The sequence below is a fragment of the Zosterops lateralis genome (genome assembly GCF_965231275.1).
Source record: "Zosterops lateralis genome assembly, chromosome: 27".
In the NCBI taxonomy this organism is placed as follows: domain Eukaryota; kingdom Metazoa; phylum Chordata; class Aves; order Passeriformes; family Zosteropidae; genus Zosterops; species Zosterops lateralis.
In genome coordinates, this window is record NC_139787.1 from 1458130 (window position 1) to 1527871 (window position 69742).

Genomic DNA, 69742 nt, shown 5'->3' on the forward strand with positions numbered 1-69742 from the left:
GATTTATTCCTGGGTTTATCCCGATTTATTCCCCGGGAATTTTCACCACAAATCCCTCGCCTCATCCTTCCCCTTCACGTAAAAACGATTTAAATCCTTTATATAAAGACGATTCTCTTTACATAAAACCGATTTTAATCCAAATTAAATTAAATCAGGATTCCCACAAGGAATTCGGATTTTTTTTTTCCTTTTTTTTTCCCCATCCCGCTGGAATTTCACCTTCCGGCCCTTCCCTTCCCCAGCCCGATGATAAAACACAACTAATTAATTATTATAATTGGAATTCCCCTTAAATCAGGAGCTGTTGGAAGAGGAAAAAGAGGAAATATGAGGGAAATTTTTCCCAGATTTTTTTATGGAAAAAATTTAAAAAACGGGAGGGATCCAGGGGCCACCACCGTGCCTCAGTTTCCCTCACCCACCCACGGCTTTTTCAGGGACAAAGCGCGTCATTCCAAAGGTTGGAATATCATCCTAAAGTGGAATTCGCGAATTATTGAGGAAAATTCCCAAGATTTTTCCCCTCATCCCCTCAGAAATTCCACCATGAGGGGGTCCGGCCGCGCCCTCAGCGAAAATCTCCCCCCACTGTCCCCGCCCCCGGCTGGGCGGGCTCTGAGGGCTGCGCCCCTCAGGTGGGCCTATTTATAACCTCGGCATCGCGCGAGATCTCGCGAGATTTACTGTCCCGCCATTCCTATGTTTGCGGTGACGTCATCGCCCTGTAACAATGGGGATTTGGGGGCCCCCAAGAGGGGCCGCGGAGGTGACAAAAAAAACTCAAAAAAACCCCTCCTAAATCTCTATTTTTCCTTCTCTTTGAGCTCTGTGTGTGGCCTAGAAAGTGTCCCGGCCTCGAGGAGCATCCCCGAGCTTCTGGAAGGGTTTTTGAGGAGGGGATCAAGGGGGTTTGAGGGTTCCCCAGGCAAATTTTGTGGGGTTTGGGGTCCCCCATTCCTGGATTTGGGTCCCCATCCCTAAATTTGCGGTCCCTATCCCTAAATTTGGGGTTCCCCTTTCCCTGAATTTGGAGTTCCCCATTCTCTACATTTGGGGTCCCCCATCCCCGAAATTTGAGGTCTCTTTTTCTCCTTTTTCTCTGGATTTAGGATTCCCCTTTCCCTGAATTTGGGGTCCCCATCCCCTAAATTTGGATCCCATTATCCTGAATTTGTAGTTCTCTTTTCCCTGGATTTGGGTCCCATTTCCCTGGATTTGGGTCCCATTTCCCAGAATTTGGGGTTCTCTTTTCCCTAAATTTGGGTCAATTTTCCCTGGATTTGGGTCCCCATCTCTAAATTTGGGGTCCCTCATCACTGAATTTGGATCCCCATTCCCTAAATTTGGGTCCCCATTCCTGGATTTGGGTCCCCATCTCTAACTTTGGGTCCCATTTCCCTAAATTTGGGGTTCCCCATTCTCTACATTTGGGGTCTCCCATCCCCTAAATTTGAGTCCCATTTCCCTGAATTTGGGGTTCCCCATTCCTGGATTTGGGATTCCCCCTCCCTGATTTCCAGTTCTTCATTCCCCACCTTTGAAATCCCCAAATTTCCCTCCCCGGGGAAGTGCCAAGAGCAGCCGGGATTTGCTCCCCCTCCACCCTTGGAGGTTTACTTTTAATTTATTTTAATTTATTTTAATTTATTTTAATTTATTTTCGCGGGAATCCACTCGGTTTAAAGATAAGAGGAGGAACCAGCGAGGGCAGGCGGGATTCGCCCCGGGACAATTCCCTCTCCATCCTTGGGGAGGGGGTTATTTTTAATTTAATTTATTTTAATTTATTTTAATTTATTTTAATTTATTTCTCTGGGATCAGTTTGGAGAAGAGGAGGAATCAGCAGCCGGGATTTCTTCCGGGGCAATTCCCGCCCCATCCTTTTGTATTTTAATTTAATTTAAATTTATTTCCTCTGGAATCCGCTGACTTTGAAGAGGAGGAACCAGCGAAAGATTCCGGGATTTCTTCCGGGGCAATTCCATCCCTTTGTCTGTTAAATTTCCATTTTAATTGATTTTTTCCCCGGGAACTGCTGAGTTTGGAGAAGAGCAAAGGATGAATCAGCAGCCGGAGGAATTCCCGCTCCGTCCTTTGCGTTTATTTTTCATTTATTTTAATTTATTTTTCATTTATTTTAATTTGTTTTTCATTTATTTTCCCGGGAATTATTCGCTCAGCTCCGAGAGGAGAAATCGGCAGCCGCGATGAATTCCCGCTCCATCTTTTCTATTTTTATTTTTAATTTTAAAACTTATTTTTCTCGGGAATCCGAGAGACAAGAAGAGGAAAAAATCAGCGAGACCAGCCAGGATGTTTTAATATTACTATTATTATTATTATTATTATTATTATTATTATTATTATTATTTATTACTTACTTATTTACTTACTTTATTTATTTATTTTTTCGGGAACAATTCCCCGCTCCTTTTTTTTTAATTTATTTTTTTTTTATTTTTATTTTAATTTTAATTTATTTTCCCGAGCATCCACTCGGCTCGGAGAGGACAAGATGAGAAATCAACGAGAGAAATTTGTTCCGGGGACAATTCCCGCTACATCCTTTTGTATTTTTAATATTTTTAATAATTTTAATTTTAATTTCTTTCCTCCGGGAGCAGCCGGGTTTTGTTCCGGGGGCAATTCCCGCTCCATCCATTTATATTTTTAATTTGTTTTAATTTATTTTCCCAGGAATCCGCTCAGTTTGGAGAGAAGAAATCAGCGAGAGCAGCCGAGTTTTTGTTTTCCGGGGACAATTCCTGCTCCATCTTTTATATTTTTAATTTTAATTTAATTTATTTTGGCGGGAATCCCCTCAGCTTCAGAGGCGGAGTCAGCGGCCGGGATTCGCTCCTTCCATTCCTATTTTTAATTCAATTTTTAGGAATTTTTATTATTATTATTATTTATTTTATTTTATTTCCGGGAATCCACTCAGGTATTTTTTTCCAGCTCCATCCATTTGTATTTTATTTTTAATTTAATTTCTTGTGGCGGGAACCCTCTCACCCTCAGAGGCGGAATCAGCGACCGGGATTGGCTCCTGCTCCATCCATTTGTAATTTTAATTTAATTTTGGGTTTTTTTCCCCGGAAATCCACTTAGGTTTTTGGGGTTATTTTCCGGACACAATTCCCGCTCCATCCACTCGTCTTTTATTTTTTATTTAATTTATTTAATTTATTTTCGCGGGAATCCCCCTCAGCCTCAGAGGCGGAGTCAGCGGCCGGGATTCGCTCCATCCATTTCTATTTTTAATTTAATTTTTTTTTTCTCCTTCCCTGGAATCCACCCAGGGTTTTTTTGTTGTTTTTTTTTTTTTTTTTTTTTTTTCCGGACACAATTCCTGCTCTATCATTTATATATTTAATTTGAATTTGAATTTCTTTTGGCGGGAATCGCCTCAGCCTCAGAGGCGGAGTCAGCGGCCGGGATTCGCTCCATCCATTTCTATTTTTAATTTAATTTTTTTTTTTTTTCCCAGGAATCCACTCAGGTTTGTTTGGGTTTTTTATTTTGTTTTGTTTTGTTTTTCCGGAGACAGTTGCCACACCATCCTTTATATTTTTGTTTTTAATTTAAATTCCTTTTGGCGGGAATCCCCCTCACCCTCAGAGGCGGAATCAGCGACCGGGATTCGCTCCTTCCATTCCTATTTTTAATTCAATTTTTAGGATTTTTTTATTATTATTATTATTATTATTATTATTATTTATTTTATTTTATTTCCGGGAATCCACTCAGGTATTTTTTTCCAGCTCCATCCATTTGTATTTTATTTTTAATTTAATTTCTTGTGGCGGGAACCCTCTCACCCTCAGAGGCGGAATCAGCGGCCGGGATTGGCTCCTGCTCCTTCCATTTGTATTTTTAATTTAATTTTGGGGCTTTTTTCCGGGAAATCCACTTAGGTTTTTGGGGTTATTTTCCGGACACAATTCCCGCTCCATCCACTCGTCTTTTATTTTTTATTTAATTTATTTAATTTATTTTCGCGGGAATCCCCCTCAGCCTCAGAGGCGGAGTCAGCGACCGGGATTCGCTCCATCCATTTCTATTTTTAATTCAATTTTTAGGATGTTTCTATTATTATTATTATTAATAATAATTTTTTTTTAAATTTTATTTTATTTCCGGGAATTCACTCAGGTATTTTTTTTCCAGCTCCATCCATTTCTATTTTTATTTTTAATTTAAATTCCTTTTGGCGGGAATCTCCCTCACCCTCAGAGGCGGAGTCAGCGACCGGGATTCGCTCCATCCATTTTTAATTTTTTTTTTTTTTTTCCCGTCAATCCACCCAGATATATTTTTTTTCCCGGACACAATTCCCGCTCCATCCATGTGTATTTTATTTTAAATTGAATTTCTGGTGGCGGGAACCCCCTGAGGCTCAGGGGCGGAGTCAGCGACCGGGATTCGCTCCATCCATTTCTATTTCTAATTTAATGGTTTTTGTTTGTTTGTTTGTTTGTTTGTTTCCTGGAATCCACCCAGATATTTTTTCCGGACACAATTCCCGCTCCATCCATTTCTATTTTTAATTTTAATTTGAATTCCTTTTGGCGGGAATCGCCCTCAGCCTCAGAGGCGGAGTCAGCGACCGGGATTCGCTCCATCCATTCCTATTTTTTTTTTTTTTTTTTTTTTTTTTTTTTTTTTTTTTTTTTTTTTTCTTCCCGGAGACAGTTGCCACTCCATCCTTTATATTTTTATTTTTAATTTAAATTCCTTTTGGCGGGAATCTCCCTCAGCCTCAGAGGCGGAGTCAGCGACCGGGATTCGCTCCATCCATTTTTAATTTAATTTTGGTTGGTTTTTTTTTTTTTTTTCCTGGGAATCCACCCAGATATTTTTTTCCCGGACACAATTCCTGCTCTATCTTTTATATTTATATTTTTAATTGACTTTCTGGCGGCGGGAACCCCTGAGGCCGAGGGGCGGCCTGTGCGGGCCGGGCTAATCCGGGCACTGAGGGCGCTGCTGCCGCAGGGTCGGGGGTCACCATCAATCCCCGCCATTACTCCCAACACCTTCTCAACCCCTTTTTTTTTTTTTTTTCCCTAAATATTTCCCCTTTAATTCCTAAAAATAATTTTAATGAAAAATTCTCTTTGAAGCCCGCGATGCTCCCGCTCCCCGCTGGGCTCTTCGCTCCTCCTTCCTCCTCCTCCTCCTCCGAGCTGGTTTTGCCTCTTCTCCTCATCGAGCTGAGCGGATTTCTAAAGAAAATAAATTAAATTAAAATTAAAAATACACCGAGGATGGAGCTGGAATTACCCCGGAGCAAATCCCGGCTGCCTTCGCTGCTCCTGGCGCTGTTGGGGCTCGGCCCAGGTGAGTTTTGGGGGTGACCCCAAAAATAATAATAATAAAAATCCCTTCTGGACCCTCTTGGGGATTTATTTTATTTTATTTATTTTTGGGGCATCCAGGAGCTCCCCCATGGGATCCTTGGAATACTCTGGAATGCGGCATCCAAAGGGTTTGGGAATCGCACCCCCTTCTGACGCGGCTTTTAATTTATTTTTAATTTTTTCCCCTTTTTCTTTTCCATTTTTTTTCAAAATTTTCCATATTTTTTTCAGGTTTTCCCCCCTTTTTTTTCTATTCCCCCCCCCCCCATTTTTTCCCATTTCTTTTCCTCTTTTTCTCATTTTTTCCTCTTTTTTTCCCTTTTTTCCCTCTCTTTTTTCCATTTTTCCCAGTTTTTCCATTTTTTTCTTCTTTTTTCCCCATTTCCCTCCCCCCATTTCCCCCCCCCCATTTTTTCCAATATTTTTCACTTTTTTTTTTCAGGTTTTTCCTCCCCTTTTTCCCCCCTATTTTTTCCTCTTTTTTCCTTTTTTTTTCCTCTTTTTTTTCCCATTTCCCCCCAATTTTCCCCATTTTTTCCTCTTTTTTTTTCCTATTTTTCCCCACCATTTTTTCCAATATTTTTTCAATGTTTTTTCACGGTTTTTTTTTTTCCTTTTTTTTCCCCAATTTTTTTCCTTTTATTTTCTTTTTTTTTTTTTTTTTTTTTTTTTCTATTTTTTCCCCCATTTTTTTCCTATTTTTTCCCCCCACTTTTATTTATTTATTTAGATTTTGGTGCGATTTTCCCAAACTCCCCGAGCAGCTCCTTTTACATAAAACCCGGAGCGAGGATTCCCCGTCTCTTAATTCCCGCCGCGTTAATCCCAAACATTCCAGAAATCCCTTTAAAAAAACCCATAAATTCAATAAAAAAATTAAAAATAATCCTCCCCTCGGATTATCCCCGCGGGGAAAAAACGTCCAGGCGAGATTAATTACGATCTTAATTCGCATTTATTGATTAATTAGCCTCGCCCAGCAGGGGATGCCCTAAAAAAAAAAAAAAAATCAAAAAAAAACCAGAAAAAGTGGGAAAAAAACCCCAAAATTCCCAAGATTTTTAGCCGGGGTTGGAAGGGTTAAAATCGAGGCTGGAATTTGGGGTTTTTTGGGGAGGATTTTGGGAATTTTTGGGATGGATTTGGACCATGGATGGATTTTTTTATTTATTTTATTTTTTTCCCATCTCGAGGCTGCGGGAGAGAAAAAAAAATCGAAATTTGGGATAAACAGGAGGAGCCGGGGAGGGGCTTTGGCTCCGGAGCTCCAAAAAATCCGCTCCGGGAGGGGAAAAGTGGGAATAAAATCCTGGGAAAAGGGTAAAAATTCTGGGAAAAGGTTAAAAATCACGGGGGAAAGTAAAAAATCGCGGGGAAAAATATGGAATTCCGGGGAAAGGTTAAAAATCCCGGGAAAAAAAATCAATAATCCTGGGAAAGATATCAGAAATCCTGGGAAAAATATCAGAAATCCCGGGGAAAAAAAACCCAGGAATTATGGGAAAATATCAGAAATCCTGGGGAAAAAATAAAAATATCCCAGGAAAAAATCAGGAATCTCATGAAAAAAAAAAAAAAAAAAAAAAAAAAATAGGAATTTTGGGAGTTCCTGGAGGGAATTTTGGGAATTCTTGGAGAAAATTTTGGGGAATTCCTGGAGGGATTTGTGAATTCTTGGAAGGAATTTGGGACTTCCTGGAGGGAACTTTGAGGAATTCCTGGAGGGAATTTTGGGAATTCCTGGGGGGAATTTTGGGGAGTTCCTGGAGGAATTTGGGAATTCTCGGAGAAAAATTTGGGGAATTCCTGGAGGGATTTTGGGAATTCCTGGAAAGAATTTTGGGAATTTCTGGAGGGAATTTTGGGAAGCTCCTCTTGGCTCAGTCTGGGGAGGATTTGGCCCCATGTCCCCCAAAAAAAAACAAAACCTGTTCCAAGTGCTCAAAATTTAAGATCCAAGGTTGGAAAAGCAGGAATTAAACTTGGGATAAGCAGGAATCAAACTCTGAGAAAAACAGGAATAAAATCCTGGAAAAGCAGGAATCAGTCCTGGAATAAAAGGGAATCCAATCCGGGATGATCAGGAATTAAACCAGAGAAAAACAGGAATTAAACCTGGGATAAGGGGGGAATAAAATCAGGGAAAAGCAGGAATAAAATCCAGGATAAACAGGAATTAAACCCAGGATAAGGAGAAATAAAATCTGGGAAAAATAGGAATCAAACCTGGGAGAAACAGGAATAAAATCCAGGATAAACAGGGATTCAACTTGGGAAAAGCAGGAATAAAATCCTGGAAAAGCAGGAATTAAACTTGGGATAAGAAGGAATAAAATCCAGGAAAAGGAGGAATCAAACGCAGAAAAAGCAGGAATTAAACCCAGGATAAAAGGGAATCAAACTTGGGAAAACCAGGAATAAAATCCAGGAAAAACAGGAATTAAACCTGGGATAAGCATGAAATAAAATCTGTGATAAGAAGGAATAAAATCCAGGATAAAGAGGAATAAAACCTGGGAAAAGCAGGAATCAAACCCAGAATAAAATCCGGGATAAAAGGGAATCAAACTTGGGTAAAACCAGGAATAAAATCCAGGAAAAACAGGAATTAAACTTGGGATAAACAGGAATAAAATCCCAAAATAAGCAGGAATTAAATCTGGGATAAACAGGAATAAAATCCTGGAATAAACGGGAATTAAACTCTGGAAAAAACCAGGAATCAAACTTGGGAAAACCAGGAATAAAATCCAGGAAAAACAGGAATTAAACTTGGGATAAACAGGAATAAAATCCAGAAAAAACACGAATAAAATCAGGAAAAAAAACCAAAATTTAAACCGAGATTTACTCCGACCCATCCCGGCTTTAATCCCGATTTTTTTTGGGGACCAGGAGAGAACCCCAGGAATGTCCCGCTGATCCCAAAATCCCCAAAAATTCCCCAAAAATCCCAAAATTTCCCCCAAATTCCGGGGGCTGCAGGTGACAGATTGGGCGGGGGAGGAGCCGCGGGGGCGGCGCCGGGAACGGGAGGTTTTTCCAAGGAAACGCCAAAAAAAATCAAAATAAAAATCACAAATGGAGAATTAAAACCTTCCCTCGGGGCTGGGATGAGGCTCAGTCTCGGTGGGAATTAAAAATCACAAAAATTTGGGGTTTTATCTCTGTCTGGAGTGGAAATTTTGCCAAAAAAAATCAGAAAAATTAAAATTAAAATGTTCCCCCAGGGCTGGATGAGGCTCAGTCCTGGTGGGAATTAAAAATCCCAATTTTTGGGGGTTTTATCCCTGTCTGGAACGAGAATTTTACAAAAAAAAAAATTAAAAAAAATAGAAAATTAAAACATCCTGGGGCTGGGATGAGGCTCAGTCTCGGTGGGAATTAAAAATCACAAAAATTTGGGGTTTTATCTCTGTCTGGAGTGGAAATTTTGCCCAAAAAATCCCCAAAAATTAAAATTAAATGTTCCCCCGGGGCTGGATGAGGCTCAGTCCTGGTGAGAATCAAAAATCCCAAATTTTTGGGGGTTTTATCCCTGTCTGCAGTGAAAATTTTGCCCAAAAAATCCCCAAAAACTAAAATTAAAATGTTCCCCCAGGGCTGGATGAGGCTCAGTCCTGGTGGGAATCAAAAATCCCAAATTTTTGGGGTTTTATCCCTGTCTGGAACAAGAATTTTACAAAAAAAAAATTCCAAAAAATAGAAAATTAAAACATCCCAGGGCTGGGATGAGGCTCAGTCTCGGTGGGAATTAAAAATCACAAATTTTGGGGGTTTTATCTCTGTCTGGAGTGGAAATTTTGCCAAAAAAATCCACGAAAATTAAAATTAAAATGTTCCCCCAGGGCTGGATGAGGCTCAGTCCTGGTGGGAATCAAAAATCACAAATTTTGAAGAAATTCTCCCCCCCAAAAAAATCCCAATTTCACAGAAATTTTGCCACAAAAATCCCAATTCTACAGAAATTTACCCCCCAAAACCCCAATTTTTACACAAATTCCACCCAAAACCCCCCAAATTTCCAACAATTCCACCCCAAAATCCCAATTTTGAAGAAATTCTACCCCAAAATCCCAATTTTGAAGAAATTCTACCCCAAAAATCCCAATTTTCCAAAAATTCTACCCCAAACCCCCCAATTTAGTGGAAATTTTACCCCAAACCTCCCAATTTTCTATAAATTCTACCCCAAAATTCCCAAATTTTCCAGAAATTCTGCCCCAAAAAACCAATTTTCCTGAAATTCTATCCCCCCAAAAATCCCAATTTTCCAGAACTTCATCTCCCAAAAATCCCAATTTTCAGAAATTCTACCCCCAAAAATCCCAATTTTGAGGAAATTCTGGCCCCAAAAATCCCAATTTTCCAAAAATTCTGCCCCAAAAAACCCAATTTCACAGTTCTACCCCAAAAATCCCAATTTTGAAGAAATTTTACCCCCTAAATCCAAATTTTCCAGAAATTCTGCCCCCAAACCCCCCAATTTACTGAAAATTCTATCCCAAAAATCCCAATTTCACAGAAATTTTGCCCCTAAAATCCAAATTTTCCAGAATTTCTGCCCCCAAAAATCGAAATTCTGCCCCAAAAAAATCCCAATTTCCCACAAATTCTGTCCCCAAAAATTCCAATTTTCCAGGAAATTTACCTCCAAAAAATCCCAATTTTCCATAAATTCCCCCAAAAAATCCCATTTTTACACAAAAAATCCCCAAATTTCCCCCAATTCCACCCAAAAAAAGCCCCACCCCCCAATTCTGCAGAAACTCAACCCCAAATTTCACAGAAATTCTGCCCCAAAAAATCCCAATTTTGAAGAAATTCTACCCCCAAAAAATCCCAATTTTCCTGAAATTCTTCCCCCCAAAATCCCAATTTTCCAAAAATTCTACCCCCAAAAATCCCAATTTTTAAGAAATTTTATCACAAAAAAATCCCAATTTCACAGAAATTCTACCCCCAAAAATCCCAATTTTTAAAGAAATTTTATCACAAAAAAATCCCAATTTTCCAAAAATTCTACCCCCAAAAATCCCAATTTTTAAGAAATTTTATCACAAAAAAAATCCCAATTTCACAGAAATTCTACCCCCAAAAATCCCAATTTTTAAGAAATTTTATCACAAAAAAAAATCCCAATTTCACAGAAATTCTACCCCCAAAAAATCCCAATTTTCCTGAAATTCTTCTCCCCAAAATCCCAATTTTCCAAAAATTCTACCCCCAAAAATCCCAATTTTTAAGAAATTTTATCACAAAAAATCCCAATTTCACAGAAATTCTACCCCCAAAAATTCCAATTTTTAAGAAATTTTCTCACAAAAAAATCCCAATTTTCCAAAAATTCTACCCCCAAAAATCCCAATTTTTAAGAAATTTTATCACAAAAAAAATCCCAATTTTCCAAAAATTCTACCCCCAAAAATCCCAATTTTTAAGAAATTTTATCACAAAAAAAATCCCAATTTCACAGAAATTCTACCCCCAAAAATCCCAATTTTGCAGAAATTCTACCCCAAAAAATCCCAAATTTGAAGAAATTCTTCCCCAAAATTCCCAATTCTGCAGAAATTTACACCCAACCCCCCCAAAAAACCCCCCAAAAATCCCAATTTTCCATAAATTCCCCCCAAAACCCCCAAATTTCCAACAATTCCTCCCCAAAATCCCAAACCCCTCCAACTTCTGCAGAAATTCTATCCCCCAAAAATATCAAATTTTGCAGAAATTCTACCCAAACCCCTCCCAAATAAGAGGAAATTCTACCCCCCAAAAAAAACAATTCTGCAGAAATTCTGCCCCAAAAAACCCAATTTCACAGAAGTTCTACGCCAAAATAAATCCCAATTTTCTGGAAATTTACCCCCCAAAAACAAACACCCCCCCCCCTCGAAATCCCAATTTTCCACAAATTCCCCCCCAAAAATTCCAATTTTCCAGGAAATTTACCTCCAAAAAATCCCAATTTACCATAAAACCCCCAAACCCCCATTTTTACACAAAACCCCCAAATTTCCCCCAATTCCACCCAAAAAAAGCCCCACCCCCCCAATTCTGCAGAAACTCAACCCCAAATTTCACAGAAATTCTGCCCCAAAAAATCCCAATTTTGAAGAAATTCTACCCCAAAAAAAATCCCAAATTTCCTGAAATTCTTCCCCCCAAAATCCCAATTTTCCAAAAATTCTACCCCCAAAAATCCCAATTTTTAAGAAATTTTATCACAAAAAAAATCCCAATTTCACAGAAATTCTACCCCCAAAAATCCCAATTTTTAAGAAATTTTATCACAAAAAAATTCCAATTTCACAGAAATTCTACCCCCAAAAATCCCAATTTTTAAGAAATTTTATCACAAAAAAAATCCCAATTTCACAGAAATTCTACCCCCAAAATCCCAATTTTTAAGAAATTTTATCACAAAAAAATCCCAATTTCACAGAAATTCTACCCCCCAAAAAATCCCAATTTTCCTGAAATTCTTCCCCCCAAAATCCCAATTTTCCAAAAATTCTACCCCCAAAAATCCCAAATTTTGAAGAATTTTTATCACAAAAAAAATCCCAATTTCACAGAAATTCTACCCCCAAAAATCCCAATTTTTAAGAAATTTTATCACAAAAAAATCCCAATTTCACAGAAATTCTACCCCCAAAAATCCAAATTTTGATGAAATTTACCCCAAAACCCCCCCAAAAAAACCCCAAAAATCCCAATTTTCCATAAATTCCCCCCAAAAATCCCATTTTTACACAAAGACCCCCAAAATCCCCAAATTTCCACCAATTCCACCCAAAAAAAGCCCCACCCCCCCAATTCTGCAGAAACTCAAACCCAAATTTCACAGAAATTCTGCCCCAAAAAATCCCAATTTTGAAGAAATTTTACCCCCAAAAAGTCCCAATTTCACAGAAATTCTGCCCCAAAAAAATTCCCAATTTTCTATAAATTCTGCCCCAAAAATCCCGATTCTGCCCCCAAAAATCCCAATTTTGAAGAAATTCTGTCCCCAAAAATCCCAATTTTTGAGAAATTCTGCCCCCAAAACCCCCAATTTTCCAGGAAATTTACCCCCAAAAATCCCATTTTTCCAGAATTTTACCCCCAACCCCCGCCCAAAAAAAACCCCAAAAATCCCAATTTTCCATAAAACCCCCAAAACCCCCATTTTTACACAAAAAACCCCCCAAATTTCCCCCAATTCCACCCAAAAAAAGCCCCACCCCCCCCAATTCTGCAGAAATTCGAACCCAAATTTTACAGAAATTCTGCCCCAAAAATCCCAATTCTGCCCCCAAAAATCCCAATTTTCAGAAATTTACCCCCAAAAATCCCAATTTTCCAGAATTTCATCTCCGCAAAATCCCAATTTTGAAGAAATTCTGCCCCTAATAAATCCCAATTTTATAGAAATTCTACCCCAAAAATCCCAATTCTGCAGAAATTCTGCCCCCGAAAATCCCAATTTTCAGAAATTTCCCCCCCAAAAATCCCAATTTTCCAGGAAATTTACCTCCAAAAAACCCCCAAAAATCCCAATTTCCAGGAAATTTACCTCCAAAAAATCCCAATTTTTCATAAAATCCCCCCCAAAAATCCCAATTTTCCAGGAAATTTACCTACAAAAAAACCCCAAAAAATCCCAATTTTCCACAAATTCTGCCCCCAAAAATCCCAATTTTGCAGAAATTCTGGTCCCCCAAAAAATCTCCATTTTCCACAAATTCTGTCCCCAAAAAATCCCAATTTTTAAGAAATTCTGTCCCTAAAAGTCTCAATTTTCCAGGAAATTTACCTCCAAAAAATCCCAGTTTTCCATAAATTCTCCCCAAAACCCCCATTTTTGCTCAAAACCCCCAAATTTTCACCAATTCCACCCCAAAAAAGACCAATCCACCAATCCTCCCCCAATTCTGCAGAAATTCACACTTCTGGAAATTCTACCCCCAAAAAAACACCCCAAAATCCCAATTTTCCACAAATTCTGTCCCCAAAAATCCCAATTTTCCAGGAAATTCACCTCCAAAAAACCCCCAAAAATCCCAATTTTCCATAAATCCCCCCAAAACCCCCATTTTAACACAAAAAACCCCAAATTTCCCCCAATTCCACCCAAAGAAAGCCCCACCCCCCAATTCTGCAGAAATTCAAATCCCAATTTTACAGAAATTCTGCCCCCAAAAATCCCAATTTTTCAGGAAATTTACCCCAAACCCCCCCAATTTACTGGAAATTCTACCCCAAAAAATCCCAATTTTCAAAAAATTCTGCCCCAAAAATCCCAATGCTGAAGAAATTCTGCCCCAAATAATCCCAATTTTCCACAAATTCTGTCCCCAAAAATCCCAATTTTCCAGGAAATTTACCTCCAAAAATCCCCCAAAAATCCCAATTTTCTACAAATTCTGCCCCCAAAAATCCCAATTTTGAAGAAATTCTGTCCCCAAAATCCCAATTTTCCAGGAAATTTACCTCCAAAAAATCCCAATTTTCCATAAACCCCCAAACCCCCCATTTTTACCCCAAAAAACCCCCAAATTTCCCCCCAAACGCCGGTTGGGTGTCGCTCTCCGCAGGGCTGTTTCAGGAGGTTCCATTTGAGGCCCCAAATGAGGAGCTTTTGGAGGTTCTGCCCGGGAATTCCAGCCAGTCCCTGCTGGAGCGATGTTCTGGTGAGCCCCGGCTCAGGTGGGGCTGGCCCCACTCTGAACTGCTAGTTTTAGACATTTTTTACCTTTTTTACCCAAAAAAATTCCTTTTTTTACCCCAAAAATTCCCTTTTTTTACCCCAAAAATTTCTTTTTTTTCCTTCGTTTTTGGGGTTTGTCCCAAATCAAAACCTGTAGAGAATTTTGACCTTTTTTATCCAATTTTTACCCCCCAAAATTCATTTTTTTCCTCTATTTTTAGGTTACCCAATGTCTGAACTGGTAGATTTAGAATTTTTATCTTTTTTAGATGGTTTTTACCCCAAAATTTTCCTTTTTTTCCTTCGTTTTTGGGGTCCGTCCCACATCCAAACCTGTAGAGAGTTTTGACCTTTTTTAGCCTTTTTTCTCCCCAAAAATTCAAATTTTTTCCTTTATTTTTGGGGTTTATCCCACACCTGAACCTGTAGTTTTTAGTTTTTGACTTATTTTAGCTGATTTCCCCCCAAAATTCCCTTTTTTTCCTCCATTTTTGGGGTTTATCCCAAATCCAAACCCGTAGTGAGTTTTGACCTTTTTAATCCAATTTTTACCCCAAAAAATTCCAATTTTTTCCTTTATTTTTGAGGTTCATCCCAGTGTCTGAACCTGTAGATTTTAGATTTTGACCTTTTTAGATGTTTTTTTACCCAAAAAAATTCCTTTTTTTACCCCAAAAATTTCCTTTTTTTCCTTCGTTTTTGGGGTCTGTCCCACATCCAAACCCATAGTTAGTTTTGACCTTTTTTAGCCTTTTTTCTCCCCAAAATTCCAATTTTTTCCTTTATTTTTGGGGTTTACCCAATGTCTGAACATGTAGATTTTAGATTTTTACCTTTTTTAGCCTTTTTTACCCCAAATAATTCCCTTTTTCCCTCATTTTTGGGGTCTCTCCCACATCTGAACTTGTAGTTTTAGAATTTGACCTTTTTTAGCCTTTTTTACCCCAAAAATTCCTTTTTTTCCTTTGTTTTTGGGGTTCATCCCATGCCTGAACCCGTAGCGAGTTTTTACCTTTTTTATCCAATTTTTTCCCCAAAAATTCATATTTTTCCCTCATTTTTGGGGTTTACCCAATGTCTGAACATGTAGATTTTAGATTTTTACCTTTTTTAGCCTTTTTTACCCCAAAAATTCCATATTTTTCCTCCATTTTTGGGGCTTATCCCAAATCCAACCCTGTAGTGAGTTTTGACCTTTTAAAATTGATTTTTACCCCAAAATATTCAATTTTCCCCTCATTTTTAGGTTTACCCACCTGTAGATTTTAGATTTTTACCTATTTTAGATGGTTTTTACCCAAAAAAAATCCCTTTTTTTACCCCAAAAATCTCCTTTTTTACCCCCCAAAAAATTCCTTTTTTCCTCTCTTTTTGGGGTTTATCCTGCATCGAAACCTGTAGAGAGTTTTGACCTTTTTTTCCCCCCCAAATTCCAATTTTTCCCTCATTTTTGGGGTCCGTCCCACATCCAAACCTGTAGAGAGTTTTGACCCTTTTTAGCCTTTTTTTTACCCCAAAAATTTTCCTTTTTTTACCCCAAAAATTCCTTTTTTTCCTTCGTTTTTGGGGTTCATCCCATGCCTGAACCTGTAGTGAGTTTTGACCTTTTAAAATTGATTTTTACCCCAAAAAATTCCATTTTTTCCTCTATTTTTAGGTTTACCCAATGTCTGAACCTGTAGATTTTAGATTTTGACCTTTTTAGCCTTTTTTACCCCAAAAAATTTCCTTTTTTACCCCAAAAATTTCCTTTTTTCCTCCATTTTTGGGGTTTATCCTAAATCCAAACCCATAGTGAGTTTTGACCTTTTAAATCTGATTTTTACCTGAAAAATTTCCTTTTTTCCTCTATTTTAGGTTTACCCACCTGTAGATTTTAGATTTTGACCTTTTTTAGATGTTTTTTACCCCAAAATTTCCTTTTTTACCCCAAAAATTCCTTTTTTCCTTCATTTTTGGGGCTTATCCTAAATCCAAACCCATAGTGAGTTTTCGCCTTTTTAATCCAATTTTTACCCCAAAAATTCAAATTTTTCCTCTATTTTTAGGTTTACCCACCTGTAGCTTGTAGATTTTGGCCTTTTTTAGCTGATTTTTACCCCAAAATTTCCAATTTTTTTTCCTCCATTTTTAGTTCCTCTCCCAAATCCGAACCCGTAGTTTTTAGTTTTTGACCTTTTTAGCTGATTTTTACCCCAAATTTTCCGCTTTTCCCCCGTTTTTTGGCCCCATGAACCGCTCCAGTCCCAGCCCAGGACGTGCTGCTGCTTCTCCCTGCTGGGCTTTGGCCCCAAATGTCCCAAAATGTCCCCAAATGTCCCCAAAATGACCCAAAATCTTCCCAAAAATGTCCCCAAATGTCTCCAAAATGTCCCCAAATGTCTTTGAAATAACCCAAAATGTCCCCAAACGTCCCCAAAATTTCCCAAATGTCCCCAAAATTTCCCAAATGTCCCCGAATCTCTCCAAAATATCCCCAAAACGTCCCCAAAATCTCCCCAAAATTACTCAAAATGACCCAAAATGACCCAAAATATCCCCAAATGTTCCTAAATGTCCCCAAATGTTCCCAAATGTCCCCGAATCTCTCCAAATTGTCCCCAAATCTCTCCAAAACATCCCCAAAATTACTCAAAATGACCCAAAATGGCCCCAAAATGTCCCCAAAACATCCTCAAAATGTCCCCAAAATGACCCAAAATATCCCCAAATGTTCCCAAAATATCCCCAAACGTCCCCAAAATCACTCAAAATGACCCAAAAATGTCCCCAAAATGTCCCCAAATGTTCCCAAAACATCCTCAAAATGTCCCCAAATGCCTCTGAAATAACCCAAAATGTCCCCAAAACGTCCCCAAAATTACTCAAATGTCCCCAAAATGTCCCCAAATATCCCCAAAATGTCCCAAAATGACCCTAATTGTCCCCAAAACTTCACCAAAGATCTTGAAATGCCACCAAATGTCCTCAAAGTGTCACCAAATGTCCCCAAAATGTCCTCAAATGTCCCAAAATGTCTCTAAATCTTCTCAAAATGTCCCCAAAGTGTGCAAAACATCCCCGAATGTCCCCAAAACTTCACCAAACATCTTCAAAACATCTTGAGATGTTCCCCAAATGTCCCCAAAACTTCACCAAACGTCATCAAAACATCTCAAAATGTCACCAAATGTCCCCAAAACGTCCCCCAAATGTCCTCAAAAGTCCTCATACATCTCAAAATGTCTTGAAATGTCCCCAAATGCCCCCAAAACTTTGCTAAATGTCCTCAAAAGGGCTTCAAACCTCTCGAAATGTCCCCAAACGTTCTGAAATGTCCCCAGACGTTCCCAAACATCCCCAAAACATCTTGAGATGTTCCCAGAACTTTGTTTAATGTCACTGGAACATCCCCAAATGTCCTCAAAAGGCCCTCAAACGTCTCAAAATGTCCCCAAATGTCTCGAAATGTCTCCAAACCTTCTGAAAACGTCCCCAAATCATCCCGTAATGTCCTCAAAGCTTCACCAAATGTCCTCAAAACATCCCTTAATGTCCTCAAACCATCCCAAATATCCCTGAAATGTCACCGAATGTCCTCAAAACATCCCCAAATGTCCTCAAAACATCCCTAAATGTCCCCAAAATGTCCCCAAAATGTCGCTAAATGTCTTCAAAATGACCCCAAACATTCCAAAATGTCCCCAAATGTTCCCAAACCATCCCAAAGATGTCACCAAACGTCTCCAGACGTCCCCAAAACATCTCGAGATGTCCCTAAAATGTCACCAAATGTTGCTAAAACATCCCCAAATGTCCTCGAAAGGTCCTTGAACATCTCGAAATGTCCCCAAATGTCTTGAAATGTCCCCAGACATCCCTAGACGTCCTCAAAACATCCCCAAATGTCCTTGAAATGTCCTCAAAACATCCCCAAATGTCCCCAAAAGTTGCCCAATATGCCCCAAATGTCCTCAAAAGGTCCTCAAATATCTCGAAATGTCCCCAAATGTTCTGAAATGTCCCCAGATGTCCCCAAAACATCCCTTAATGTCCCCAAAAGTTGCCCAATACGTCCCCAAATGTCCCCAAATGTCCTCAAAAGGTCCTCAAACCTCTCGAAATGTCCCCAAACGTTCTGAAATGTCCCCAGACGTTCCCAAACATCCCCAAAACATCTCGAGATGTTCCCAAAACTTTGTTTAATGTCACTAGAACATCCCCAAATGTCCTCAAAAGGCCCTCAAACATCTCGAAATGTCCCCAAATGTTCTGAAATGTCCCCAAACGTTCCCAAACATCCCCAAAACATCTTGAGATGTTCCCAAAACTTTGTTTAATGTCACTAGAACACCCCCAAATGTCCTCAAAAGGTCCTCAAACATCTCAAAATGTCCCCAAATGTCTCGAAATGTCTCCAAACCTTCTGAAAACGTCCCCAAATCATCCCGTAATGTCCTCAAAGCTTCACCAAATGTCCTCAAAACATCCCTTAATGTCCTCAAAACATCCCAAATATCCCTGAAATGTCACCGAATGTCCTCAAAACATCCCCAAATGTCCTCAAAACATCCCAAATGTCCCCAAAATGTCACTAAATGTCCCCAAATGTTCCCAAACCATCCCAAAGATGTCGCCAAATGTCTCCAGACATCCCCAAATGTCCCCAAAACATCTCAAAACATCCCCAAACGTCCTCGAAACATCTTCAAATGCCCTCAAATGTCCTTAAAACATCTTGAGATGTCCACAAATGTCCCCAAAACATCCCCAAATGTCCCCATAATATCACCAAACGTCTCGAAATGTCGCCCAATGTCCTCGAAATGTCTTGAAGTGTCCCCAAAACATCCCCAAATGCCCCCAAAACTTCACCAAACAACCTCCAAACATCTCGAGATGTCCCCAACCCACGTTTGGTGTCCCTTTTCTCCCCCAGAGCTGCTGTTCGGGCAGTCCCGGTCCCCTCCCCGGCAGGTGAATGGGGTCCTGGGCGGGTTGGTGCTGCTGTCCCCGCGGCTCTGCCCAAACACACCCGACACAAACGGCCACTAATGGCACCAAAACGTCCTCAAAAGTCTCAAAATGTCCCTAAAACATCTTGAGGTGTCCCTAAAACGTCACCAAATGTCACTAGAACATCCCCAAATGTCCTCAAAAGGTCCTCAAACATCTCAAAACGTCCCCAAAACGTTCCGATATGTCCCCAAATGTCTTGAAATGTCCTCAAACATTCCCAAAACATCTTGAGATGTCCCCAAATGTCCCCAGAACTTCACCGAACAACCTCCAAACATCTCGAGATGTCCCCAGATCGTCCCCAACCCATGTTTGGTGTCCCTTTTCTCCCCCAGAGCTGCTGTTCGGGCAGTCCCGGTCCCCTCCCCGGCAGGTGAACGGGGTCCTGGGCGGGTCGGTGCTGCTGTCCCCGCGCCTCCCACCCAACCGCACCTGGAAGGAGATCGAGTGGAGCTTCTCGGGGGGCTCCGGGGCCACCATCCAGGTGGCCGAGGTGGGCCCGGGGGGGCTGGAGAGGCCCGACCCCCGCGACCGCTTCGGGCGGCGCCTGGAGCTGCTCAACGGCACCGGCCTGAGGATCCGCGACCTGCAGCGCGGGGACAGCGGCGTCTTCGGGGCCAGGATCAAACTGCAGCCGGCCCTGGTGGATGACCAGAGCTTCAATCTCACTGTCTATGGTAATTAATTAATTGAGTTAATTGGTTTGTTTGATTATATTGGGTGTTTGGGGTTGGGGAAACTGAGGCACGGCCTGCAGCGCGGGGACAGCGGCGTCTTCGGGGCCAGGATCAAACTGCAGCCCGCGCTCATGGATGATCAGAGCTTCAATCTCACTGTCTACGGTGAGATATTAATGAGTTTTATTAATTTTAATTTTTTTTTGAATTTTTTATTTGTTTAAGTTGGGTGTTTGGGGTTGGGGAAACTGAGGCACGGAGCAAAAAACGGAATCCAAAAATGACAATCTGTACTTCAGCCTGTCTGTCTAAGGTGAGAGGGGCTGGGTTAATTGATTAACGGAGTTAATTAATGAATTAATTTAGTTCAATTCATGGAATTAAGTTGGGTGTTTGGGTTGGGGAAACTGAGGCACGGCCTGCAGCGCGGGGACAGCGGCGTCTTCGGGGCCAGGATCAAACTGCAGCCGGCCCTGGGGGATGACCAGAGCTTCAATCTCACTGTCTATGGTGATTAATTAATTGAGTTAATTGGTTTGTTTGATTAAATTGGGTGATTTGGGTTGGGGAAACTGAGGCACGGCCTGCAGCGCGGGGACAGCGGCGTCTTTGGGGCCAGGATCAAACTGCAGCCCGCGCTCGTGGATGATCAGAGCTTCAATCTCACTGTCTATGGTGAGATATTGATGAGTTTTATTAATTTACATTGGTTTGTTTGATTATATTGGGTGTTTGGGTTGGGGAAACTGAGGCACGGCCTGCAGCGCGGGGACAGCAGCGTCTTTGGGGCCAGGATCAAACTGCAGCCGGCCCTGGTGGATGACCAGAGCTTCAATCTCACTGTTTATGGTAATTAATTAATTGAGTTAATTGGTTTGTTTGATTAAATTGGGTGATTTGGGTTGGGGAAACTGAGGCACGGCCTGCAGCGCGGGGACAGCGGCGTCTTCGGGGCCAGGATCAAACTGCAGCCGGCCCTGGGGGATGATCAGAGCTTCAATCTCACTGTCTATGGTGAGAGGAGCTTGATTAATTAATTAGTTTAATTTAAAAAAAAAAATATATTTGTTTAATTAAGTTGGGTGTTTGGGGTTGGGGAAACTGAGGCACAGAGCAGAAAATGGGATGAAAAAATTGCATTTAGTCCTTCAACCTGACTGTCTATGGTGAGAAGGTCTTCATTGATTAATTAGTCTAATTAATCTTTTTATTTTTTAGAAGTTTATTAGTTTGTTTAAGTTGGGTGTTTGGGGTTGGGGAAACTGAGGCACGGAGCAAAAAATGGAATCCAAAAAGGACAATCTGTATTTCAACCTGTGTGTCTACGGTGAGAGGGGCTTCATTAGTTAATTAGTCTAATTAATTTAATTTAGTTTAGTTTAATTCGTGTTAACACGTTGGGTTTTGGGTTTGGGGAAACTGAGGCACGGAGCAAAAAAAAACAGGATCAAAAAAGGACAATCTGTGCTTCACTTTGTGCATCTACAGTGAGAGGGCTTTGATTTATTGATTAATCAAGTTAATTAAATTAATTAACTTAATTGAATTAATTAAGTTGGGGGTTGGGGGTGGGGAAACTGAGGCACAGAGCAAAAAAACTGGAATGAAAAAAGGACAATCTGTCCTTCAACCTGTCTGTCTAAGGTGAGAGGGGCTTGATTTATTGATTTAACTAATTAATTTAATTACTTGATTTATTGAAATTAATTTGATTAATTTAATTAGTTTAATTAAGTCAAGTTTGGGTGGGGAAACTGAGGGACAGAGCAAAAAAAAACAGGATGAAAAAAGGACAATCTGTCCTTCAACCTGTCTGTCTACAGTGAGAGGGGTTTGGTTAATTAATTAATCTAAGGAATTAATTAATTTGATTAATTTAATTAGTTTAATTAAGTCGAGTTTTGGGGAGGGGAAACTGAGACACAGAGAAAAACTGGAAGAAAAAAGGACAACCCGTCCTTCAACCTGTCAACGGTGAGAGGGGCTGGGTTAATTAATTAATCTAAGGATTTATTTAATTTAATTTAATTTAATTCATGGAATTAATTGGGTTTTGGGGCCCAAACTCTGCCCAGGGAGGATTTTTGGGGTCCTGGTGTCCCCTGGGTGCACTTGGGTGTCCCCAGGGTGACATTAGGGTGACATTAGGGTGACATTAGGGTGACAAACTCTGCCCAGGGAGGGTTTTTGGGGTCCTGGTGCCACCTGGGTGTCCCCTGGGTGACATCAGGGTGCCAAACTCTGCCCAGGAAGGGTTTTTTGGGGTCCTGGTGTCCCTTGGGTGCCACTTGGGTGCTACCTGGGTGACATTAGGGTGACATTAGGGTGACAAACTCTGCCCAGGGTGGGATTTTTGGGGGTCCTGGTGTCACCTGGGTGCCACCTGGGTCACATAAGGGTGACAAACTCTGCCCAGGGTGGGATTTTTGGGGGTCCTGGTGTCACCTGGGTGCCACCTGGGTCACATAAGGGTGACAAACTCTGCCCGGGGGAGAGTTTTTGGGGGTCCTGGTGTCCCCTGAGTGTCCCCTGGGTGTTCTCTGGGTGTCCTCAGAGTGACATCACAGCTGTGCCCTGTGACAGAGTCAGTGCCAGCACCCCAAACTCTGCCCAGGGTGGGTTTTTGGGGTGTCCTGGTGTCACCTGGGTGACATCAAGGTGCCATCAGGGTATCAAACTCTGCCCAGGGAGGGTTTTTGGGGTGTCCTGGTGTCACCTGGGGGCCATCGAGGTGTCACCTGGGTGTCCCCTGGGTGCCAAGTCTGCCCAGGGTGGATTTTTAGGGTGTCCTGGTGTCACCTGGGTGCCACCTGGGTGCCATCAGGGTACCAAACTCTGCCCGGGGAGGGTTTTTGGGGTCCTGGTGTCCCCTGGGTGTCCCCTGGGTGACATCCTGTCTATGCCTTGGTGACAGAGTCAGTGCCAGTATCCCAAACTCTGCCCTGGGAGGGTTTTTGAGGTCCTGGTGCCACCTGGGTGTCATTGGGGTGCCGAACTCTGCCCAGGGGTTGTTTTTGGCGGTCCTGGTGTCACCTGGGTGTCCCCGTGGTGACATCAGGGTACCAAACTCCACCCAGAGGTTGTTTTTGGGGGTCCTAGTGCCACCTGGGTGACATTAGGGTACCAAACTGCCCAGGGAGGGTTTTGGGGTGTCCTGGTGTCCCCTGGGTGTCCCCTGGGGTGACATCACTGCTGTGCCCTGATGACAGTCAGTGCCAGCACCCCAAACTCTGCCCAGGGTGGTTTTTGGGGATCCTGGTGCCACCTGGGGGACGCTTGAGGACCACCTGGGTGCCATCAGGGTGCCATGAGGGTACCAAACTCTGCCCGGGGAGGGTTTTTGGGAGTCCTGGTGCCACTTGGGTGTCATCAAGGCACTATCAGGATGCCAAACTCTGCCTGGGTTGGGAATTTAGAGGTCCTGGTGTCACCTGGGTGTTCCTGGGGTGACATCAGGGTGCCAAACTCTACCCGGGGAGGGTTTTTGGGGTGTCCTGGTGTCCCCTGGGTGCCAAAGTCTGCCCAGGGTGGATTTTTAGGGTGTCCTGGTGTCACCTGGGTGCCGTCAGAGTGCCATCAGGGTGCCATCAGGGTACCAAACTCTGCCCGGGGAGGGTTTTTGGGGTCCTGGTGTCCCCTGGGTGTCCCTGGGATGACACCAGGGTGCCAAACTCTTCCCAGGGTGGGTTTTTGAGAGTCCTAGTGCCACCTGGGTGACATCAGGGTACCAAACTGCCCAGGGAGGGTTTTGGGGTGTCCTGGTGTCACCTGGGTGCCATCAGGGTGCCATCAGAGTGCCATCAGGGTACCAAACTCTGCCCGGGGAGGGTTTTTGGGATCCTGGTGTCCCCTGGGTGTCCCCTGGGTGATCCTGGGTGTCCCCAGGGTGTCCCCAGGGTGACACCCCGTGTGTCCCGGTGGCAGAGTCGGTGCCCACCCCGCGGACCCGCAGCCAGCTCCTGGCCAGCACCCTGGAGTGGTGTAACCTCACCCTGCAGTGCCAGGGCAGCGGCAAAGGCGCCGTCAACGTCACCTGGCAGCGCGACAGCCTCACCTGGGGACAGCTGGGGACAGGCGGCCGCCACCAGCTGTCCCCCGACGGGACCACCCTGAGGGTGGCGCTGCCACCCACCGCCGCCAATGTCACCTACACCTGCACCGTCAGCAACCCCGCCGACCGCAAGGTGGCGCTCTTCGACCTGCAGAGCCTCTGCCAGGGAGGAGGTGACAGCGGGGGGACACTGGGGGTGGCACTGGGGGTGGCACTGGGGTGACACTGGGGGTGGCACTGGGGGGACAGGGAGGGTGGGACCGGGACAGGGAGGAGGTGGCACTGGGGGTGACAGTGAGGGTGGCACTGGGAAAGGGAGGAGGTGACACTGAGGGGGACAGGGGGTGACACTGAGGTGACACTGGGGGTGACACAGCTCAGGGTGACACAGGTGACACTGTTTCTGTCCCCAGGAGGTCTCTCAGCGTTCTCCACCTCGGGGTACGTGGTGCTGTCACTGATCCTGGGTGACACTGGGGGTGACACTGGGGGTGACACAGGTCAGGGTGACACAGGTCAGGGTGACACAGGTGACACTGTTTCTGTCCCCAGGGGGTCCCTCAGCGTTCTCCACCTCGGGGTACGTGGTGCTGTCGCTGATCCTGGTCGCTGTCAGCCTGGGCGGGGCCTTCTGGTGCTGGAGGGCCAAGGGGGAGAAGGCGGCCGAGGCGGGTGAGGGACCCCCGGGGCTGCTCTGCCCTTTGCCCTCATTTCCATTTCCTCATTTCCCTGTGTTTCTTGTTTTCTGGTTTTCCCATTTTCCTGCTTTCCCTGTTTCCCATTTCCCCCATTTCCCCATTTTCCCATTTTCCCACTTTCCCATTTTCCTGTTTTCCCCTTTTCTCCATTTCCCATTTCCCCATTTTCCTCGTTTTCCCCTTTTCCCATTTTCCTGTTTTCCCCATTTCCCATTTCCCCGTTTTTCTCGTTTTTGTGTTGTCCCATTTTCCCACTTGTTCCCTTTTCCCATTTTCCCCTTTTCCTGTTTTCCTGTTTCCCCCATTTTCCCCTTTCCCCTGTTTTTTTGTTTTTCCCATTTTCCTGGTTTCCCATTTTCCTGTTTTCCCCATTCCCCCGTTTTTTCTCGTTTTTGCGTTGTCCCTTTTCCCCAGATTTTCCCTTTTCCCATTTTCCTGTTTTCCTGTTTCCCCATTTTCCTCTCTTCCCCATTTTCTTGTTTTCCCATTTTCCTGGTTTTCCATTTTCCCACTTTCCCATTTTCCTGTTTTCCCCTTTTCTCCATTTCCCATTTCTCCATTTTCCTTTGTTTTCCTGCTTTTCCATTTCCCGTTTCCCCGTTTTTCTCATTTTCATGTTGTCCCATTTTCCCAATTTTTCCCTTTTTCCCATTTCCCCCATTTTCCCATTTTCTCTCTTTTCCTGTTTCCCATTTTCCCCTTTTCCCCGTTTTCTTGTTTTCCCACTTTCCCATTTTCCTGTTTTCCCCATTTCCCCATTTTCCTCGTTTTCTGGTTCTTCCATTTTTCTGCTTTCCCCGTTTCCCATTTCCCTGTTTTTCTTGTTTTCCCATTTTCTTGTTGTCCCATTTTCCCCGTTTTCTTGTTTTCCCATTTTCCCATTTCCTGTTTCCCCATTTTCCCCTATTCTTTCCCCATTTTTCCCCCATTTCCCTCCATTTTTCCCTATTTTTTCCCACTTTCCCCTGTTTTTAAACTACTTTTTCCCATTTTCTCCCCATTTTCCCTATTTTTCCCACTTTCCCCTATTTTTCCCGTTTCCCCCCACTTTTCCCTATTTTCCCCCCACTTTTCCATATTTTTCCCTGTTTTTTCCCCTACATTTCCCTGTTTTTCCCCACTTTTCCCTATTATTTCCCCACTTCCCCCATTTTCCCGTTTTTCCCACTTTTCCCTGTTTTTAACTACTTTTCCCAATTTTTTCCCTGTTTTTTCCCTATTTTCCCCATTTTTAAATTACTTTCCCCCCATTTTCCCCTATTTTCCCCACTTCCCCGTTTTTTTCCCACTTTCCCCCTATTTCCCCATTTTTTCCCACTTTCCCCTGTTTCTTCCCCACTTTTCCCTATTTCCCTCCTGTTCTTTTCCCCATTTTTTAAACTACTTTGCCTATTTTTTCCTGTTTTTTCCTTCTGTTTTTAACTACTTTTCCCCATTTTTCCCATTTTTTCCTGTTTTTTTTCCCTGGTTTTCCCCTTTTTTCCCTTTTTTCCTTGGTTTTCCCCTATTTTCCTTCCATTTCCCCCTATTTTCCCCCAATTTTTCCCACTTTTCCATGTTTCTAACTACTTTCCCCTATTTTCCCCATTTCCCCCCTATTTTTTCGCTGTTATTTCACTATTTTTCCCATTTCCCCCACTTTTCCCCATTTTTATCTTCTTTGTTTGTTTGTTTTTGTGGGTTGGTTGGTTGGTTGGTTTGTTTGTTTGTTTGTTTGTTTGTTTGTTTGTTTCCCCCCACTATTCCATGTTTTTAAGCTACTTTTCCCTATTTTTTTCTCTGGTTTTCCATACTTTTTCCCCATTTTCCCCTATTTTCCCCCTATTTTTTCCCATTTTCCATGTTTTTAACTACTTTTCCCTATTTTTCCCTGTTTTTTAACTACTTTTCCCCTATTTTCCCCACTTTTCCCTATTCCCCCCATTTCCCCCCCCATTTTTTTCCCACTTTCCCCTGTTTTTTAACTACTTTTCCCTATTTTTCCTTTTTTTCCCCTATTTCTTCCCCACTTTTCCCTGTTTTTCCCCTTTTTTCCCCACTTTTCCCTATTTTTTCCTCATTTCTCCCCACTTTTCCCCATTTCCCCCTATTTTTTTCCCACTTTTCCATGTTTTTAACTACTTTTTCCCATTTTTCCCGTTTTTAAATTACTTTCCCCTATTTTACCTTTTTTTCCCCCGTTTTCCCCTATTTTTCCCTGTTTTATCCCTACTTCCCTATTTTTTTCCTATTTTTCCCACTTTTCCATGTTTTTTAACTACTTTTTCCCGTTTTTTCCCATTTCCCCCACTTTTCCCTATTTCCCCCCCTTTTTTCCCCCACTTCCCCTGTTTTTTCCTGTTTTTTCCCTGTTTTCCCCCCACTTTTCCATGTTTTTTAACTACTTTTTCCCCCTATTTCCCCCCATTTTCCCCCATTTTTTCCCACTTTCCTCTGTTTCTTAAACTACTTTTCCCCATTTTCTCCCCGTTTTCCCCTATTTCCCCCCATTTTCCCCCTATTTTTTCCCACTTTCTCCTATTTTTTAACTATTTTTCCCTATTTTTCCCCCCCATTTTTCCCATTTTCTGTGTTTTTTTCCCCATTTCTGTCCCGCAGCCGCCCCGGTCCCGGCGGTGTCTGAGGAGAGCCCCGGGGAGGGCCCGTTCAGTGACATCTGCAGGAGCCCCCCCGAGGGCAACGACCAGGTCAGGACAACAAAAACACACAAAATAAACCAAAATAAATCAAAATAAACCAAAATAAACCAAAATAAACCAAAATAAATCAAAATAAATCAAAATAAACCAAAATAAACCAAAATAAATCAAAATAAACCAAAATAAACCAAAATAAATCAAAATAAACCAAAATAAACCAAAATAAATCAAAATAAATCAAGATAAACCAAAATAAACCAAAATAAATCAAAATAAACCAAAATAAACCAAACTAAATCAATATAAACCAAAACAAATCAAAATAAACCAAAATAAACCAAAATAAATCAAAATAAACCAAAATAAACCAAAATAAATCAAAATAAATCAAAATAAACCAAAATAAACCAAAATAAATCAAAATAAACCAAAATAAATCAAGATAAACCAAAATAAACCAAAATAAACCAAACTAAATCAAAATAAACCAAAATAAACCAAAATAAATCAAAATAAATCAAAATAAACCAAAATAAATCAAAATAAACCAAAATAAACCAAAATACACCAAAATAAATCAAAATAAACCAAAATAAACCAAAATAAACCAAAATAAACCAGAATAAACCAAAATAAACCAAAATAAATCAAAATAAACCAAAATAAACCAAAATAAACCAAAATAAATCAAAATAAACCAAAATAAATCAAGATAAACCAAAATAAACCAAAATAAACCAAACTAAACCAGAATAAACCAAAATAAATCAAAATAAACCAAAATAAACCAAAATAAACCAAAATAAATCAAAATAAACCAAAATAAATCAAAATACACCCAGGGAGCCTTAAAAACCTACAGGGAATTCTTAGAAAAAAAGTGGGAATATAAAAAATTGTGGGAATCCTAAAAAAAACCCCCATGGAAATCCCAAAAAATCCCACGGGAATCCCAAAGAATCCCATGAGAATCCTAAAAAACCCCATGGGAATCCCAAAAAAAAAACCAAAAAAACATGGAGAATCCCCCAAAAAATGCAGGAACCACCCCCCCCCCAAAAAAAAAAAAAAAAAAAATTTAAAAAAAAAAACAAACATGGGGAATCCCAAAAACCTGCAGAAAATCCCAAAACCCGGGAAATCCCCCAAAAATGGCAGAAATCCCCAAAAACCTCAAGAATCCCCCCAAATTTTCACCCCACAGGGTCCCAGCCTCTCTGAAACCCCTCCAGGAACCCCAAAGCCCATGAAAAACCCCCAAATTTTCACCCCACAGAGTCCAAATCCCCCTGAACCCCCACCCAAAACCCCAAAAACCACTGGGGGAACCCCAAAAACCACTGCGGGACCCCAAAATCCACTGGGGAACCCCCAAAAATAGCAAAAAAACCCAAAACCTGCAAAAAATCCCCCAAATTTCATCCCACAGGGTCCCAGCCCCCCCTGAAACCCCACCCAGAACCCCAAAACCCACTGGGGGAACCCCAAAAAACTGCAAAAAACCCCAAAAACTGAAAAAAAAAAAAAACCCAAATTTTACCCCACAGGGTCCCAGCCCCCCCAAGGCCCCCCCAAAAAAACCCCAAACCCATTGGGAGAACCCCAAAAACCACTGGGGGAATCCCAAAACCCACAGAAATCCCAGAAAACCTCAAGAATCCCCCCAAATTTTCACCCCACAGGGTCTCAGTCCCCCTGAAACCCCCCTAAAACCCCAAAAGCCACTGGGGGAACCCCAAAAACCACAGGGAAATCCCCCCAAAAAACCACTGCGGGACCCCAAAATCCACTGGGGAACCCCCAAAAAACTGCAAAAAACCCCAAAAACTGCAAAAAATCCCCCAAATTTCATCCCACAGGGTCCCAGCCCCCCCTGAAAACCCCCCCAAAACCCCAAAAACCACTGGGGGAACCCCAAAAAACTGCAAAAAAACCAGAAAAAACTCGAGAATCCCCCGTAATTTTGCCCCATAGGGTCCCATTGCCCCTGAACCCCCCAGGAACCCCAAAAACCCACAAAAAAAAACCCCAAAAAATGAGAAACCCTCCCAAATTTCACCCCACAGGATCCTAATCCTTCTGAAACCCCCCCCAGGAACCCCAAAATCCACAAAAATCCCCCCAAATTTCACCCTACAGGATCCCAATCCCCCTGAAACCCTCCCAGGAACCCCAAAACCCACTGGGGGATCCCCAAACGCCATGAAAACCCCCCAAATTTTCACCCCACAGTGTCCCAATCCCCCTGAAACCCCCCCAGGAATCCCAAAACCCACAAAACCCCCCAATTTTCCCCCCACAGGGTCCCAGCCCCCCCGAGGCCCCCCCAGCCCCGAGTGAGCCCCCCAAGGCCGAGCCCCCCGCCCCAAAAGCCGCCCCGGGGGGCGACGAGCAGCCCCAGGGAGCCCCAGAGGACACGGCCGAGGAGGTGACATAGGGACACAGGTGAGGGGACCCCAAAAATGTGGGTTTGGGGACACCCTGGACACCAAAAGGGTGGGGGGTAAAGGGTGGGGTGACCCCAAAAAATGGGGATATTTGGGGGACCCCAAAAGAACCGGCGTTAAAAGGGTTAAAGGGTTTTTGGGGGAAGGGCTGTCCCTAAAAAGGAACGTTTGGGGGACCCCAAAAGAATGAAGGTTAAAGGGTTGGGGTGACCCCAAAAAAGGGACTTTGGAGATACCCTGGACCCCAAAAGTGTGGGGGGTAAAGGGTTGGGGTGTCCCAAAAAAGGGACTTTGGGAACAACCCAGACCCCAAAACAATGAGGATTAAAGGATTGGGGTGTTCCGAAAAAGGGACATTTGGGGGACCCCAAAAGAGCTGGGGTTAAAGGGTTGAGGTGTCCCAAAAAATGGGGATATTTGGGGGACCCCAGACCCCAAAACAATGAGGGATAAAGGGTTGGGGTGACCCCAAAACATGGGGACTTTGGAGGACCTCAAAAGAGTGGGGGTTAAAGGGTTAAAGGGTTTTTTGGGAAGGGGCTGTCCCCAAAAAGGGACATTTGGGGGACCCCAAAAGAGCTGGGGTTAAAGGGTTGGGGTGATCCCAAAAAAGGGACTTTGGGGACACCCGGGACCCCAAAAGGGTGGGGGGTAAAGGGTGGGGTGACCCCAAAAAATGGGGATATTTGGGGGACCCTAAAAGAGTGGGGGATTAAGGGTTTTTGGGAAGGGGCTGTCCCCAAAAAGGGACATTTGAGGACCCCAAAAGAGCCGGGGTTAAAGGGTTGGGGTGTCCCAAAAAATGGGGATATTTGGGGGACCCCAAAAGAACCGGCGTTAAAAGGGTTAAAGGGTTTTTGGGGGAAGGGCTGTCCCTAAAAAGGAAGGTTTGGGGGACCCCAAAAGAATGAAGGTTAAAAGGTTGGGGTGACCCCAAAAAAAGGACTTTGGGGACACCCCGGACCCCAAAAGGGTGGGGGGTAAAGGGGTGGGGTGACCCCAAAATGGGGGTATTTGGGGGGTCCTAAAAGAGTGGGGGGTAAAGGGTTAAAGGGCTGGGGTGACCCCAAAAATGGGGATATTTGTGGGATCCCCAAAGAGTGGGGGTTAAAGGGTTTTTTGGGGAGGGGTTGTCCCTAAAAAGGAACGTTTGGGGGACCCCAAAAGAATGAGGGTTAAAGGGTTGGGGTGACCCCAAAATATGGGGACATTTGGGGACAGCCCAGACCCCGAAATATTGAAGGTTAAAGGGTTGGGGTGTCCCCAAAAAAGGGATATTTGGGGGACTCCAGACCCCAAAAGAGTGGGGGATAAAGGGTTGGGGTGACCCCAAAAAAATGGGGATATTTGGGGACAGCCCAGACCATGAAAGAGTGGGGGATAAAGGGTTAAAGGGTTGGGGTGACCCCAAAAATGGGACATTTGGGGGACCCCAAAAAAGTGGGGGGTTAAAGGGTTAAAGGGGTGGAGTGTCCCCCAAAAAGGGACATTTGGGGACACCCTGGACCCCAAAAGGGTGAGGGGAAAAAGGTTGGGGTGACCCCAAAAAAATGAGGACTTTGGGGGACCCTAAAAGAGTGGGGGATAAAGGGTTTTTTGGGAAGGGGCTGTCCCCAAAAAGGGACATTTGGGGGACCCCAAAGGCTGGGGGGTAAAGGGGTGGGGTGACCCCAAAAAAATGGAGACCATTGGGGGACCCCAAAAAACCGAGGATAAAGGGTCAGGGAGGAGGAACAGCCCTAAAAATGGGATTAAGGGGTTGGGGGTGCCCCAAAAAAGGGACTTTGGGCGACCCCAGACCCCAAAACAATGAAGGTTAAAGGGTTGGGGTGTCCCCAAAAAAAGGGACACTTGGGAGACCCCCAAAAAAGTGGGGAATAAAGGGTTGGGGAGGGGGAATGGCCCCAAAAATGGGATTTAAAGGGTTGAGGTGTCCCCAAAAAGGGACTTTGGGGGACCCCAAAAAACCGGGGTTAAAGGGTTGGAGAGAGGGAACGGCCCCAAAAATGGGATTTTAAGGGTTGGGATGACCCAAAAAAAAAGGATTTTGTGGGAGAGTTGGGGATGAAGGGTCAGGGAGGGTGAACCGCCCCAAAAATGGGATTAAAGGGTCTGGGTGGGCTCTGCCCCTATAAACGGGACAGTCTTGGGGGTCTCTGCCCTTTTTGGGACCCCCGACCCCATAAACCCCGGGTGTGTTCCCCCACAGGCCCCGCAGCGCCGGGAGCTCCTGGAAGGGCTGGGAAGAGTCTGTGCCAAACCCCGACCCCAAACCCGACCCCAAACCCGGACTGAGCTCACCCCGACCCCAAAACCCCCGGGCCCCACCCCAAATCCCTGCCTGCAATGTTTGGGGATGGGGGATCCCGATCAGAGGTGCTGGAGCCAGAATTTGGGGGATTTAGGGGGTCCCGAAGGATTTGGGGGGTCCCTGGGGGATTTGGGGTGGATGAATTCTTCTGACCCCAAAATCTTCGGGTTTCACCCCAAATCTCGGCCCGAGACTGTTTTGGGGAGGGGGATCCCAATCAAAGGTGGTGGGGTGGGATTTGGGGGATCCCTGGGGGATTTGGGGGGTCCCTGAGGGGTTTTGGGGTGGGAGGATCCCCCTGACCCCACAACTGCACGGATTTCCCCTTTCTTAACCCCAAAATCCTCGGATTTCACCCCAAATCTCAGCCTCAGACTGTTTTGGGGAGGGGGATCCCAATCAAAGGTGCTGGAACCAGAATTTGGGGGATTTGGGGGGTCCCTGGAGGGGATTTGGGGTGGATGAATTATTCTGACCCCACAACTGGACAGATTTTACCCCTTTCTTAAGCCCAAAATCTTTGGGTTTCACCCCAAATCTCGGCCCAAGACTGTTTTGGGATGGGGGATCCCAATCAATGGTGCTGGAGCCAGAATTTGGGGTGTCCCAGGGGGATTTGGGGGATCCCTGAGGGGTTTTAGGGTGGGAGGATCCCCCTGACCCCAAATCCAGACAGATTTTACCCCTTTCCCGACCCCAAAATCTTTGGGTCTCACCCCAAATCTCGGCCCAAGACTGTTTTGGGGAGGGGGATCCCAATCAAAGGTGCTGGAGGCAGAATTTGGGGGATTTGGGGGGTCCCTGAAGGGGTTTTGGGGTGGATCAATTCTTCTGACCCCACAACTGGACCAATTTTATCTCTTTCCCGACCCCAAAATCTTTGGATTTCACCCCAAATCTCGGCCCGAGACTGTTTTGGGGTGGGGGATCCCAATCAAAGATAATGGAACCAGAATTTGGGGGGTCTCAGGGGGATTTAGGGGATCTCTGGGTGGTTCCCGCGTGTTTTAGGGTGGGAGGATCCCCCTGACCCCAAATCCAGACAGATTTCTCCTTTCCCGACCCCAAAATCTTCGGATTTCACTCCAAATCTTGACCCGAGACTGTTTGGGGGAGGGGGATCCAGGCCGGGGGTCCCTGGGTGGTCCCAGGGGGGAATTTTGGGATCCTCGAGGTGGAATTTTTGGGTCCCCAGGAGGATTTTTTGAGATCCCCGATGGAGATTTTGGGATCCTGGAGGATTTTGTGGTCCCCAGGAGGATTTTTGGGATCCCCGGAAGGATTTTTGGGGTCTCCAGGGGGATTTTGGCATCTCCAGGAGCGTTTTTGGGATCCTCGAGGGAGATTTTTGGGATCCCCTGGAGAATTTTGGGATCCTCGAGGGAGAATTTTGGGTCCCCAGGAGGATTTTTTGGGATCCCCGATGGAGATTTTGGGATCCCCTGGAGGAATTTTGGGGTCCTGAGGCGATTTTGGGATCCCCGAGGAGGATTTTTGGGGTCTCCTGGAGAATTTTGGGATCCCTAGGAGGATTTTTGGGGTCCCGAGGTGGAATTTTGGCGTCCCCAGGAGGATTTTTGGAGTCCCCGAGGGGGTTTTTGGGATCCCTAGGAGGATTTTGGGATCCCCAGGAGGATTTTTGGGGTCCCCGAGGGGGTTTTTGGGGTCCCCGAGGGGGTTTTTGGGATCCCTAGGAGGATTTTTGGGATCCCCAGGAGGATTTTTGGGGTCCCCGAGGGGGTTTTTAGGATCCCCAGGAGGATTTTTGGGGTCCCCGAGGGGGTTTTTGGGATCCCTAGGAGGATTTTTGGGATCCCCAGGAGGATTTTTGGGGTCCCCGAGGGGGTTTTTGGGATCCCCAGGAGGATTTTTGGGGTCCCCGAGGGGGTTTTTGGGATCCCCAGGAGGATTTTTGGGATCCCTGGGGGGGAATTTTGGGGTCCTGAGCTGATTTTTGGGGTTCCCGAGGGGGTTTTCCCGCATGTTTTGGGATTTCCCGGGATGGGGAATTTGGGAATTGGGGCGGAATTTCGGCAGCTCCCCCACCCCACCCCCCCACCCCCTCCTCTCTGTCGCGGTGTCGCCGCTGTCGCGACAGAGGGGGCGGGGCCAGACCCCCCACCCCGCCCCCGCCTGAAATAAATGTTGGTGACGTTTGTCGATGGTTTTTTGGGGGGTTTTTTGGGGGTGATTTGGGATTTTTGGGGGGCAGGGGTGGGGCTGGTGTTTTGGGGGCTGGTTTTGGGGTGATTTGGGAGGTTTGGGGCTGGTTTGGGGGGTTTGGGAGGTTTGGGGCTGGTTTGGGGGGTTTGGGGCTGATTTTGGGGCGGTTTTGGAGGATGTGGGGGGTTTGGGGGCTGGTTTGGAGGTTATTTGGGAGGTTTGGGGGGGTTTTGGGGTGATTTGGGAGGTTTGGGGCTGGTTTGGGGGTTATTTGGGAGGTTTTGGGGGGTTTGGGGGGCTGATTTTGGGGTTATTTGGGAGGTTTGGGGGGGTTTTGGGGGCTGATTTTGGGAGGTTTGGGGGGGATTTGGGGGGTGGGAGGTTTTGGGGCTGATTTTTGGGGGGATTTTGGGGCTGGTTTTTAGGGTGTTTTGGGGGGATTTTGGGGCTGGTTTTTAGGGTGTTTTGGGAGGTTTGGGTGGTCTGGGGCTGATTTGGGGGGGGTTGGAGTGGTTTTGAGGATTGGGGGTGTTTTAGGGGAGGGTTGGGGATTTTGGGGGTGGTTTTTGGGGGGTTTGGGATTGATTTTGGGGTGGTTTTGGAGGATTTGGGAGTTTTGGGGCTGGTTTTGGGGACTGATTGGGGGGGTTGGGGCTGGTTTTTTTGGGGGTTTGGGGCTGGTTTGGGGGTTGTTTTGGGGATGTTTCGGGGGCTGGTTTTAGGGCTGGTTTGGGGTGTTTTGGGGCGGGTTTTGGGGCTGATCTGGGTTCTGGTTTTGGGGGGTTCGGGGCTGGTTTGGGGGGTTTTTGGGGATTGGGGGTGTTTTGGGTGAGGTTTGGGGCTGGTTTGGGGGCATTTTGGGGTGTTCTTGGAGGATTTTGGGGGGTTGGGGCTGTTTTTGGGGTGTTTTGGGGGAGGTTTGGGGCTGGTGTTTGGGGTTTGGGGCTGATTCTGGGGGCTTGGGGGGCTGATCTTGGTGTGTTTTTGGGGATTGGGGATGTTTTGGGGGAGGTTTGGGGCTGGTTTAGGAGCTGATTTTGAGGGGGTTTTGGGCTGGTTTTGGGTGATTTGGGGTTGGTTTTGGAGCAGGTTTTAGGGCCTGGTTTTGGGACTGATTTTGGGGTGTTTTAGAGCTGATTTTGAGGCTATTTTGGGGTGTTTTGGAGCTGTTTTTTAGGGCTGGTTTGGGCTGATTTTGGGGCTGGTTTTGGGGTGTTTGGGGGCAGGTTTTGGGGGGGGTTTGGAGCTGATTTTGGGGCTATTCTGGGGTGTTTTGGACGTGGTTTTAGGGCTGGTTTGGAGGTGTTTTGGGGCTGGGTTAGGGCTGGTTTGGGGGGCCTTTTGGGACTGGTTTTGGTGGCTGATTTGAGAGATTTGAGCCTGATTTTGGGTGGGTTTTGGGGTGTTTTGGGGGTGGTTTTTAGGGCTGGGTTGGGGCTGATTTTGGGGCTGGTTCAGGGCTGGTTTTGGGGCTGTTTTGATGGGTTTGGGGGCTGGTTTTAGGGTGTTTTCAGGCTGGGTTTGAGGTGTTTTGGGGCTGATTTTGGGCAGGTTTTGGGGTATTTCAGGGCTGGTTTTGGGGCTGTTTTGGGGTCTGATTTTGAGGCTGTTTTGGGGCTGGTTTTGGGGTGTTTTCAGGGCTATTTTGCCCCACTTTGGTTCTGTTTTGGGCCTGTTTTCACTCCATTTCCAGGCCTGTTTCAGCCCTGCCTTTGACCCCACTTCGGATCTGGGTTTTTTGGGGCAAATTTGGGGCTATTTTGGGCTGGTTTGTGTCTGGTTTAAGTCCATTTAGGTCTATTTTAGCCCTATTTAGGCCTGTTTTGGACCAGTTTTTACTCCATTTTCAGGCTTTTTTTGGCCCTGCCTTTATCTCCACCCCCCTTCTGTTTCTTTGGCTGATTTTGGGCTCTTTTGGGGCTTTTTTGGAGCTATTTTAGCTCAATTCAGCTCTGATTTGAGCCCATTTTCAGGCCTGTTTTGGTCCTGGCTTTTCCCCTCTTTGAATCTGTTTTTTAGGTCATTTTGGGGCTGTTTTGGGGCCTGTTTAGGGCAGTTTTGGGTCTGATTTTGAATTATAGTTCTATTTAGAGCTGTTTTGGGTTTATTTGGGACCGTTTTGGGTCTATTTTAACCCTATTTAGGACCTATTTTAACTCCATTGCCAACTCTCTTCCATCCCTCCCTTTATCTCCACCTCCCTTCTATTTTTCGGGCTGTTTTTGGGGCTCTTTAGGTCTGATTTAACCCTATTTAGGTCTCTTTGGGACTGTTTTGGGTCTATTTTAACCCTATTTAGGACCTATTTTTACTCCATTCTCAGGTCTCTTTTAGCCCTACCTTTGGTTCCACCTCCTTTCTGTTTTTCGGACTGTTTTTGGGGGCTGTTTAGGCCTGTTTTAACTCTATTTAGGTCTCTTCGGGGCTATTTTGGCTCTATTTTAACCCTATTTAGAACCTGTTCTGAGTCCATTCTCAGGCCTCTTTTAGCCCTACCTTTGGTTCCATCTCCCTTTTGTTTCTCCGGCTGTTTTTGGGGCTGTTTAGAGCTCTTTGGCCCTGATTTAACCCTATTTAGGTCTCTTTGGGCCCGTTTTGGCTCTATTTTAACCCTATTTTTAACCCTATTTTAACTCCATTCCCAACCCCCTTCCCTCCCTTCTCTTCCTCACCCTCTTTTCCCCCGCTCCCCTCCCTATTTCTCTGTGTTTTTCTCTCTATTTTCCCTCCCCGGGTTCTGAGGGGAGGAGAAAAGCGCGGGAACCTCCCCGGGGCGGGACCGGAAGCGGAAGCGCGTGGGCGCGCGCGCTGCCCGGAAGCGCGTGGGCGGCGGCGGCGCTTCCGGTTCCGGCGGCGGCGGCGGCGCGGGGGAGGCACCGGGAGGAGGAGGGAGAAGGAAGAGAAAAAAATAAAAAAAAAAAAGAAGAAGAAAAAGAAGATAAAAAGGGCAGAAAAAAAAGCGCGGCCGCGCCGTCAGGATTTAATACGATCTCCAAGCGGTGCCGCTAAACCGGGAATTGAAGCGTTTTTTGCGTTTTTTCCCCTCCCTTCATCCCCACCCCCCTCCCCTCCCTCAGCTCCCTCATCCCGCCCGTGGCCGGGCCGGGCTCGGGGCTCTCGGTTCTCCCGGTGCTCCCGGTGCTCCCCCGGGGCTCAGACACAGCCCCCGCCTCCTCCTGCCTTCCCTCCTTCCCTCCTCCTTCCTTCCTCCCCTTCCTCCTCCTCCTCCTCCTCCCGGAACCGCCTCGTTCTCCGGCCGCCCCCGCAGGTGAGTCCCGTTCTCCCGTCGGGGGAGAAAAAAATCTCGGTGGGTGATTATTTTTTTATTATTATTATTTTTATATATATTTTTTTAGGGGGTGTTTTTTTTTTTTTTTTTTTATCGTGGGTGTGTGGGTGTGTGGGAGTTACCGGAGAAGCTGAAACGATTTAGGAGAAAATTAAAGGATTTATTTTTTTTCTCTTGGAAAGGGAAAATCGAGGGGGGGTTTCAAACCTCTCCCCGTTAACCTCGGGGGTCTCTGGGTTAAGAGCAAAATGCGATAATCGCGATAACAAACACGGATCCCCCGATCCCAGAGGCGGATCCCGGCGGGGGAAGGCGGAGGTTTCTCCTCCCCCTCCTCCCCTTTCCCCCCGGCGCTCCCGGGGGCGGAATAAACCCCCGAGCCCTCCTTTTCCCCCCTGTCTCCCCTTTCCCGGGGCTGTCCGGCCCCAATTCCCGGCGTGGGCGGCCTCGGGCCGGGGGAGCGGCTCCGCCCGGGGCTGGGGCGGCTCCGGGCCGGGACAGGCCGGGACACGCCGGCTTTGCGGCTCTAACGGGGAGAGAGAGACGGGGAGAGACAGGGCCGGGCCCGGCCCCGCCGCCCCGGCGCCTCCCGGCCCCTCCCCGCGGCCATTTGGGGCCTTTGAAGCCTCTCCCGGGGCCGGCGGGGCCCGCGGGGGGCGGGATGGGCCGGGAAAGGGGGGAGGGAGGGGTTTGGGGGGTGTCGGGGGGCTCTGGGTCCTGCTGGGGGGCTCTGGTTTGTCCCGGGGGTCTCTGATCCTTTCCGGGCGTCTCTGGTTTGTCTCGGGGGTCTCTGGTCCAGCTTAAGGGTCTTTCCGCCTTCCCGGGGGTCTCCGGCTTATCCCGAGGGTCTCCGGTTGTTCTCGGGGGTCTCTGGTTCGTCCTGGGTGTCTCTGGCCCTTTCCGGGGGTCTCCGGTTCGTCCCGGGGGTCTCTGGTCCTTTCTGGAGGTCTCCGGTTCAGCTCAGGGGTCTTTCCGCCTTCCCGGGGGTCTCTGGCTTATCCCGGGGGTCTTTGATTTATCTCAGAGGTCTTTTGCCCTTTCCGGGGGTCTCCGGTTCGTCCCGGGGGTCTCTGACCCTTTCTGGGGGTCTGCGGTTTGTCCCGAGGGTCTCCGACCCTTTCCGGGGGTCTCCGATTCATCCTGGGGGTCTCTGGTCTCTCCCGGGGGTCTCCGGTTCTTCTCGGGGGTTTCTGTTTCCTCCTGGGGGGTCTCAGTTTCGTCCTGGTGGTCTCTGACCCTTCTCGGGGGTCTCCGGTTCTTCTCGGGGGTCTCTGACCCTTTTTGGGGGTCTCTGGCCCTTTTTGGGAGTCTCTGGTTCATTCCAGGGGTCTCCAGTTTGTCTCAAAGGTCTCTGGTTCTTCCCGGGGGGTTCTGGTTTGTCCCGGGGGTCTCCGGTTTATCTCAGAGGTGTCCGGTTCGTCCCGGGGGTTTCTGGTTCATCCCGGGGGTCTCCAGTTTGTCTAAAAGGTCGCCGGTTCTTCCCGGGGGTCTCTGATCCATCCCGAGAGTCTCTGACCCTTTCCGGGGGTCTCTGGCCCTTTCCGGGGGTCTCCGGTTCTTCCCGGGGGTCTCCAGTTTAGCTCAAAGGTCTCAGATTCCTCCCGGGGGTTTCTGGTTCGTCCTGGGGGTCTCCGGTTTATCTCAAAGGTCTTTTGCCCTTCCTGGGGGTCTCCGGTTTGTCCCAAAGGTGTCCAGTCACTGCTGGGGGTCTCTGATTTGTCCCGGTGATCTCTGGCCCTTCCTGGTGATCTCTGGCCCTTTCCGGGGCTCTCTGGTTCTTTTCAGGGGTCTCTGGTTCTTTTCAGGGCTCTCTGGTTCTTTTCAGGGGTCTCTGGTTCACTTCAGGGGTCTCTGGTTCTTTTCAGGGGTCTCTGGTTCACTTCAGGGGTCTCTGGTTCACTTCAGGGGTCTCTGGTTCACTTCAGGGGTCTCCAGTTCATCCCGAGGGTCTCTGTTTCTTTCCGGGGTTCTCTGGTCTATCCCGGGGGTCTCGGGTTCATCCTGAGGGTTTCTGATTCATCCTGGGGGTCTCCAGTTTTTCTTGGGGGTCTCCGGTCACTGCTGAGGGTCTCCGAGTCTTCCCGGGGGTCTCCAGTTTGTCTCAAAGGTCTCCGGTTCTTCTCGGGGGTTTCTGGTTTGTCCCGGGGGTCTCTGGTTTATCTCAGAGGTCTTTCGCCCTTCCCGGGGGTCTCTGGTTGGTCTCAAAGGTCTCTGGTTCATCCCGGTGGTCTCTGATTTGTCCCGGGGCTCTCTGGTTCACTTAAGGGGTCTCTGGTTCACTTCAGGGGTCTCTGGTTCACTTCAGGGGTCTCCAGTTCATCCCGAGGGTCTCTGTTTCTTCCTGGAGTTCTCTGGTCTAATCCATGGGTCTCGGATTCATCCTGGGGGTTTCTGGTTCTTCCCGGGGGTCTGTGGTTCTTCTTGGGGGTCCCTGGTTTATCCCGAGGGTCTTGGTTTCATCCTGGGGGTTTCTGGTTCATCCTGAGGGTCTCCAGTTCATCCCAGAGGGGTCTCTGTTTCATCCCGGGGGTCTCCAGTTCTTCCTGGAGGATCCAGTTCATCCCAGGGGGGTCTCTGGTTTGTCCCGGGGGTCTCCAGTTTGTCCTGGGAGTCTCCAGTTCTTCCTGGGGGTCTCCAGTTCTTCCCAGGGGCCTCTGGTTCAGCTCAGGGGTCTCCAGTTCTTCCTGGGGGGGTCTCTGATCCCTCCTGGGGGTCTCCAGTTTGTCCTGGGGGTCTCCAGTTCTTCCTGAGGGTCTCTGGTTCAGTTCAGGGGCCTCTGGTTCAGCTCAGGGGTCTCCAGTTCTTCCTGGGGGTTTCTGATTCTTCCCGGGACTCTCCAGTTCATTCCGGGGGTCTCCAGTCCCTCCTGGGGGTCTCTGGTTCAGCTCAGGGGTCTCTGGTTCCTCCCAGGGATCTCCAGTTTGTCCTGGGACTCTCCAGTCCCTCCTGGGGGTCTCTGGTTCAGCTCAGGGGTTTCTGATCCTTCCCGGGGGTCTCTGGTTTGTCCCGGGGGTCTCTGGTCCTTCCCAGGGCTCTGCTGTGAATTCCCGATGGGGAAATTTCCTCTTTTCCCCCTCCCCTTTCCCCCTCTCCTTTTCCCTCTTTTCCTCCCCTTTTTATCCCTTTTGTCGCTTTTTCCCCCTTTATTTTTTCCCCCTTTATTTTTCCCCGTTTATTTTTTCCCCCTTTATTTTTCCCCCTTTATTTTTCCCCCTTTATTTTTTCCCCCTTTATTTTTCCCCCTTTATTTTTTCCCCCTTTATTTTTCCCCCTTTATTCCCCCCCATTCCCCCCCCCTTCCCCCCCCATTCCCCCCCATTTCCCCCCATTTTTCCCCAATTTTTCCCCAATTTTTCCCCCATTTTTCCCCCATTTTTTCTCCTTTTATTCCCCGTGTTTCCCTCCCCTCCTTCCCTGGCACATCTGGGCGAGCTCCAGCTGTGGATTTTGGCAGCCAAACCTGTCTGGGAACTGAGCAGGGTTTGTTTTGTCTCCTTCCTGGAATCCCGGGCAGGGAAATTTCCCTTTTTTCCCCTTGTTGTTTTTTCCCTTTTCCCTCCCTCCCTTTTTTCCTTTCCCTTTCTCCTCCCACCTTTTTTATTTTTCCTTTCTCCCCCTTTTTCTCCCCCTTTTTCTCCCCCTTTTTCTCCCCCTTTTTCTCCCCCTTTTTCTCCCCCTTTTTCTCCCCCTTTTTCTCCCCCTTTTTCTCCCCCTTTTTCTCCCCCTTTTTCTCCCCCTTTTTCTCCCCCTTTTTCTCCCCCTTTTTCCCCTTTTTTTCCCTTTCCCCCCCTTTTTCTCCTTTTCTTTCCCTTTTTTCTCCTTTTCTTCCCTTTTCCCCCTTTTTTCCTTTTCCCCATTCTTCCATTTTTTATTTCTTGCCCCCTTTTTTCCCCCCTTTTTCTCCCCCTTTTTCCCCCTTTCCCCCCTTTTTTTCCCCACTTTTTTCCCCCTTTTCTTATTTTTTTTCTCTTTTTTTTCCCTTTTTCCCATTCTTCCCTTTTTTATTCCTTCCTCCCCTTTTCCCCCCTTTTTCCCCCCTTTTTCCCCCCTTTTTCCCCCCTTTTCCCCCCTTTTCCTCCTTTTTTTTTCCCCACTTTTTTTCCCCTTTTCTTCATTTTTTTCTTTTTTTCCCCTTTTCCTCCTTCTTCCCTTTTTTATTCCTTCCCCCCCTTTTCCCCCGTTTCCCCCTTTTTTCCCCATTTCTCCCCCATTTCCCCCCATTTCCCCCCCTTTTCCCCCCTTTCCTTCCCCCCCTTTTCTTCATTTTTTTTCTCTTTTTTCCCCCCTTTTTCCCCCTTCTTCCCTTTTTTATTCCTCCCCTTTTTCTCCCCTTTTTCTCCTCTTTTTTTCCCTTTTTTCCCCCCTTTCCCCCCTTTTTTTCCCTTTTTTTTTCCCCTTTTCCCCCTTTTTTTTCCCCCACTTCCCCCCCCAAAAAAACCCCATTTTTCCCCTCCCTCACCCCATTATTTCCCTTTTTTCTCCCCCAGGAGGGTGAAGATGAAGGCCGGCTGCAGCATCGTGGACAAGCCCGAGGGAGGAGGGGGTGAGAAATTCCCCAAATCTTCTTTTTTTCCAGATAAAAATAAAATTCTGGGAATATTCATCCCACTCTTTGGTGGGGGGAAAAAATAAAAAATGAGGGTGGAGGTGCTGGGTTTAAAAATTCAGATTATTCCACCCCTCCCCAGGGATGGAGTTGGGATTATTCCCTGCTGGGAAAAAAAAAAAAAAGAAAAAAGGGGATTTTTCCCTAAAAATATCCAGCCCCAAATCAGATTTTTCCAAAGAAAAAAAAAAAAAAAAAAAAACACCTTACCTCAAATTGGGATTTTTTTTTAAATTTTATTTTTGGTTGAATTTCATCCCGGGAATTTTGAGTGGGATATTGAAGGGAATTCCAGCAAAGTTTAAACAATTTTTGGTGGGTTTTTAGTGGGTTTTTAGTGGATTTTAGTGGTTTTTTGATGATTTTGGGTGGATTTTCCAAGGAAAATGGGGTTGAAAATAATCAGAAATGAGGAGCGGGATGGGAAATCTGAATTTCCCTGTTCCCACATAAAATACTGAATTCTGCTGAAATTTTACCAATTTTTGGTGATTTTTTAGTGGGTTTTGGTGGTTTTTTGGTGGATTTTAGTGGCTTTTTGATGATTTTGGGTGGATTTTCCAAGGAAAATGGGGCTGAAATGAGTCAGGAATGAGGAGCTGGATGGGAAATCTGGATTTCCCTGTTCCCACATAAAATATTGAATTTTGCTGAAATTTTACCAATTTTTGGTGGTTTTTTAGTGGGATTTGGTGGGTTTTTTTAGTGGATTTTAGTGGGTTTTTGGTGATTTTGGGTGGATTTTCCAAGGAAAATGGGGCTAAAAATAATGAGAAATGAGGAGCTGGATGGGAAACCTGGATTTCCCTGTTCCCACATAAAATACTGAATTCTGCTGAAATTTTACCAATTTTTGGTGGGTTTTTAGTGGGTTTTAGTGGTTTTTTTAGTGGATTTTACTGATTTTTTTGATGATTTTGGGTGGATTTTCCAAGGAAAATGGGGCTGAAATGAGTCAGGAATGAGGAGCTGGATGGGAAATCTGGATTTCCCTGTTCCCACATAAAATATTGAATTTTGCTGAAATTTTACCAATTTTTGGTGGGTTTTTAGTGGGTTTTCATGGGGTTTTTGTGCCTTTTGGATGAATTTTCCAAGGAAAATGTGGCTGAAATGAGTCAGGAATGAGGAGCTGGGTGGGAAATTTGGGTTTCCCTGTTCCCACATAAAATACTGAATTCTGCTGAAATTTTACCAATTTTTGGTGGTTTTTTAGTGGGTTTTAGTGTTTTTTTTAGTGGGTTTTACTGGTTTTTTGGTGATTTTGGGTGGATTTTCCAAGGAAAATGGGGTTGAAAATAATCAGAAATGAGGAGCTGGATGGGAAATCTGAATTTCCCTGTTCCCACATGAAATACTGAATTCTGCTGAAATTTTACCAATTTTTGGTGATTTTTTAGTGGTTTTTAGTGGTTTTTTTAGTGAATTTTAGTGGGTTTTTTATGATTTTGGGTGGATTTTCCGTGGAAAATGGGGCTGAAATGAGTCAGGAATGAGGAGCTGGATGGGAAACCTGGATTTCCCTGTTCCCACATAAAATATTGAATTTTGCTGAAATTTTACCAATTTTTGGTGGGTTTTTAGTGGGTTTTGGTGGTTTTTTAGTGGATTTTAGTGTTTTTTTGATGATTTTGGGTGGATTTTCCAAGGAAAATGGTGCTAAAAATAATCAGGAATGAGGAGCTGGGTGGGAAATGTGGATTTCCCTGTTCCCACATAAAATACTGAATTCTGCTGAAATTTTACCAATTTTTGGTGGTTTTTTTAGTGGTTTTTTCGTGGGTTTTACTGATTTTTTGATGGTTTTGGGTGGATTTTCCAAGGAAAATGGGGCTGAAATGAGTCAGGAATGAGGAGCTGGATGGGAAATCTGGATTTCCCTGTTCCCACATAAAATATTGAATTCTGCTGAAATTTTACCAATTTTTGGTGATTTTTAGTGGGTTTTAGTGGCTTTTTGGTGGATTTTAGTGGCTTTTTGATGATTTTGGGTGAATTTTCCAAGGAAAATGTGGCTGAAATGAGTCAGGAATGAGGAGCTGGATGGGAAATCTGAATTTCTCTGTTCCCACATAAAATACTGAATTCTGCTGAAATTTTACCAATTTTTGGTGATTTTTAGTGGGTTTTGGTGATTTTTTAGTGGGTTTTAGTGGGTTTTTGGTGATTTTGGGTGAATTTTCCAAGGAAAATGGTGCTAAAAATAATCAGGAATGAGGAGTTGGATGGGAAATCTGGATTTCCCTGTTCCCACATGGAATATTGAATTCCATCCAAATTTTCCCATTTTTGGTGACTTTTAATGGGTTTTTATTAAGTTTTGTGCCTTTTGGGTGGATTTTCCAAGGCAAATGTGGCTGAAAATAATCAGCAATGAGGAGCTGGGTAGGAAACTTGAATTTCCTTAAATAACAACTTATTTTCCCCCATTTTTTCACCATTTTCCCCCCATTTCTTCCCATTTTTTCACCGTTTTCCCCCATTTTTTCACCGTTTTCCCCCATTTTTTCACCGCTTTTACTCATTTTTTCACCATTTTCACTCATTTTTTCACCGTTTTTTCTCATTTTTTCACCGTTTTTTCCCATTTTTCCCCCCCCAGGGTACCATTTCCCAGAATGGGCTCACAAAAGCGAGTCCAGGCCTGGCTGAGGCAGCTCCAGCTGAGCCATTTCATCCTGGAGCTGCTGCAGGAGGGAAAATCCCCCAAATCCCCCCTGGGCCTCCAGTTCTGACCCTTTTTTGGGCATTTTGGGGTTTTTTTGGGTGGATTTTCCAAGGAAAATGGGGCTGAAATGAGTCAGGAATGAGGGGCTGGATGGGAAATTTGGGTTTCCCTGTTCCCACCTGGAATATTGAATTATACACAAGTTTTACCAATTTTTGGTGACTTTTAGTGGGTTTTGGTGTTTGTTTAGTGGGTTTTAATGGGTTTTTTTGTGCCTTTTGGGTGGATTTTTCAAGGAAAATGGGGCTGAAATGAGTCAGAAATGAGGAGCTGAATGGAAACCTGGATTTCCTTGAATAAGATTTCTTTTCCCCTATTTCTTCCCCATTTTCCCCCATTTCTTCCCATTTTCCTTCTGTTTTCCCCCATTTTTTCACCGTTTTTCCCCATTTTTTCACCGTTTTTCCCCATTTTTCCCCCCCTAGGGTACCATTTCCCAGAATGGGCTCACAAAACAGAATCCAGCCCAGGCTCGAGGCAGATCCAGCTGAGCCATTTCATCCTGGAGCTGCTGCAGGAGGGAAAATCCCCCAAATCCCCCCTGGGCCTCCAGTTCTGACCCTTTTTTGGGCATTTTGGGGATTTTTGGGTGAATTTTCCAAGGAAAATGGGGCTGAAATGAGTCAGGAATGAGGGGCTGGATGGGAAATCTGGATTTCCCTGTTCCCACCTGGAATATTGAATTATACACAAGTTTTACCAATTTTTGGTGACTTTTAGTGGGTTTTGGTGTTTGTTTAGTGGGTTTTAATGGGTTTTTTTGTGCCTTTTGGGTGGATTTTTCAAGGAAAATGGGGCTGAAATGAGTCAGAAATGAGGAGCTGAATGGAAACCTGGATTTCCTTGAATAAGATTTCTTTTCCCCTATTTCTTCCCCATTTTCCCCCATTTCTTCCCATTTTCCTTCTGTTTTTTCCCATTTTTTCACCGTTTTTTCCCATTTTTTCACCGTTTTTTCCCATTTTTTCCCCCCCTAGGGTACCATTTCCCAGAGTGGGCTCACAAAACCGAGTCCAGCCCAGGCTCGAGGCAGATCCAGCTGTGGCATTTCATCCTGGAGCTGCTGCAGGAGGGAAAATCCCCCAAATCCCCCCTGGGGCTCCAGTTCTGCCCCTTTTTTTGGGCATTTTGGGGCTTTTTGGGTGAATTTTCCAAGGAAAATGGGGCTGAAAGAGTCAGAAATGAGCAGCTACATGAGAAAACTGAATTTCCTTGAATAACAACTTATTTTTCCCCTGTTTTCCTCCATTTTCCCCCATTTTTTCACCGTTTTCCCCCATTTTTTCACCGTTTTTACTCATTTTTTCACCATTTTTTCCCATTTTTTCACCATTTTCACTCATTTTTTCACCGTTTTTTCTCATTTTTCCTCCGTTTTTTATAATTTTTTTCTTATTTTCTGCCCCCCCCAGGGTACCATTTCCCAGAATGGGCTTACAAAACCGAGTCCAGCCCTGGCTCGAGGCAGATCCAGCTGTGGCATTTCATCCTGGAGCTGCTGCAGAAGGAGGAGTTCCGGCACGTCATTGCCTGGCAGCAGGGGGAATACGGGGAGTTCGTCATCAAGGACCCCGACGAGGTGGCGCGGCTCTGGGGCAGGAGGAAATGCAAACCCCAGATGAACTATGACAAGCTCAGCAGGGCCCTCAGGTGAGGAATTAAATTGTTTTTAAAATATTAAATTAATCTGTTAATATTTTGTGTTGATATTAATATTAAATATGGTGTATTTTGATGATAATCGTAATTTTAAGGGTAATTTCGGCAAAGTTCGGTTCAAATTTATTAGTAATAATTAGTTTAAATGGAGTTCTGAGTTCTGTTAAGATCAAGCCTTGGTAGGTTGGAGTTTGGTGAGTTTAAGTTTTGGTAATATTATTATTACTATTATTATTACTATTATTATTACAATTATTACTATTATTATCGGTGTCATTATCATTATTATCATTTGGAAGTGCAAACCCCAAATGAACTATGACAAGCTCAGCAGGGCCCTCAGGTGGGAAATGAAATTATATTTTAATATATTAAATCGATATGTTAATATTTCATATCATTGGTAACATAAAATGTTGAATATCTTAATAATAATCCTGATTTTAAGGTTAATTTTTGCATGGTTCGGTTGAAATTTGAGCATTAATCAGTCGAAATAATGTTATTTTTAAGTTCTATAAAGCTCAGGACTTGGTAGGTTGGAGTCTGGTGAGTTTAAGTTTTGGTAGTTTTATATTATTATTAATATAATTATTTATTATTATTAATATTACTGTTATTGTTATCGTCATTATTGTTATCATTATCATTACTATTATTATATTATCATTTGGAAATGCAAACCCCAAATGAACTATGACAAGCTCAGCAGGGCCCTCAGGTGGGAAATTAAATTATTTTTTAAAATATTAAATTAATATGTTAGTATTTTGCATTAATAGTAATGTAAAATATTCAATATTTTGATGATAATCCTAATTTTAAGGTTCATTTCGGTGTAGTTTGGGTTGAAATTTTCAGTTGAAATGATGCTGTTCTGAGTTCTGTTCAGCTCAAGCCTTGAGTTTGGTGAGTTTAAATTTTGGTAATTTATTACAATTATTATTATTATTATTATTATTATTATTATTATTATCGGTGTCAGTATCATTATTATATTATCATTTGGAAATGCAAACCCCAGATGAACTATGACAAGCTCAGCAGGGCCCTCAGGTGGGAAATTAAATTATTTTTTAAAATATTAAATTAATCTGTTAATATTTTGTGTTGATATTAATATTAAATATGGTGTATTTTGATGATAATCCTAATTTTAAGGGTAATTTCGGCAAAGTTTGGTTCAAATTTATTAGTAATAATTAGTTTAAATGGAGTTCTGAGTTCTGTTAAGATCAAGCCTTGGTAGGTTGGACTTTGGTGAGTTTAAGTTTTGGTAGTTTTATATTATTATTAATATAATTATTTATTATTATTATTATTATTACTATTATTATTGTTATCGCCGTTATCGTTATCATTATCATTACTATTATTATATTATCATTTGGAAATGCAAACCCCAAATGAACTATGACAAGCTCAGCAGGGCCCTCAGGTGGGAAATTAAATTATAATTACATTATAATTACAATTAAATTATAATATATGTAATGATATATATATCATTATATATATCATTACTTTGATTCTATATATAAAATGTATGTAGATAATATAGGAAACATTCCAAATAATACAATATATATAAAATATATATTTATATATAAAATATATATAATAATAAATAAAATAAGCATATATATATAATATATATAATAATGAAATAAATATATAAACCGTTTCAAATAATAAAATAAATATATAAAATATATTTTTATCTATATAATGATAAGTACAGTACATATATAATACATATAAAAATAAATATATAAACAATTCCTAATAATAATAATAATAGAAATATAGAAATCATTCCAAAAAATAAAATAAAAATATAAACCATTCCAAAGAATAAAATAAATATATAAATATATGTTACATATATAAAAAATAATAAATAAATGTATAAATCATTCCAAATAATAAAATACGTATGTAAATATATGTTTTATATATAAATAAAAAAGTGTATAAACCATTCAAAATAATAAAATAAAAATTATTAAAAAAATATATATATATATATAAAATATATATAATAATAAATAAAATAAATATATAAACCCTTCCAAAATTCTGCATTAAAGAGGAAATTAGGAAGAAACCCTTCAGGAATTCTGAATTTTTCAGGATTTTTTAAGCTCCATTTCAACCCAAACCTTTCCAAAATTCTGCTTTAAACAGGAAATCCCTCGGGAACCCCTCAGGAATTCTGGATTTTTTTTTTTTTAAGTGTTTTAATCCATTTTTTATTTGAATTTTCTCAGATATTATTACAACAAGAGGATCCTGCACAAGACCAAGGGCAAGAGATTCACCTACAAATTCAACTTCAACAAGTTGGTGATGCCCAATTACCCCTTTATCAACATCCGCCCCAACGGTGAGAGTTTGGGCATTTGGGGGGGAAAAAACCAAAAAACTTTAAAAAAAAATCCACAAAAATCCCAAAAATTAAAAAAAAAAAAATCCCCCCAAAATCTAAAAAAATTAAAAAAAAAAAATCGCAAGACAAAAAAAAAAAAATTCGCAAAAATTCCCCCCCAAAAATCAGAAAAAAACCCCACCAAAAATTAAAAAAAAAAAAAATCCCACAAAAAATTCAAAAAAATCCCACAAAAATCCCACAAAAAAAAAAACCAAAAAAAAAAACCAAAAAAATCTCCACAAAAATAAATAAATAATAATGAAAAAAAATCCCCCAAGTCCCCAAAAAAATCCCACAAAAAATCCCCCAAAAATCCCACGAAAAGAAAAAAAATTCCTCCAAAAATCCCTGAAAAAAATCCAAAAAAAATCCCACAAAAAATACCCCCAAAAAATCCCACCAAAAAAAAAAAAAAAAGAAAAATCCCCCCCAAAATTCCCTGAAAAAATTCCCCAAAAACTCCCACCAAAAATCCCACAAAGAATCCCCAAAAAATCCCACAAAAAAGAAAAATCCCAAAAAAATTCCACAAAAAATTCAACAAGTTGGTGATGCCCAATTACCCCTTTATCAACATCCACCCCAACGGTGAGAACTGGGGATTTGGGGGGGAAAAAACCAAAAAAATTCCCAAAACCCACAAAAAAACCTCACAAAAAATCCTAAAAAAATCTCCCCAAAAAATCTCAGAAAAAAATCCTAAAAAAGTCCCCAAAAAATAACCCTAAAAATCACCACAAAAATAAATAAATTAAAAAAAAATTCCCTCAAAATATCAAAAAAAAAAATCCCCCCCCAAAAAAAAACCCCACAAAAAATCCCCCAAAATTCCCAAAAAATCCCACAAGAAAATTCCACAAAAATCCCCACAAAAATTCCCAGAAAAATAAATAAATAAATAAATAAATAATACTAAATAAAAAATCTTCCAAGTCCCCAAAAAAATCCCACAAAAAATCCCCCAAAATTCCCAAAAAATCCCACAAAAAAAAAAAGCAAAAATTCCCCCCAAAAAATCAGAAAAAAAACCCACCAAAAATTTAAAAAAAAAAAAATCCCCAAAAAATCCAAAAAAAATCCAAAAAAAATCCCACCAAAAAAAAAAAAACCCAAAAAAATCCCCACAAAAATAAATAAATTATAATGAAAAAAAATCCCCCAAGTCTCCAAAAAAATCCCACAAAAAATACCCCCAAAAAATCTCACAAAAAAAAAAATCCCCCCAAAAAATAATTTAAAAAATTCTAAAAAAAATCTCACAAAAATCCCCCCAAAATCCCAAAAATATCACAAAAAATAAAATTAAAAAAAAAAATCCCCCCAAAATAAAAAAAAATTCAAAAAAATCTCACAAAAATCCCCCCAAAAATATCGCAAAAAAAAAAGAAAAAAAAATTCCCCAAAAATTTAAAAAAAAAAAATCTCACAAAAAAATCCCTAAAAAATCCCCCCAAAAAATAAAAAACAAAAAAACCTCCAAAAATTAAAAAAAAATCCCCCCAAAAATAAAAATAACCCAGAAAGAAAAAAAAAATTCCCAAAAAAATCCCCCTAAAAAATAAATTAAAAAAAAAAAAAAAAACAAAAAAATCCCCCAAAAAATCCCCCAAAAGTCCCCACAAAAAATCCTAAAAAGTCCCCACAAAATCCCACAAAAAATCCCAAAAAACCCACCAAAAAATCCCCAAAAATCCCACAAAAAAAAAGAAATCCCTAAAATTCCCAGAAAAAAAAAATCCCACAAAAAAATCCCCAAAAAGTCCAAAAAAATCCCACAAAAAACCCCAGAAAACCCAAAAAAATCTCCCAAAATTTCCCAAAAAAAATCCCAAAAAATTCCACAAAAAATCCCCCAAAATCCCCCCAAAAAATCCACAAAAAATCCCACAAAAATTCCCAAAAAATCCCTTTGAAATTCTTCCTTTTCCCTTTGGAATTTTGCCTTTTCCCTTTGTAAAAACTTTTCTGGGGCCGTTTTGAGGAATTTTCTCTTTATTCCACCAAAAAAAAATTCATTTTTTTGGAGTTTCTGGAGCCATTTTGAGGAATTTCCTCTATTTCCACCAAAAAACTCATTTTTTGGAGCCATTTTCAGGAATATTTTCTTTATTTCCACCAAAAAGTTCTTTTTTGAGTTTCTGGAGTAATTTTGAAGAATATTCTCTTTATTTCCTCAAAAAAAAATTCCTTTTTTTTGAGTTTCTGGTGCCATTTTTAGGAATTTTCTCTTTATTTCCACCAAAAAAAATCCTTTTCTTGAGTTTCTGGGGCCATTTTTGGGGAAATTTTCTCTTTATTTCCACCAAAAATCTCCTTTTTTGGAGCCATTTGAGGAATATTTTCTTTATTTCCACCAAAAAATCCTCTTTTTTTGAGTTTCTGGAGTAATTTTGAAGAATTTTCTCTTTATTTCCACCAAAAATCTCCTTTTTTTGAGCCATTTTGAGGAATATTTTCTTTCTTTCCACCGAAAAAATCCTTTTTTTGGGCCATTTTCAGGAATATTCTCTTATTTCCACCAAAAAACTCATTTTTTGGGGCCATTTTTAGGAATTTTCTCTTTATTTTCATAAAAAAATCTCCTTTTTTTTGAGCCATTTTGAGGATTTTTCTCCCATTCCCCCCAAACAAAAATCAATTTAATCCCAATTTTACCCTCCCCACCCCGAGAGGGATAAAAAAGGATTAACCAAGAACGTTCCAAATTCTTTTAAATGATTTTATTTTATTTATTTTATTTATTATTTTATTTCCCCAGGGCCGGGAGGGGGGAGGGAACTGCCCGGACTCGTTTTTGCTCCAGTGAATTTCAGGATTTTTTACCCTCCAGACTTTCCCACCCAAATTTCTTGGCTCAGATTTAAAAAAAAAACCATTTAAAAATTAAAATAAAATAAATCAAATCCCAGCAGGGCCCACCCAGGGGATGAAATTCCATTTTTTTTTTTTTTTATTGTGTTTTTTTGGTGATTTTTATATGATTTTGGATGAATTTTTTAAATGAAAATGGGGCTGACAGGAGAAAAAAAATAAAATTAAAATTAAAGAGTTTTATTTTTCCCCTCTTTTCTTGGCTTTTTCCTGCTTTTTTCCTGCTTTTTCCTGCTTTTTTTCTACTTTTTCCTGCTTTTTCCTGCTTTTTTCCTGCTTTTTTTCTGCTTTTTTTTTCTCCTTTTTTTTTTTGCTCCTTTTTTCTCCTTTTTTCTCTTTTTTTCTCCTTTTTTCTGCTTTTTCCTGCTTTTTTTTCTGGTTTTTTTCCTGCTTTTTTAATGTTTTTTCCTGCTTTTTTTTCTCCTTTTTTTTCCTACTTTTTCCTCCTTTTTTCCTCCTTTTTTCTCCTTTTTTTCTCCTTTTTTCTGGTGTTTTTTTTTTTTTGCCTTTTCTCTGTTTTTTTCCTCTCCTGGTTTTTTTCCCCTGGAATTTGGATCAGGATCCTCAAAAACGGGATTTTTTTGGTGGAGAAATTTTAGAATTTTTGGGAATAAAAAACTTCCAAAGTTTTTTTTGGTGGGGTTTTTTTTTTGTTTTTTTTGGGTTTTTTTTAATCTTTATGGATTCAATAATCACAATTTTCTCTATTTTTCCTGCTTTTTGTCCCCGTTTTTTTTCCCTGCTGGTTTTTTCCCCCTGGAATTTGGATCAGGATCCTCAAAAATGGGATTTTTTTGGTGGAGAAAAATTTAGAATTTTTGGGAATAACAGAACCCCGGGATTGTGGGGTGGGAATTTGAGGGATTTGGGTGGGAAATTAAAAGATTTGGGTGGAAATTTAAAGGATTTGGATGGAAATTTAAAAGGATTTGTGTAGAAATATAAAGGATTTGGGTGGATTTTTGTGATATTTCCATGGATTGATGAGATTCTCCCTCAGAGAAGAGATTTTTAGGGATATTTATTATAATTCTGTGGATTTTGGAGACATTTCCATGGATATTGGCGATATTTCAATGGATATTTGAGATATTTTTATGGATATTTGAGATATTTCAATGGATATTGGAGATATTTCCATGGATATTTGAGATATTTTTATGAATATTTGAGATATTTTTATGGATATTTGAGATATTTTTATGGATATTTGCAACATTTCCATGGATTGATGAAATCCCCCCTCAGATGAGACATTTCCATGGATATTTGTGATATTTCCATGGATATTTGGAATATTTTCAATGGATTGATGAGTTTTCCTCTCAGATGAGAGATTCCCATGGATATTGGAGATATTTTCGTGGATATTGGAGATCTTTCCATGGATATTTGAGATATTTTCCATGGATTGATGAGATCCCCTCTCAAATGAGACGTTTCCATGGATATTTGAGACATTCCCATGAATATTTCAGACATTTCCATGGATTGATAAAATTCCCCCTCAGATGAGAGATTTCCATGGATATTGGAGATATTTTTATGGATATTGGAGACATTTTTTATGGATATTGGAGACATTCCCATTGATATTTGAGATATTTCCATGAATATTTGAGATATTTCCATGGATATTTGAGATATTTCCATGGATATTTGAGATATTTTCCATGGATTGATGGGATCCCCTCTCAGATGAGAGATTTCCGTGGATATTTGAGACATTTCCATGGACATTTGTGCCATTTCCACAGATTGATGAGATGCCCCCTCAGATGAGAGATTCCCATGGATAGTTGAGATATTTTTGTGGACATTTGAGATATTTCCATTAATATTTGAGCCATTTCCATGAATATTTGAGGTATTTCCATTAATATTTGAGCCATTTCCATGGATATTTGAGACATTTCCACAGATATTTTTGCCATTTCCATGGATTGATGAGATCCCACTCAGAGTAGAGATTTCCACGGACATTTGAGACATTCCCATGGATATTTGAGATATTTTTATGGACATTTGATATTTCCATGGATACCCAACCAATCCCCACAAATCTTACCCAGATCTCCAACCCCCCATTCCCTGCAGCACCATCCCCGTGGATATTGGAGACATTTCCATGGATATGGGAGATATTTCTGTGAATATTTCAGACATTTCCATGGACTGATGAAATCCCCTCTCAGATTAGAGATTTCCATGGATATTGGAGACATTTTTATGGATATTGGAGACATTCCCATTGATATTTGAGATATTTCCATGACTATTTGAGATATTTCCATGGATATTGGAGATATTTTCGATGGATTGATGAGATGCCCCTTCAGATGAGACATTTCCATGAATATTTGAAATATTTTTGTGGATATTGGAGATACTTCCATGGATATTGGAGACATTTCTGTGAATATTTGAGACATTTCCATGGATATTTGTGCCATTTCCACAGATTGATGAGATCCCCTCTCAGATGAGACATTCCCATTAATATTTGAGATATTTCCATGGACATTTGAGATATTTCCATTAATATTTGAGCCATTTCCGTGGATATTTGAGCCATTTCCATGGACATTTGATATTTCCATGGATACCCAACCGATCCCCACAAATCTTACCCACATCCTAATGTTTTTTCTCCCCGTATTTTCCAGGCGTGGTCCCGCAGAGCGCCCCGCCGGTGCCCACGGCCTCGTCGCGTTTCCATTTCCCCCCTCTGGACCCTCACTCCCCCACGGAGGACTCTCAGCCGCGCTTCCCCCCGGGCTCGCTGCTGCAGCCGCACGCCGAGGCGCTGGGGGAGGCCGACAGGAAGGCGGAACCGGCGGACGCGGATGAGAACGCCGGGGATTGGCGCCGGGAGCTGCTGGCCCCGTCGCACCCCTCGGCCAGCGCCGCCTCCTCGGGCGCCCCGAAACGCAAACCCGACGTGGTGCTGCCTCTTTTCTCCAGGCCCGGGATTTTCCCCGAGCACCCTCACAGCCCTTTTGCCGTGTCGCCCCTGCCCGGGCGCCCCGGGGTGCTGAACGTGCCCATTTCTCCGGCCTTGTCCCTGACGCCGACGCTGTTCTCCTACAGCCCCTCGCCGGGGCTCAGCCCCTTCGCCGGCAGCAGCTGCTTCTCCTTCAACCCCGAGGAGATGAAGCACTACCTGCACTCGCAGGCCTGCTCGGTGTTCAACTACCACCTGAGCCCCAGGACCTTCCCCAGGTACCCCCTGGTGGTGCCCCCCCTGCAGTGCCAGGTGCCCCTGGAGGAGCAGCCCCAGTTCCCCATCAAGCTCCAACCTCCCCCCGCGGGCAGGAAAAACAGGGAGAGGCTGGAGAGCCCCGAGGGGGGAGGAGGAGGAGGAGGAGGAGGAGCTGCTGGAGGGAATTTAAACCCTCCCAGGGTGAAAGTGGAGAAAGAAGAAGAGGAGAAAGCAGAAAAAAGAGAGGAGGAGGATGATGAGGAGGAGGAGGAAGAAGAGAAAAGAGCGGTTTTCGCTCGGCCGGCGGCTCCCCCGGCCTGGATCCCAATTCCTGCTCCTCACCCCGGCTCGTCCTCGGAGGAGAACGTGGAGAAAGCTCCCCGGGATCCCTCGGGAGACGCCGGGGCTCAGGAGAGGAGGGAGGACGCCCTGATGCCGCCCAAGCTGAGGCTGAAGCGGCGCTGGAACGGCGACTCCCGGCAGGAGCTCCCCGAGGAGCCGCGGCACAACGGGGTCTGGATCCTGCCCAAGGCCGTGGCCGCCGCCTCCGACACCTAATCCCGCCCGCAGAGCTACAGAACACCTGGGAAAACACAGAAAAAACACCTCGGGAAACTACAAAATTACACAAAAATATCTGGAAAACGACAAAAAAAAAAGTCGCGGAAAACGACGCGAAAAATCTGGAAAACGACAAAAAAAATTCCAGAAAATGACAAAAAATAATCTGGAAAATGACAAAAAAAATCTTGGAAAACGACAAAAATCTGGAGAACGACAGCAAAATCTTGGAAAACATCAAAACATCTGGAAAATGATAAAAAATGTAGAAAAAAGGGTGTATTTATGTAGCAAGGTTGGGCAGAGCAGTTCGGGCTCAGGGCAGGGAGGAGGGCGGGGTAAAGTTGGGAATTTTTTGGGGGAATTTTAGGGAATTTTCAGGAATTTTTGGGGGTGGGACAAAGGGAGGGACGAGGGTGGGGAATTTTGTGGGTTTTTTTTGTCGTCGTCGACTTTTTGCAGGTTGAAGAGGCCGGAAATTCCCGCTCAGCTTCAGGACTTTGAAATCAGGAATATTCCAGGTGGATTTTATTTTTTATTTTGTTTTTTTTGGACACCTGGAATGTCCCAAATCCAGGGAAAAAAGGGGTTTGGTTTTTTATTTTTTGGGGGATTTTTATTTTAAATACAGATGTGAGGTTTTCCCGGCCGTGCAGCACCAGGATTGATTCGATTTTTGGATTTATTTTATTTTTTTTTTTTTTGGGGAGGGGGGAAAAGGAGGAGCTCGGGAGGTTTTTTTTGCACTGTCTGTCCACAGAGCAGGGGGTTGGAGGGGGAAAAAAAAAACAAAACAAAACAACAACAAGAAGAAGAAAATAAAAAAAGAATTCAGGAAGACTCAGAAAATTCAGGATGGAGGAGACAAAACGTCGTTCCTGGAGGATTTCTGGGAAAAAAAACTAAAAAACCTCACAATTTTCCCCAATTTTCCCCTTTTTTCCCCTTTTTTCTCTCTCTCTCTCACTAAAGCCATGAAGCAAAACTCTCCAAAACTTTTTTCAGGGAATGGGAAAAAAAAAAAAACAAAAAACAAAACACAAAGTTTTGAACCGGGTTGCCTTGAATCCTGACGAGTTAAAAATGTTGGGGTTGGATTTTAATTTTAATTTTAATTTTTTTAATGCCCAGAGCGGGGATTTTTTTATTATTTTTTTCCCCTTTTTTCCCCGCTCTGGAGTTTCCGTGTGGGTGGATTATTATTATTATTATTATTTTTAATTTTATTTTATTTTTTTGTTGGGAATGTTTGGAAAGGAAAGGCTGGAATGATTGTGGTGAGTCCAGGGAACGCCGTTAATTCCCAAATATTTTAATTTTTTTGGAATTTCTCCCCTTTTTTCTCTTTTTCTTTCTTTCTCCCCCCGTTTGACTCATGCCTTAAAAAAACAACAACAATGAAAAAAATCCATGTTTGGACTTTTTTCTGGGAAGTTTTTTTCCTGGGGAAATTTTTTTTTTTCTCCAGGAATTTTTTTTCCGGATTTCGTGGATCCTTCCTGGGTTTTTTTTTTTAATTGGTGAAGAAGGAAAAAAATCCCAATTTTTTTTCTTCCCCCACAGAATTCCACAGGGAATTTTAAAACCTTTGGAAAAAACACAGGGATGGAAAAAATTTGGGAATTTTTGGTGAATTTCTTCCTGAAGAAGAAGAAGAAAAAAGAAAAAAAAAGAAGAAAAACCAGGAGCGATTCCCCCAAAATTCCCGACCCGGGCGGGTTGGGGATTTTTTTTCTCAGAATGTGGAAATTTCCAAAAAAATAAATAGAATTTTGGGGTAGAAAAAACCCCCTGTGGATTATCCCAAAAATGCAAAAATCAAGGATTAAAGCAGAAGAAAACCCCGGAGAGGGCACGAGGATGAACTCAGGAATTCACACTTGGAGGCCTTGCCCGAAATTCCCGCCGCCGATCCCAAAAAATAGAAAAATAGAAAAATATAAAAAAAGTGCCGGAACCGTTGGGGGGAGGAAAAAATAATAATAATAAAAAATCATCAGAATAAAATAAAAGAGGAAGGAGAAAATCTCGGATTTTTCTCTCCACCCCCAAAAAATCCTGCGGAGAAAAAAATCCCGCAGAAAAAACTGAGACAAAAAAAAATCGGAATTTTCGTGGCTTTAAAAAGGATTTTTATGGGATTTGGGGGTTTTTTGGGTTTGTTTTTGGGAAGGGTGGGAACTTTTTGGGGGTTTTATTTTTGTTTTTCTTCCACAGCCATTGCACTGCAAAAAAAAAAAAAAAAAAAAAAATTAAAAAAAGCAACAAAAAAAAAGGAAATAAATAAAAATTGAAATATTAAAAAAATAAAAACTTTTGGGAGAAGTTCAGGGAATTCCGGACTCAGGACGACGAATTGGGGAATTTCAGGAATTCCCAACCCAGCCACGGGAAGGAGGAGAAGAAAAAAAATAAAAATAAAAAATAAAACAGGAAGAGGAAAGAGAAAAAAAAAAAAAAATAAAAGCAGGAAGAGGAGAAGAAAAAATGTAAAAAAAAAATGGATTTAAAGGATTTAAAAATCAAAAAAATCTCCAAATTCGACGGAATAAAAATGAGAATTTCCGAGGAAAAATCGTGAAAATTCCGACGTGCCAAAATATTTAATAGGAATTATTAATAATTATTAATTCTAATAATAATAAAAAACAAACCCTCGGGAAGTTGGGAATGGTTGGAATTCTCTCCTGGATGAATTTGCTTTTCCCCGGAGCATGATCCCGTTTTTTCCAGCAGAATTTTTATTTTTTGGGGTTTTTTGTTTTTTTTTTTTTTGGTTTAATTTTGCTTTTTTTCCGTAGCGAATCTGTAGGAAAAATGTAAAAAAAAAAAAAAAATTAAAAATTAAAAAAAAAAAAGACTTTTAGATGGGACAACCCCCCCAAATAAAATAAAAAAAAAAGGGGGAATTTTGGGAATTTCCCAAAAAAAAAAAGAGGAAAAATCCAACAGCATTAACGGGGTTGTCCCAGATTTTTTTTTATTTATTCCATAATTATGTTGAGGGGTTTTTTTATTATTTTAAGCTGTTTTTTTCCGTTGGTTTCTTTATTTTTTCTCATCTTGGTGGGATTTAAAAACTAAAACTAAAAAAACTCACCAGGAATTTTCTCTTCTCTTTCTCTCTCTCAGTTGAAATCAAAAAATCCGGGAAAAAACTTCGGATTTTTCCTGGAAAAAAAATCTTTTGATTTTTAATTATTTTTTTTTAGCGCTTTTTAAAATCGATATTTACGCTTTTATTTCCTTTAGGGAGGGGGAAATTCTAAATCCTCGTTTCTCTTTCCAGGGATTTTGAGGGATTTGAATTATTTTTTTCCCCCCTTTTTTTCTCTCTGATGGAAATTCTGACAAAAATCCATCGAAGGGGGAAAAAAACAAAATTTGGGATTTTTTTGGGGGGGAAAAACGTGGCTTTTGTAAATAAAGGTGTAAAGTAAAAGAGGGGCAAAAAAAAAAAAAAAGGACAAAAAAATAGACAAAAAATCCGAAATTTGTGCCTTTAAAATAAAAAAATAAAATTCCGATTTCTATTAAAAAAAAAAGAAAAAAATCCGATTTAAGAGAGGCTTGCATATATATATTATATATATATATGATGAAATGCTAGAGAAATTTATGGATAATATACATATTTTTTGCCAGGGGTATCCCATAGCTCCATATTTTGTTATGGAAGTTAAAATTAAAAAAAAAATAAATGAAAAAAAATGAAAAAAAATGAAAAAAAAAAGCTGAAAAATAAAAAAAAAATATTTTACCTCGAATTCCAAACGTTAAATAAAAACCTTTTAACAGAGAGGAGCTGCTGATTTCGGGGTTATTTGGGGGATTTGGGGGTTTTTTGGGGGGGATTTTGGGGGGTTTTTTTCTTCTGAGGTTTTTGTGGGTTTGGATTTTTGGAGGATTTTGTGGGTTTGGATTTGGGGGGTTTTGGGGTTTGGGATTTGGATTTTTGGGGAGTTTGGAGTTTAGGATTTGGGAGATTTGGGGTTGGATTTTGGGGGATTTGGGGTTGGGGTTTTGGGGTTTGGGGGTTGGAGTTTTGGAGGATTTGGGGTTTGGGATTTTGGATTTGGAGGATTTGGGGTTTGAGGATTTCAGTTTGAGGATTTTGGGGGTTGGATTTTTGGGGGATTTGGGGTTTGGATTTTGGGGTTTGGATTTTGGGGTTTGGGATTCAGGGTTTGGGGTATTTGGAGTTGGGATTTTGGGGTTTGGATTTTGGGGTTTGGGATTCAGGATTTGGGGGATTTGGGGTTTGGATTTTGGGGTTTGGGGGATTTGGGGTTGGGATTTGGGGGGATTTGGGCAATGGAGTTTGAGGGTTTGGGGTTTGGATATTTGGGGGGTTTAGGGGATTTGGCATTTTGGAGGATTTGTGGGTTTGGGGTTTGGGGGATTTTGGAGTTTGGGGGTTGGATTTGTGGGGATTTGGGCATTGGGATTTACGATTTTGGGGGATTTTGGAGTTTGGGGTTTAAGGATTGGGGGACAGGATTTTGCGGGTTGGAGGATTTGGGGTTTGGATTTGGGGGGATTTGGATTTTGGGGGATTTGGGGTTTTGATTTTTGGGGGGTTTAGGGTTTAGGATTTGAGGTTTGGGAGGTTTGGTGGTTTGGATTTTGGGGGATTTGGGATTTTGGGATTTGGAGGTTGGGATTTACGATTTTGGGGCATTTTGGCCTTGGGGGATTTGGGGTTTAAGGTTTGGGGGATGGGATTTGGGGGGGATTGGGGTGTTTAGGATTTATGATTTGGGGTTTGGGATTTGGGGGGGTTTAGCATTTGGGGTTTGGATTTTGGAGGATTTGGGGGGATTTGGGGATTGAGGATTTGGGGGACTTTGGGGGGTTTGGGGGTTGGGATTTACGATTTGGGGAGATTTTGGCCTTGGGGGATTTGGGGTTTAAGGTTTGTGGGACGGGATTTGGGATTTGGGGGGGGTTAGGATGTGGGGTTTGGATTTTGGGGGGCTTGGGGTTTAGGATTTGGGGGATGGGATTAGGGTTTGGATTTGAGGGATTTGGCGGGATGAGATTAAGGGTTTGGATTTTGGGGTTTGGGGGATTTGGGGGTTTGGATTTTGAGGTTTATCACAGGTGTTCGAGGGGTTTAGGGTTTGGATTTTGTGGTTTGGGGTTTGGGATTTGGGGGTTTGGGGTTTGGATTTTGGGGTTTGGGATTTGGGGCTTTGGAGGGTTTAGGGTTTGGATTTTGTGGTTTGGGATTTGGACGTTTGGGGGTTTGGGGTTTGGGTGATTCGGGGTATGGGATTTGGGGGATTTTGGGGTTTGGGGTTTAGATTTTGGGGGCTTTGGGGTTCGGGCGCTTTGGGATCCCTGCTCTGGGGGATGGGACGGAGCAGCCGCCGCTCACTTCCTCATTCCCCGACATTCCCGGAAAACTTTCCCGTCCGTTTTCATTTTCGCTTTTCTGTGTTCGCCACGCGGGGGATTCTCCGGGGACACTTTGGGGACACAGCGGGGACAAGCTGGGGGGTCCTCGGGGGGATTCAGGGGGTGGGACCTGTCCCAAACCTGGCTGTGCTCGTGTCCCCAAATCCTCACTGTCCCCAAATCCTCACTGTCCCTGTGGGTGTCCCCAAATCCTCAGTGTCCCCAAATCCTCAGTGTCCCCAAATCCTCACTGTCCCCAGTGTCCCCAAATCCTCGGTGTCCCCAAATCCTCAGTGTCCCCAAATCCTCACTGTCCCCCAGTGTCCCCAAATCCTCACTGTCCCCAAATCCTCAGTGTTCCTGTGGGTGTCCCTAAATCCTTGGTGTCCCCAAATCCTCACTGTCCCCCAGTGTCCCCAAATCCTGACTGTCCCCAAATCCTCACTGTCCCTGTGGGTGTCCCCAAATCCTCAGTGTCCCCAAATCCTCACTGTCCCCCGTGTCCCCAAATCCTCGGTGTCCCCAAATCCTCACTGTCCCCCAGTGTCCCCAAATCCACACTGTCCCCAAATCCTCAGTGTTCCTGTGGGTGTCCCTAAATCCTTGGTGTCCCCAAATCCTCGGTGTCCCCCGTGTCCCCAAATCCTCAGTGTCCCCAAACCCTCACTGTCCCCCGTGTCCCCAAATCCTCGGTGTCCCCAAATCCTCACTGTCCCCCGTGTCCCCAAATCCTCAGTGTCCCCAAACCCTCACTGTCCCTGTGTGTGTCCCTAAATCCTGACTGTTCCCAAATCCTCACTGTCCCCGTGTGTGTCCCCAAATTCTCCCTGTCCCCGCTGTCCCCCACAGCCCCAGGTCACTCTGTGTCCCCTCAAAGCCCCAGGTCACTCTGTGTCCCCCACACCTCCAGGACACCCTGCCCCCCCAAATCCGCACTGTCCCCGTGTCCCCCACACGTCCAAGTCACCCCATGTCCCCTCACACCCCCAAATCCTCCCTGTCCCCGCTGTCCCCCACACCCCGAGGTCACCCAGTGTCCCCTCAAATCCTCATTGTCCCCAGTGTCCTCCACTCCAGCAGGACACCCTGTCCCCCCTCAAATCCTCCCTGTCCCCGCTGTCCCCTACACGTCCGAGTCACCCTGTGTCCCCTCGGGCCCCACACCCTCCCTGTCCTCTGTGTCCCTCACACCCCCAAATCCTCCCTGTCCCTTGTGTTCCCCACATATCCAAGTCACTCTGTGTCCCCCACAGCCCCGAGGTCACCCCGCGTCCCTCCCCTCACTGTCCCCTGTGTCCCCGCTGTCCCCCCTCAAATCTTCACTGTCCCCTGTGTCCCCTCACACCCCCAAATCCTCCCTGTCCCCTGTGTCCCTGCTATCCCCCACACACCGAGGCCACCCAGTGTCCCCTCAAATCCTCCCTTGTCCCCGGTGTCCTCCACACCGGCAGGACACCCTGTCCCCCTCACATCCACACAGTCCCTGTGTCCCCTCACACGCCGAGGTCACTGTGTGTCCCCTCACACCCTCCCTGTCCCCTGTGTCCCCCCTCCCCGTGTCCCCCACACCCCGAGGTCACTGTGTGTCCCCTCACACCCTCCCTGTCCCCTGTGTCCCCCCCTCCCCGTGTCCCCCCCACACGCCGAGGTCACTGTGTGTCCCCTCAAACCCTCCCTGTCCCCTGTGTCCCCCACACCCCGAGGTCATCCTGTGTCCCCTCACACCCCCAAATCCTCCCTGTCCCCCCTCAAATCCTCCCTGTCCCCCCTCAAATCCTCCCTGTCCCCGCTGTCCCCTCACACCCCCACATCTTCTCTGTCCCCTGTGTCCCCCACACCCTCTCTGTCCCCCATGTCCCCCACACTCGGAGGTCACAGTGTGTCCCTCCCCGGGCCGTGTCCCGGCTGTCCCTCCGCCCCCGCGGTCTGTTCCGTTCCGTTCCGTTCCGTTCCGTTCCGTTCCGTTCCGTTCCGTGCCGTGCTGTGGAGGCCGAGCCGTGCCGAGCCGGGCCGGGCCGGGCCGGGGGCCGGGCGAGGCCGGGCATTGAGTGACGGGGAGCGGCCTCCAGGCCTGTCCCTCAGGCCGGCCCCCGAGGCGGGACGGGGATCCCCCCGCGGAGCCGGCCCGGAGCCCCACAGCCGCACCTTTGGGGGGCTCGGGGGGCCCTGGGGGGCCCCGCTCCGCTGCCCCGAGGCCGCCGGAGGAGCCGCCGGCAGCCGGGGATGGTGGCGGGGCCGGCCGGAGCGGGGCGGCGGCTCCGGGAGCCCTGACACAGCCTCCACCATGAGCCTGAGGCCTCCGCAGGCCCCGGACAGGTACGGGGGGCCGGGGAGCCCCCCAGGACACCCCTGGGGGGGATCTGGGGGGGATTCGGGGGGTTTGGGCTGGGGGGAAACCGGGCTGGGCTCGGGGTGGAGCCCCCGCTCCGGCCGCTCCGCCAGCGGGCGGGGGGGAGAGGGGTTTGAGGGGAAATTCTGGGGTTTGGGGGGAAATTGTGGGGGTTTGGAGTGAAATCATGAGGGTTTGGAGTGAATTTATGGGATTTTTGGGGGTTTGGGGGGTGAGGGGAGGGGGTTCGGCTCGTCCTGGAGCGCTCAGCCCGTTCCTCGGGGGAAAAGCGGCGATTTGGGGTGAAATTCTGGGATTTGGGGGTGAAATTCTGGGATTTGGGGGTGAGGGGAGGGGGCTCGGCTTGTCCCGGATTTCTTCACCCATCCCTGTGGTGTTTTGGGGTGAAATTCTGGGATTTTGGAGCTCTGGGGGTTCACAGAGTGAGCTCAGCCCTGTCTGCAGCTTTGACCCCCATTCCTTGGGGAAAAAGCGGCGATTTGAGGTGAAATTCTGGGATTTTGGGGCTCTGGGGGTTCACAGAGGGAGCTCAGCCCTGTCTGCAGCTTTGACCCCCATTCCTTGGAGGAAAAGCGGCGATTTGAGGTGAAATTCTGAGGTTTTGGAGTGAAATTCTGTGATTTTGGGGGGTTTAGGGGCGAGGGGAGGGGGCACGGCTCATCCCGGATTCCTTCACCTCATCCCTGCGGTGTTTTGAGGTGAAATTTGGGGGTTTTGGAGTGAAATTCTGGGATTTTGGGGCTCTGGGGGTTCACAGAGGGAGCTCAGCCCAGTCTGGAGCCTTGACCCCCATTCCTTGGGGGAAAAGCGGCGATTTGGGGTGAAATTCTGGGATTGTGGGGTTTAGAGGAGGGGGTTCATCTTGTCCTGGACCCCTCACCCCATCCCTGAAGTGTTTTGGGATGAAATTTTGGGATTTTGGGGTGAAATTCTGGGATTTTGAGGCTCTGGAGGCTCAAGGAGGGAGCTCAGCCCGGTGTGGAACCCTCAGCCCGTTCCTCGGGGGAAAAGAGGAGATTTGGGGTGAAATTTTGAGATTTTTGGGGGTGAAAATCTGGGATTTTGAGGCTTTGGGATTTGGAGGTAAAACTCTGGGATTTTGGGGTGAAATTATGGGATTTTTTTAGGGGTTTGGGGTGTTTAGGGAGGGGATTTGGCCCGTCCTGGAGCGCTCAGCCCGTTCCTCGGGGGAAAAGAGGAGATTTGGGGTGAAATTTTGAGATTTTTGGGGGTGAAAATCTGAGATTTTGAGGCTCTGGGATTTGGGGGTAAAACTCTTGGATTTTAGGGTGAAATCCTGAGGGTTTGGGGTGAATTTATGGGATTTTTTAGGGGTTTGGGGGGTTCAGGGAGGGGGTTCGGCCCGTCCTGGAGCGCTCAGCCCGTTCCTCGGGGGAAAAGAGGAGATTTGGGGTGAAATCCTGAGATTTTGGGGGTGAAACTCTGAGATTTTGAGGCTCTGGGATTTGGGGGTAAAACTCTGAGATTTTGGGGTGAAATTCGGGGATTTTGGGGTGAAATCCTGAGGGTTTGGGGGTAAAATTCTGTGATTTTAGGTGGAATTCTGGGATTTTGGGGTAAAACTCTGGGATTTTGGGGTGAAATTTTGGGATTTTGATGTGAAATTCTGTGATTTTGGGGTGAAACTCTGGGGTTTGGGATGAAACTGTGATTTGGGCGTGAAATTCTGTGATTTTTGTGGGTGAAACTGGGATTTTAAGGTAAAATTCTATGATTTGTGGGTGAAATTCTGGGGTTTTGGGGTGAAATTCTTGGATTTTGGGGCTCTGAGGGTTCAGGGGAAAGGAGTTTGAATCAGCTCCTGTCCCTGTGGTGTTTTGGGCTGAAATTCTGAGATTTTGGGCTGAAAATTTGAGATTTTGGACTGAAATTCTGAGATTTTGGAGGTTCTAGGAGGGCTCAGCCTGTCCCACCCCATCCCTGCAATATTTTGGGATAAAACTCCCTGATTTTGGGAGTGGAATATCCCAAACCATTCTGATTTTTGGGATATTCCCAGTATCTGGGAATTGGCTTTTCCCTGGATTATTTTGCTCCATTTTAAGCCAAATTTGGGGATTTTTTTGTGGGGTAAATCCTGGAAAATCCCATTTATTTTTTCCCACATGGAATTGGGTGAAAAAATGAGGAATTTGGGGCCTTGGGAGAGAAGCAAATCCTGGGAATTTCAGGGATTATTTTCCCACCAAATTCCAGGGATTTTTTCCCACTCCATCCCAAATTATTCCTGGAATTCCCTGTCCTGGTTTATTTGGGATTTTTGGGATAAATCCTGGATTTTATCCCAGATTTTTCCATGGATTTCTCACCCCTGGGATGGTGGGAATGTCCTTGGGATTGGAATTTTTAGGGATTTTTAAAAGGATCTTTTCCATTCCAAATTACTCCAGGAGTTCCCTGTCCTGATTTATTTGGGATTCTTGGGGTAAATCCTGATTTTATCCCAGATTTTTCCATGGATTTCTCACCCCTGGGATGGTGGGAATGTCCTTGGGACTGGAATTTTTACAGATTTTTAAGGATTTTTGGGATCTTTTCCATCCCAAACCATTCCAGGACTCCTTATTCTGATTTATCTTGGATTTTAGGGATAAATCCTGAATTTTATCCCAGATTTTTCCATGGATTCCTCACCCCTGGGATGGTTGGAATATCCCTGGAATTAGAATTTTTAGGGATTTTTTTTTTTAGTATCTTTTCCACTCCAAATTACTCCAGGAATTCCCTGTCCTGATTTATTTGGGATTTTTTGGATAAATCCTGGATTTTATCCCAGATTTTTCCATGGATTTCTCACCCCTGGGATGGTGGGAATGTCCTTGGGATTGGAATTTTTACAGATTTTTAAGGATTTTTGGGATCTTTTCCATCCCAAACCATTCCAGGACTCCTTATTCTGATTTATCTTGGATTTTTTGGGATAAATCCCGATTTTATCCCAGATTTTTCCATGGATTTCCCATCCCTGGGATGGTGGGAATGTCCCTGGGATTGGAATTTTTAGGGATTTTTTTAGGATCTTTTCCATTCCAAAGAATTCCAGGATTCCCTGTCCTGATTTATTTGGAATTTTTCGGGATAAATCCTGGATTTTATCCCAGATTTTTCCACGGATTCCCCACCCCTGGAATTACCCAATTCCTGGAAATCAGGAAAAAAAATTCCCAGAAATTTTAAAATTCCCTCCCAGCCACAGAATTCCAGAAATTCCCTGGGAAAAATCAAACTAAAAAAGGCTCCCCCGGGGCCAGGGAATTCCCAGGTGAAACCAGCTCTGCCACTTCCCAGGTTTTTCCAGGAGTTCTTTCCTGTTAATCATTAAACGCTGGGAATTCTCTGGGCTGGGACTGGGAGAGGCTTCCTGGAGAATTCCTGGGAAAAAAAAAACAACCAAAAAACTCCAAAAAAACCCAGCAAAATACTCAAAAATATCCAGAAAAAAAAAATCAGATTTTTAATATTTGGGGTCGTCCCATTGGGATCCATTTCTAAAATAGGTTTGGGAATTTTTAGCTGAAAAATCACATTTAAAGCACTAAAAATGAGGAATAAATTCTGATTTTCCAACATTTCTGACCATTGGAATCCTTTCCAAAATGGGTTTGGGAATTTCCAGGTGAAAAATCCACCAAAATCTGGGATAAATTGCATTTAAAGCACTAAAAATGGGCAAAAATTCCCATTTTTCAACATTTCTGACCCCTGGATTTCTTCTCAAAATGAGTTTGGAATTCCCAGCTGGAAAATCCCACAGAAACTTGGTTTAAAACAGGAGAAATGAGAAAAAATTCTAATTTTACATAATTTCGGACCTTTGGGTTCCTTCCCGAAAGAAATTTGGAATTCCCAGCTGGAAAATCCCACCAAAATCTGGGATAAATCAGGATTTAAAGCACTAAAAATAAGAAAAAAATTGCCATTTTTCTCCCCTGTCTGTGATTTTCCCCTGGAGTTTCCCAGGGAGCCGCAGCCCCCGGCAGGGAGGGCAGGAAAATGTTACAAAATCCGAGGAGAAAGAAATTCCAGAGGGATCCAAACCCCTGGAATTGCTCCCAGAACTGGCCAGTGCCGTGGGAATGTGGGGAAAAATATCAAATAATTCCCTGAGATCCCAAAGGGTTTTATTTGTTTGGGGATTGAAAATGTTTTTGTGTTGGTTGGGGGGAAAAGGATTTGGGAGTTTGGAGGTTTTGGTGGAAAAGTTGGGGGGAATTTGGGGGTTTTTGGTTCATGGGAGAGTTTGGGGTTTTGAGTCTGGGATGAGTCACCTCCCAGATCCTCCAAACCCACAAAATTACAGAGTTTTACCCCAAAATCCCAGAATTTCACCCCCAAATCCCAGAATTTCACCCCAAAATCCCAGAATTTCACCCCAAATCCCAGAGTTTTACACCAAAATCCTTGAGTTTTACTCCAAAATCCCAGTATCACCCAAAAATCACAGAATTTTACCCCAAATCCCAGAGCTTTACCCCAAAATCCCAGAGTTTTACCCCCAAATCTTGGAATTTAACCCCAAAATTCCGGAGTTTTACCCCCAAAATCCCAGAATTTCACCCCCAAATCTCAGAATTTCACCCCAAATCCCAGAGTTTTACACCAAAATCCCAAAGTTTTACTCCAAAATCCCAGTATCACCTAAAAATCTGAGAGTTTCACCCCAAATCCCAGAGCTTTACCCCAAAATCCCAGAGTTTTACCCCCAAATCCTGGAATTTAACCCCAAAATTCCAGAGTTTTATCCCCAAAATCCCAGAATTTCAGCCCCAAAATCCCAGTTTTATCCCCAAATCCCAGTTTCACCCCAAAATCTCAGAATTTCACCCCCAAATCCAGAGTTTTATCCTAAAAATCCCAGAATTTGATCCCAAAATCCCATAATTTTATCCTAAAATCCCAAAATACCAGTTTTATCCCCGAATCCCTGAGTTTCACCCCAAAATCCCAGAGTTTTATCCCAAAATCCCAGAATTTCACCCCACAAATCCCAGTTTTTCTCCCCAATCTCAGAATTTTACCCCAAAATCCCAGAATTTCACCCCCAAAATACCAAAGTTTTATCCCAAAATCCCAGAGCTTTACCCCAAAATCCCAGTTTTACCCCCAAATCCTGGAATTTTACCCCCAAATCCCAGAATTTCACCCCAAAATCGCAAACTTTCCCCCCAAAATCCCAGTTTTCCTCCCTGATGTCAGAATTTTACACCAAAATCCCAGAATTTTACTCCAAAATCCCAGAATTTCCCCCCAAAATCCCAAATTTTCCCCCAAAATTTCCCCCCAAAATCCCAGAATTTTCCCCCAAAATCCCCAAATTTCACCCCAAATTCCCCAAATTTCTCCCAGGATTTTTTGTGATCTGTAGATAAAACCTCAGGACCGAGATTTTGGGGCAATTCTGATCAAATTTACCTGTTTCAAACTGGGATTTTTTGGGGAAATTTGGGGATTTTTTGGGGAAATTTGGTTATTTTGGGGGGGAATTTGGTTATTTTGGGGGGAATTTGGTTATTTTTGGGGGGAATTTGTGGAATTTTTGGGGAATTTGGGGATTTTTTTGGGGAATTTGTGGAATTTTGGGGCAATTTGGGGATTTTTGGGGAACCAGGAAAGGGAGAACCGGGTTGGGACGAGACCTTTGGGAGTCGCCGTGGCCCGGCCGCCCCCGAGGCAATTAAGGAGCTTTAATTAATCCCAATTAAATGACTTTTTTATAGCCTCGTTAATCCCCAGCTGCTCCCAGAAGGGGCAGAAAAAACCTCTGGATCCCTTTGGATCATCTCTGGGTTTTTAAAAAAATCCTGAAATTGTGATTTGGACAAGAAAAAACATCTTGGGGATGATAAAATCTCCAAATTTGGGGGAAAAAATAACAAAAATAAAGAGATTTTTGTTGTGGGTTGACCTGGGGTTGGGATAATCCTGAGGGTTAATCCTGATTTTCCTCCAGATTGGCCGGGGCAGTGTCCAGGTCTGGTGGAAAAAAAAAAAGGGGATGGGGTTGGAAAAGGTGGAAAAAATGGGGCTGGAAAATCCTTGGGTTTGGAAAAGGTGGAAAAAAAGGGCTGGAAAATCCTTGGGTTTGGAAAAGGTGGAAAAAAAGGGCTGGAAAATTCTTGGGGTTGGAAAAGGTGGAAAAAGAGGTTTTCTGGAAAATTCTTGGGGTTGGAAAAGGTGGAAAAAATGGGGCTGGAAAATCCTTGGGGTGGGAAATGGTGGAAAAAGAGATTTTCTGGAAAATCCTTGGGGTTGGAAAAGGTGGAAAAAAGGGTTTGGAAAATTCTTGGTGTTGGAAAAGCTGGAAAAAGAGGGGCTGGAAAATCCTTGGGGTTGGAAAAGGTGGAAAAAGAGATTTTCTGGAAAATCCTTGGGGCTGGAAAAAATGGAAAAAAAGGGGCTGGAAAATCCTTGGGGTTGGAAAAGGTGGAAAAAAAGGGGCTGGAAAATCCTGAGGGATTTTTTTTCCTGAGATTTTTTATGTCCCTTTTGGGGGGCTCAGCCTGGAGAAAAAGAGATTTTCTGGGGAATTCTGGCCTTTTCCATGGAAAATTTGGGATCTGATCCCAAAGAATGGGACAGGA

At 43.8% G+C, this 69742-nt stretch overlaps 3 protein-coding genes and 1 long non-coding RNA gene across 6 annotated transcripts in view; all 4 read left to right on the plus strand.

Annotated features, from left to right (window-relative positions):
- Positions 1-1556: 1556 nt before the first annotated feature.
- On the plus strand, positions 1557-28569 carry LOC310919475 (SLAM family member 8-like; the record flags this gene model as incomplete). The annotated part of the gene is made up of 6 exons (XM_083878842.1): positions 1557-5347; positions 19393-19734; positions 23659-23958; positions 24338-24457; positions 27082-27170; positions 28552-28569. The coding sequence occupies exons 1-6, from the start codon at positions 5275-5277 to the stop codon at positions 28567-28569; spliced, it is 942 nt and encodes a 313-aa protein (XP_083734968.1). The 5' UTR covers positions 1557-5274.
- Positions 28570-29480: 911 nt separating this feature from the next.
- Positions 29481-32844, plus strand: LOC310919415. The gene is made up of 3 exons (XR_014591824.1): positions 29481-29567; positions 31779-31945; positions 32286-32844. It is a non-coding gene; the product is annotated as an uncharacterized lncRNA (long non-coding RNA).
- A 3861-nt stretch (positions 32845-36705) lies between these two features.
- ETV3 (ETS variant transcription factor 3) lies at positions 36706-57856 on the plus strand. 3 transcript variants are annotated; one of them, XM_083878971.1, is made up of 5 exons: positions 36706-37311; positions 41820-41875; positions 46079-46316; positions 48596-48711; positions 54294-57856. In XM_083878971.1, exons 2-5 carry the CDS (start codon positions 41830-41832, stop codon positions 55385-55387), a joined length of 1494 nt encoding a protein of 497 aa, XP_083735097.1. In that variant the 5' UTR covers positions 36706-37311; positions 41820-41829; the 3' UTR covers positions 55388-57856. The 3 variants fall into 3 exon arrangements, with proteins under 3 accessions (XP_083735097.1, XP_083735098.1, XP_083735099.1); XM_083878972.1 differs by lacking the exon at positions 36706-37311 and having other exon boundaries at positions 41825-41875; positions 45644-46316; XM_083878973.1 differs by lacking the exons at positions 36706-37311; positions 41820-41875; positions 46079-46316 and adding an exon at positions 47314-47381.
- A 5196-nt stretch (positions 57857-63052) lies between these two features.
- Positions 63053-69742, plus strand: part of ARHGEF11 (Rho guanine nucleotide exchange factor 11) — a gene marked incomplete at its 3' end in the record, with an annotated part of 80039 nt that continues 73349 nt past the window's right edge. The window contains exon 1 of the mRNA XM_083878843.1: positions 63053-63106. Coding sequence (XP_083734969.1) covers positions 63075-63106 — 32 coding nt within the window. The 5' untranslated portion in view covers positions 63053-63074. The remainder of the gene's footprint in view (positions 63107-69742) is intronic.

Excerpts from the sequence above, each read along its gene's own strand:
- ETV3 (XM_083878971.1), top strand. The coding sequence starts at position 41,830 with ATGAAGGCCGGCTGCAGCATCGTGGACAAGCCCGAGGGAGGAGGGG. Across the intron at positions 46,317-48,595 it reads AAGCTCAGCAGGGCCCTCAG|ATATTATTACAACAAGAGGA; the intron begins GTGAGGAATTAA and ends GAATTTTCTCAG. Across the intron at positions 48,712-54,293 it reads TATCAACATCCGCCCCAACG|GCGTGGTCCCGCAGAGCGCC; the intron begins GTGAGAGTTTGG and ends CGTATTTTCCAG.